Raw genomic sequence first — 72089 nt, 5'->3', positions numbered from 1 at the left:
TTATTCTATTTCTTCAGGCCAATTGAGCATTTGGAAAATAGACTTATAATAGACTCCAGTGACCTGGACTAAAACTCAACCTGATTAAATTAGACCGCACCTTAACCAAAGTGACATCTTCAAGAGATCTTTTATACATTGGGTATAAATCCAAAGGTCCAGGGGTTGGGACCTGAACACGTCTTTCGTGGGAAATATGATTCAATCTTCAACACGCAGATTCCTAGGTCATATTAAACTTTAGAGGGGTTTGAATGATGAAATGGTTGATTTTGTCGACTGTGGCATGTCTCACTTTATACATGGTATCACTTAAGGCTCACAATTGCATTGAGCCTGAAATAATTTCAAGCTTTTTCCCCTCTGAATGTTCTATTATATGTCTTGAATTTCTAATCAGGATGAAATTACTAATTGAAAGTTGCTATTACACATTCAGTGATGCTAGCTAAGATTTTGGCTTTTTCTTAATTTTCTGTGTATCTTGAGTGAAATACTTATTTCTATTGAACACATAAAAGGCAGTATATTAATGAAAATTGAAAACTTGCAATAATTTCCATTTATACATGCTTTTCTTATATTATGCTTCAAGAAAGCTACTCCATTAAAACCACCAATACATTCAACCATAGTTTCCACACAATTGATAAAATAGTTTTTATTTTTTTTTATAATCCTCATTAGAAGAAAGGTACTTTTGCAACAATGGGCAGGCCTCCAAGATCACTAAATGAAAATTTAAATAGATTTAAAGGTGTTACCAGCATCTGCTCTTCAGAAAATAACAAATGATGGACAGGTAGAGAGGCTCAGGGCAATAATTAAAGCAGTGTACCCAAAAATATTAGGAATGTCCCTGTCAATTTTTTAGACTGACTTCTGTGTTTAAGAAGAGTAAAGATATTAAATCTCAATTTAGTCATTTTAAGAAATAATGCGAACTCACTGTGCTAGTATGTTGATCATGTACTTTCTTAGGTGAATCTAGAACTACTTGAAAAAGTTGTGTTTTTTTAATGATGAATGAAGAAAGGCAATAAGTATTACACAAATAGTAAGTAACTGTGTCTACATGTCTACCTTTAATATTTTCTTCTAACAGCATACCTAATGCTGAAGCAATTTTTTTCCTCTTGAATATCAAATAGATATTCATTCTTCTTTGCATCCTGTCTCTGCTCTCAATATAATGCCAATGCCAATTAGACATTGCATTGAATCATTAACTCTGCAAATATTGTTTGTATGCCTGTGAGAAGGCAAAAAAACAGAAATAATCTGTCACTATTTAACCCAGTCTACAATTTTAACTCCATTTCTCAAATTCTTGAAGTTTATATGTAATAGTTAATTAAAATAGTTGTTTTTTTTATTCATTCCTTTATATCCTTCCACCGCTACTCTATAAGCTAATTTTCTAAACATTTTCCTCATTTTAAAAAGTCTCCTTCACAGATAACTTAGTTCAATACATTAGTGCTTCCACCAATTTAATCTCACTTTCTCTACAGTGTTTGGTTAAAAGGTTATGATCATTTACTTCATATTATTTTTATATAATGGAATTAGATATCAAGTTCACTTTGTTATACTTTCATTCTTGGTATTCATTTTCACTTTATTAAGTTTTATGTTTGTTTTCTTAGTTGTAAATGAGAAAATTCTTTGTAGTTCTAAGTTCTTTAAAATTTTTTCTTATATTGAAAATTCTGATTTTTTATGACTCAATTCAGTTTGCAGACACTTAAAATGCATCTTATTTCCTTCTCTGTTCCCTTTATCATAAATACTAAGGCCCAGATACTATTTACTTACTTTAGGAATATATTAAGTAATAATCATCATCATTATTATCATAGTTTCCCTCAACGTGAGAGGAAATTCTGGCAATCCAAGCATTTCCAAACTTTTAATTTTTGGATTTTAGTATTCAACAATTTCTGAGAGTATAGGTTTTAGGAAAATAAAAGTTTTAAATCTAAACACATCCACTAACCCCCTAAATAATATTAAGATCGCTGAAGTTATTTTCAAATCATACAGAATAAAAAATCATGTGAGTAATTAAAAGCATTGATAAATTCAACAGAATAAATAGATTATATAAAGTTTGATTTGCTGATGTGAGGATTTACAAATGTGGTGACCATTTTCCAAATTTAATAACCAAAATAAGTGAGGCAAGATTTAAAGTTTAAAATTTGGCTTAGTTACAATGGGTAATTGATATATTCATTTTATTTAAAAAAAATGTCTGGATGTCTTTCAACACTGGGCCCTGATCTTTTCAACGGAAATACAGAAATGAGATTCTGCCAAGAAAAATTTAAGTCTCCTCATAATGGGACCCTCACTTCCTCAATTATTGACTGACACATTTGATCAGGCCATAACTATTGGGTTGTTTATAATACCCTAAGAAATCTCCTAAATAATCCCTACTTGCCTCTTCATCTTACTCTAATGCTTTGTTCTTTAGGCATTAGCCAGGCAAAACTGTGCATGTATATCTTGTTCCACTTTCTTAACGGCCATTTTAGTCACTTTTCCACACTTGTCATTCTATTAGATTACTCTTCTTAAGGCCACTATCCCTTTATCCTGACAACATGATGGGCCTTTTCAGCCCTCATTTTATTCTATTACTTTGCTATATTCTTGGTTTCTTCAACTCTATTGTAGATAGGAAAAAACAACTCAAAATTTATAAAAAATCCTTTATAATACTTATGCATTGCAGTGTTTAAGAAGAAAGAACAGTACTAATCAATTAGATGCTGGAGACCACCCTCTCTGGTTTCTTAACACACCAAAATTAAGGAAATTTTAGTCTGCTCCAAAAATGGCCTTGCAATCAGCAGGAGAGGATGTCTTATAGTGTTTAGATAATGAAGTAACACTCCAGAAACCCAGCAGTAGAATAAAGGAACACTGTAGGCTTTTACTATGGTAAACTTCAGAAAGGGTATTTGAAAGTGTATACTGATAATTTTCACTTGAAAGAGGTAAAAATACAGGTGTCTCAGTGTTGCCCAGGGGATTATAAATTGTTAGTTATAGTTTTAATTTGGTAATTTTGTTGAATATGTAGAATACGTTCCTTTTCAATAGCAACTACACTAGTTTATTCCTTTAGATTATCCTGCCCCTTCCATCATTTCCTTCTCACTTTCTACAGAAATGCAGGAAATCCATTGACTTCTATGTTCTAAATACATGTTAAATCCATTAACTCTCTCTAATGCCACTTCAATCACACTAGCTCAAATCACATTATATCCAATCTGGACTGTGGTTATATTTCTTCTTCTTGGTTTCCCTCCGTCTATTCTTACACTCCAACTAACCATTCTCAATCAGCAGCCCAAAGAGCTTGAAAACAAAATTTGAACCTTGAAATTCTTTTGACAACAGCTCTTCTCTCCACATTTGGAAAACATTTTAAAACCTTACCATCAGCTGTAATATTTTGTATGATTTGACCTGTGTTTCAGTTTGCTATAGTTCCAGAATGCAATATACTAGAAATGGATTGGCTTTTTTAAAATGGAGATTTGCTAAATTACAGTTTATGCTTCTTAGCCCATGAAAATGTCCAAATTAAGGTATTGAGATGAAGATACCTTGATTCTGAGGAAAGGCTGCTGGCATCTGGAACACTCCTTTCAGCTGGGAGGGCATGTAGCATCTGCTGGATATTGCTCCCAGTTGCATTGCTTTCATCTTTTAATTCCAGTGGCTTTCTCTCTGTGTTGTGTAGGTCTTCTCCTAGATTCTCTGGGTCACAAATTGGATTTAATCTCTTAGCTTCTCTTATTTCTCTTTAGATTATGGCTCTTTCAGTTTCTGCAGGTCTTTCTTGAGCATTTCCCAGTGTCTTTCTGTCAGAGCTCTCTCCAAAATGTCTCTCTCATAAAGGACTGCAATAAGCAGATTAAGACCCACTTTGAATAGAATGGGTCACTCTCCATGGAAACAACCTAACCAAAGGGTCCCACCAGACAGTTGGTCTGCCCCCACAAAATTGGATTAAAAGAACTTGGCTTTTCTGGGGAACATAACAGATTCAAACCAGCACAGCCTGCAGCTTCATGTCCAAATTCATTTCAATCCATTTTTCTTTTACCCAGTATACCAGGCACTTCGACAATACTTTGTTTCTGTGATGCAACTCTAAACCTTTGGAGATTCTTCTTTCCTCCAGTGGAATCCTACTACTGCTTTTCCCATTCTTCATTTGCTCAAAAGATGGTGTGTATCAGTTTAACTAAACTAAAATGATTTGTTTGTGACACCTAATGTCATGGTAAATACAATTTTCATCACTGAATGATCAACACACCAGAATTTATTATTGTTTAGATAATATCGACTACCAGGATAGAATCATCTTATTACAAACACTTTAATATTTCATAGGTTAAGATCGTGTTTTAACTGTTTTGTTTTAGATGCTTTAATTGCTTTGATATTCATTAGTGTTGTTATTAAGAGACCATGTTCAATTACTATTGGGTCATGACTATTGGGTAATTCTGACAGGAAAAAAATGTGTTAATTTTTTAGCCACAATTACACATATAGTTCTGGTTGTGTATATATGCTATTATGTTGCCTTTCATATTTTATGAAAGACAAAAATATGACTCAGAAAAATAAAAATAAGGCGGGCAGCGGTGGCTCAGTGGCGGAGTTCTTGCCTGCCATGCCAGAGACCCAGGTTCAATATCTGGAGCTTTCCAATGCCAAAAAAAAAAAAGAAAGAAAGAAGAGAAGATAATTGAATCTTAAGAAACAGTTTGAAAAGTAAGATGAATGACTATAAGTATATTTGTATGAATCTTATAATTAAGCCTTTGTATCTGAATCATTTCTATTCAATTTTGTGTTAATACTGCCTTGCTCTTACTGCATGTGCTGTCTTGGTTCAGTCTATGTGAACATAAATCACAACCAACCTAATATTATAAAAGGAACATATGTTTTTCATTTCATATGTTTTCATTTTTTCTGTTTTAGGATATTTCAATCAATTTAAAGGATTATACATGAACTCTTAGCGCAACATATAATTATAAAACTTTTATATATATTCTCTATCACATAAATTTTTATTTCTTTTTTGTCAGTAAAATTAAAAGTCAATACTTACTTAAGGTTAAGCATTAACAATTGCTAATCTGAAATATGGGATATATATTTGGACATTTAGAGGGAAATATTTACTTTCTACTGAGAAAAAAATCGCAATGACTGCTAACTTTTGGAGAGTAGTAAACAAAAAGTCCTTGTATACTGTCAAAAGGATACAGAGGAAAGCAACATATTTTGATTAAATCAACTTATTTTTTGTTCAAATCTCCACTCTGTATTATTTTAAAACATATGCAACACCTACATTATTTAGCCTCTAGGCATTTTCAGGACAAGAAATGGATGTGGCATATGAGATGGAAGAAGAGAGGGAAAAGAATATTTGTGGCTACAATAACAAAAAAAGAAAACAGTCGGGAATAAATCTGGAATGATGGCTTTTATGGGAAGTTTTTTTCCTTTTTTTTTACAATTTTGCTTCCTTTGTGTAGGTAGATTTGGAGAGTTCAGCTTAGAGGACAAGTAAGAACACTTCTGACTATTCCATAGGAAAGAGAAGGTCTTTGTAGGTTGCTGAGGGTGTCACAGAACAAAAGCAAAAATTGCTAGGTACTAGTAGAAGCTAATTCTCTTAATTGTAGATTGGACTTAACCCAGTTATCATGAAGATATTAAAATATAAATATTGAGGATATTGAAATGCAGAGGTCTCAAATGGCTTGCCCAACTTACACAGTATGTAAGAATAGTGTTATCCTGTAGCTGAAGTAGGACAAATCTATGCTTATCTTTGGTTATGGCTGGAGGGCTGGGATTGACCCTTTACCAAGACAAGAATTTGATGTGCTAACTATTGATGTATACTGCATTGTTTAAAGCTTGAAATTCCCTCCTGGAGTTTATATGGGTAGTTTGAACCTGGTTCAACCAGTTAGAGTCCAGGAACAAAAAGACCCCTCAATAAACTCTTGCCTGGGGTACCTCAAACTGAGAAGTGTTGTAAATATCTTGTGGGTTTATAATCTAAACATGAAGTGGTTACAGTGGAACTAAGAAAAGACACTGACATTTATATTTGCGAGTATTCAGACATCTCTACAATTGCTTGCACTTTGTATTTCTTCTCACGTCACATATTTTACATTTCTTAAGGCTGTATGGGAACATATCCTGTGAAAGCTTTTGAGTTCTTTTAATATGGCCCTGTGTCATCAATGCAAACAGTAAATAATAATAAGACAGAAGTATAATGTAATTTAGTCTTCATTTATGATACATATTTTGTTACATACATATGCTATTTAATGAATATACATGTGAGCTTGATTTTTAAAATTATACATCTGAACTTTTAAAAATAGTTAATTCTTGATGAAGGGTATTGTTCTTCTCTGAAAGTATAAAATGTTGTTATACCTAAGCTATGAATTACATTCTGAAGAAACTTATGAAAAATTATTACATATAAATTGGATTTTCCATTTCTCTATTGAAGCATAAGCCTAACTGAGAAAATATTGTGGTAATTTGTTAGAAAATACACTTGTTTGGATTGTAAGTATGAAATCCTTAGAAAGAAAATGGGTTAAGCCTGTGAAAACTTAAGAATAAAAAATATTTCCAAAGTTTTATCGCGATAGCAATGGTACCCATTGAAAACAATTATACCACTTTTAATAGAATGTTAATGCAACAAAATTTGGAATCATTAGAGTTTTTTGAAAAAGTATTCTTTAAGACATAAAGAGTAAGACATTTTCTTGAATGATTAGAAAGGGCTACCAGATACAGAGGAGAGTTATTAGCCATCTAAATTTGAATTATCATTAAAAATATCCAAATATTTTATTTAATTAGACTTCTATTTCTACAGAGTTACAACTCACTATCTTTCACTGGTTATTTCAATTTATTTGATTTGCTAAAATATTTTTTTTTCTAAAACTTCTTTCTAAGCAGGCAAAGCATTATAGTAAGTTAGCTATGATTCTTTGCAGTAACTATAGAGATAAATTAACATTACATGTGATACATTAGTAGAAAAAACACAAATTATTTTATAACTCCCACACACTTTAGATCTTACCAGAATATCTAGGGAATGATAAATTTTTACAGAATAAATGAATTAAAGAATCAATAAAGGGCAGGCCATAGTGGCTCAGAAGGCAGAGTTCTCCCCTGCCATGCCGGAGGCCTGGGTTCGATTCCCGGTGTTTGCCCATGCAGAAAAAAGAAGGAGAAGGAGAAGAAGCATCAATAAAAACTTGGGGAAAGGAAGAATTTCATTATTTTTTTCCATAGCAATATAAAATTTAATTTAGCAGCTAGTTTTAAAACAAGTTTTACAATAATGCAAGCTCTAAAAGTTTTAAAAGCAGTATTATAATAAAAACAGAAAAGAATGCTGATCAAAAATGAAAACGAAATGTCTAACAATTACTTATCTAAATAAATGACTTTTTTAAATGAAGCCACAAGAAGGCTTCTTGTTAGTTCCAACACTACCTGTTGCAAGAGTATCAAAGTGGTCCAGGTATCAGAGGCATAAAGAAGACCCTGAATGTTCGATAACATTTGGTTTCTTCATTAACTTATTTTATTTGTTATTCTTAGCACCAGTGTGTATCTTTTTTTCTGTAATAACAACCATCACCTATCCATTATATTTAAAATTCTTCCTTGGGGTCTGTATTAGTTAGGGTTCTCTGGAGAAACAGAATCAACAGGGAACACTCACAAATATAAAATGTATAAAAGTGTCTCACGTGACCACAGGAATGCAGAGTCCAAAATCCGCAAGGCAGTCTGTGAAGCTGACAATTCCTATGGAGGGTCTGGACGAACTTCACAGGAGAGGCTCGCCACCCGAACAGGAAGAGCTTGTCTCTTCTGAATCTTCCTTAAAAGGCTTCCTGTGATTAGACTGAGCATGACTCATTGCAGAAGACACTCCCCTTTGTCTGATTACAAATGGAATCAGCTGTGGATGTAGCTGGCGTGATCATGATCTAATTCTATGAAATGTCCTCATTGCAACAGACAGGTCAGAACTTGCCCAACCAGACAAACAGGTCCTACAACTTGGCCAAGTTGACACATGAGCCTTACCATGACAGGGTCATGCCTCATTCAATGAAATTGAAAATAATTCTGGTTGTATTGCAAATTTAAGTCTGGACAATAAATGCATCCTATGAAGAAGAATCCGATTCCCTAAGGCTGAACACCTGAGAAGCCAGAAGCTTTAGTAAAGGAAAGCATATTTTTTCTCACATTTTATAGTGTTTCTGGCTAAAATAGCATGCTTGTCAAAGCCATTTAAATATACAGATCAATAGACAGGCAATAGACAGACAAGGCATTCAGCTTGATATGTCACAGAGGCAGATGGCATCATCTCTGACCGTGGTTCCCTACCTTAGGATATTTGGTGTCGGAGGAATATGAGCTCATTAACCTTTCACTGATATAATAGAAACAAGGGAATTTAAGTTTATAAAAGGACTACATGAAAGTATGCGCGAATGTCAAAAGATTTATGTTTTTTCCTTTCAGACTACAGGACTATCTACTTTCATGAACGTGAAGTCTCTATATGTAGAGAAGGAGCAGCTTGAATATATCAACAAATGAAACATTATTAGCAGTGGCACCTGTTGTTGTAAGAGCATTGCCACAAACACTTTATTTAAAATGTGGTTCAAATTGGTCTGGCCCCATCTTGTTTTAATGTACACTGTCTATATTACTTTATGCTTGTGCAGAGTCCAGCATACATTAAAAGGTCCTGTGCAAGCCCTATGTTACTATCTGTGTAGTGTCTGCATCACAATAAACTAGGATGCCTGTCTAAAATTGAAAAATGAATCTCTCTTGTATTAAGAAGCCAGAGGCCTTCATGTTTTAAAAGATCTCCAGATAATTCTTACATTTATGAAAGTTTGAAGGACTAGAAGGACAGAAAATATAGCAATATGCTACACATATTGAATAATGTGCAGCTTTCATATTCATTCTAAAGTATCATATAGCTCATTTGTTTATTCTGTTGTCATTTATAATCAGAGAAAATAAAGGTAAAACTTATTATCATCCCAGTCCTGAAGGAGCTCACATTCATATAAGCAAGGCAAAAGTCTAAATAGTTAAATTATAATATTTATGTAAATAGTACATAGACAAAAGAAGGACTGACAATATCGGTGCATAACATAGCTAAGCTTCACAGTAAAGGTTATATTTGAACTTATTTTTGATGACTGATCAGGAGTTTGTCAGGTGATGGCACATGTAGAAGAAAGAGCATGAACTTGTCAGCAGGCATGGCACATCTACTGAATAATGTCCCTTGAAAATGAACAAAAGTGGTCTGTAAGAGCTAAGGGGTAAGAAATAAAAGGGATGAAGTTGTTGAACTGCAATGTGGTTCCGTCTTTCTGAAATACTCTCAGTTTCCAAAGCCTGGTAGGAAATTGAGTTAAAACGCAAAGATATATTTTTATTTGTACAGCTAGATGATATATATATACATAGAGAAATATTAGATAGATAGACAGACAGACAGACAGACAGACAGATAGATAGATAGATAGATAGATAGATAGTTAGCAGTTGAAGTCTCAAAACATGTTATTGTAATCAATTAACTCCTCTTTTCCTGAGAACCCTAAAGAAAATTGCTGTGAAAAAGAAACAAAACAAGGCTTATATTGCTTTATTATTAGTAAGGGTGTGGTTAAATATTAGTCAACATCTCTCATGTGTCATGCATTTTGGAAAATTACTGTTCCCTAAACTGGGAGATCACTGGATATAGAATGTTCCCCCCAAATACTATGAGTTGTCCATAAGCAATTTCCAAAGCTTTAAAATATCTGAGATAATTGAATAGTTTGGAAAGATTTCACCAAGAGGGCACAGGATTTGTTCCTCAGAATGGATAGGGTGTTGGGGTAGGTATGGGGAATCAGCAGATAAGATAAGCTTTAAAATATATGAAATACCTTGTGGGAATTTGAAATTGTAGTAGCTACTTGATTTAGATTTTATCTGAAAGCAACAGAATGCTAGAGTATATTGACCTTTGCAAACTGGCATATTTATGCTAATGTGGCAATGTCAAGTATATTATATTAAATGGAGATTCTGATGTTTAAAGATGATCAAATATCATTGAGCAAAGGTGAATGGAGTCCAAATTACATTTCAGATTGCAGGCTTGGAAAGAAATATTAGGCCTGGGGAGGAAAATGGATTGTTAAATGCCTCACTTGGAATATAAGGCCTTCCATGATTTGGCCTGGATTCATTTTGTCAATAAATACATTTGTATCCTCTCAGGGTTCCAGCTACATTGGTTAAATTTCTATCCTTAACCATACTAAGCTATCATCATTCAGATCTTAGATTCAATGGAATGTCTTTGAGAATTTTCCCCTGTGTATTTTCACTAGAACAACCTTAAACTCAATCTCTATCTGAAGCCAAATTCTGGGCATCTATTCTATAGCCCCTTTTGCAATAGAATAAAATGAATTTACATGGTAAAACTTGAATAGTAAAGGAAGAAGTTGTAAACAAAAGTATTTGTCAATGTTTATTTATTTTCAATTCCTAAATAGTTTGCTGTTTTTATTGTTTAGTTTCTTCAAACTATCTGAGAACAACTATTCTTTCTGTAATGTAATCTCATCAAATCATTTGAAAATGTAAATGATAGATGTATTTTACATATAAGAACATCACAGAACATAAGACCAGAATCAAATTAACATTATTTATGAGCATTGATGTTAAAATCTGGATAAAATACTAACAATGTGAATTCAGCAGGCTATGGAAAGAATAACTTAAAATTAACCAATGCTCATACCTCACCTAGAAGTCAATCAGAGTCAAATTAAGAGATATTTAATATTTGAAAAGCTTGAAATAAAATAAATAACAATGCAACCAAAGCAGAAAACAATATAAGCTTATGAATATACACTGAAAAGGTATTTGATAAAAACAAATTCAGCATCCATTCTTTCATGAAGAAACAAGCAAGCCTCTGAAGAGGAAGAAAATATAAAGTCATTTGAAATCTTTAAGAAAAGAGAGAATAAAAGAATAAAGGAGAGGGCGGGCCGCGGTGGCTCAGCGGGCAAAGTGCTTGCCTGCTATGCCGGAGGACCTCGGTTCGATTCCCGGCCCCAGCCCATGTAACGAAAACGGAGAAACAAAATACAATAAAACAAGAAAATGTTTAAAAGATGTTTCCCTTCCTTCTATCCTTCCTTCCTTCTCTCTGTCTTTCCTTTAAAAAAAAAAAAAAAAAAAAAAAAAAAAAATAAAGGAGAGAAATAGAAAATAAGCAGGGAAGGAAACACTTTCAAGTTTCAGATAAGAGCTTTAGTAGCAGGTGGGAAAAAAGGCAGAAAAAAATGAAGAGGCTGATTTGTCAAGAAAGCCTCTGAGCATTCTTCTGAATTAAATCATTTCATTAAAAATATTACCTAAATTATTTTATTTTATACTAAATGGGTTATTTTTAACTAAATGGTTTATTTATGGATGGATTGTCCACAATAACTTTCTTTTAAGTAAAGCTGATACTGAAGAGCTGATAGTTATCACGTGAGACTAAATTAAGAAAAGTAATGTTGCAAGAGTCATCCATTCAGCTAAGACTTTTTGAGCACCTATATTCCTTCTATGGAGATACAATAATGTGGAGATTCCTAGTGAAGATACTGCAATGCACAAAATAATCTGAATTATCTCTTGGGGGAGAATACCAAGAAAGTTGAGGAAAAAGCAAATTTAGAACAATTCTAGAGGGTTTTTCTAACTGTTATAAGGGTTTTATTTAGAAGTGCAAGGAAAGTTCAACAAACAGAAACCATTAAAACAATTCATCACAAAAAATAGATTTAGAGAGAAAAAAATCTAGATTGTCTCCTTGCAGTTCATGATAATAATAAAGAGCATATGAAAGCAGCTAAAATAGTGTATATTTTATTTAAGGTGATGAAGGGTGGATAGATAGATAGACAGTTGTATGGGTTATTAGATAAATAGATAAATAGATGGATGGATAAAAAGTGATGGGCAAATATTTCTAAGTTTCTTTCCTGGACCTAGACAGTCTGATTATAAGTCCATGGGGAAAAGTAAACAATAAAGCATATCTAGAATAACTCTGAAAAGTAAGAATATGTTTGGGGTGGCTAACATTACCAGTTATTAAATAATTTCCAAAATTTCATAATCAAAGCATTATAGTGTTGGAACAGGAATAGATGGAAAGATCAATGTAAAAAGACAAACTCTAGAATATGGAAGAATTATACAAATTCAACAAACCAAAAAATGTGGCATATCAAATCAGTGTGGTGAAGATGGTATTTTTAATAATTGGTATTAAAACAATTAACTATCTTTATTTGTTTTTAATAATAAAATTGGATATGCTCTCTGCACTGTAAACAACAAAAATTCCCAGTAGAATACAAAACCTATAACATAAATAATGATGAAAACAAGGTTGAACTCACATACTTGGACACTGAGCAAAAATTTTTCAAACTGTGGCTCAGAACCCAGATATAATTAAAAAATAGTTCAATAAATTTCATTAAAGAAAAATTGCACCAGGAAAACACCAAAAGCAAAATCAAAAGTAACTTACAAATTGACAAACATTTTTGACCATATTTAATAATCTAATGAATCACCTAAGAATGGTGTAGAAAATAAAGATAAATCCAATGAAAAAACAATTTTTAAGACCTGAGTGGATGAATCCCAGACCACAAAATGCAATGCCCGAAGAAATATAAAATGCAACTTAAAATTGCACTGAGATATAAATTTTTATTCATTCATTTTTAATGTTTTTTATTGTGAAATATAACACATATACAAAAAAGCAATAAATTTCCAAGTACATTTTTTTAAATTAATTAACGGAAAAAAAGAAATTAACCCAGCATTTAGAAATCATACCATTCTACATATGCAATCAGTAATTCATAACATCATCACATAGATACATGATCATCGTTTCTTAGTACATTTGCATCGGTTTAGAAGAACTAGCAACACAACAGAAAAAGATATAGAATGTTAATATGCAGAAAAAAATAAAAGTAATAATAATAGTAAAAAAAACCAAATCAAAACAAAACAAAACAAAAACCTATAGCTCAGATGCAGCTTCATTCAGTGTTTTAACATGATTACTTTACAATTAGGTATTATTGTGCTGTCCATTTTTGAGTTTTTGTATCTAGTCCTGTTGCACAGTCTGTATCCCTTCAGCTCCAAGTACATTTTAACAAGTAGTTATAGAACAGATTTTCAAGTTTGATGTAGGTTATAGTTCCAGAATTTTTCATGTTTTCTTCTAGCTATTCCAAGACACTGGAGACCAAAAGGAATATCAATATAATGATTCAGCAATCAAACTCACTTGTTAAATCTATCTTTTTGTTATGCTTGTCCTTCTCTTTTTTTGCGTGAAAAATAAATACAAAAAAAGCAATAAATTTCAAAGTACCTCGCAATACAAAAATGATGTAAATACAAAAGCAATACATTTCAAAGCACATCACAATCATGTGTATACACTATTGTTCATCAATCTGCTTCTCAGTCATTGCATCTTTAAACCACCTCCATCTACTGGGCCTCATGTATAATGTCCAAAGTCCACAGTACATCAATACTCTCAATTTTAGATAATTTCATTGTTTCCAAGAGAAAGATAACCAATAAACACACCCTCACCAAATGGAAACTCCAACCCTCCCCCCAACTCTTGTTCCTCCCCCCATTATTTACCCCTGGTATTGCTGCAGTACTATTGATTTCCTGCTAACCATAGTCCATAGCATGCAGTAGTATTTTCCCCCATACCCCCGAATTATACACTTTTTGTGCAAAATCATACCTTTCAGTAGTTCATGGAAGAACTTGTTTATATTTGTAGTGTTAATTGGTGGACACATGAGTCTATACAACCTCTTTCAATCATGTTCACCTTCAGTATGGTAATATTGTTTATGGATCCAGTATCTATTCCCTTACAGTTACATTCAATCTTGTTAGCTAACTTCCCCAATCTCAAGCTTCTGTATATCTCTAGGTCCCCTATAGTCTGTATTATAAGCCTCTGATTTTACCTTTACCATGGTCATAAATGTGGAATCATACACTAGCTATCTTTTCGTGTCTTACTTCTTTCACTCAACATATGCCCTCAAGCCTTATCCATCTGGTCATGTCATTTTGTCTTACTGCTGCATAATGCTCCATTGAATATATATATATACAAGATTTTGTTAATCTATTTATCTGTTGATAGGTATTTGGATTGTTTCCATCTTTTGGCAATTGTGAATAATGCTGCTGAACATCGTTGTGCAAACTTCTGCTTGCGTCACTGCTTTCACCTCTTCTGGGTATACACTGAGAAGTGTATTGTCAGGTTACAGTTCTTGAGGAACCACTTGACTGTCTTCCACAGCAGCTGTACCATTATGCATTCCCATCAGCAGTGCATAAGTGTTGCAATTTCTCCGTATCCTCTCCAACATCTGTAGTTTCCTGTATGGTTAATAGCAGCTAACCTTCTAAGTGTGAGGTGGTATCTCACTGTAATCTTGATCCTCATTTCCCTTATAGCTAAGGAGAATGAGCATCTCTTCATGTGCTTTTTAGCCATCTGTATTTTTTCTTCAGAAAAATGTCTGCTCATATCTTTAGCTCATTTTATAATTGGGTTATTTGTTCTTTTCATGCTGAGTTGTATGCTTTCTTTATGTAAAAAGGATATCAAACCTTCATCTGATGTGGGATTTCCAAATATTTTTTCCCATTGAGTTGGCTGCCTCTTCACCTTATTGGCAAAGTCTTTTGAGACACAAAAGCATTTGATTTTGAGGAGTTCCCATTTGTTTATTTTTTCTTTTGTTGCTTGAGCTTGGGGTGTAAAGTATAGGAAGCTACCTCCTATTACTAGGTCTTCAAAATGTTTTCCTACATTTTGTTCTGGAACCTTTATGGTACTGATTCTTATATTTAGGTGTTTGATCTAATTTGAGTTAACTTTAGTATAGGGTGTAGGGTAAGGGTCATCTTTTGTTCTTCTGGCTATTGATATCCAGTTCTCCCATGCCAATTTATTGAAAAAAACTATTTTGTACCAGTTCAGTGGATTTGGGGGCCTTGTCAAAGATCAGTTTACTATAGATTTGGTAGTCTATTTATGAGCTCTTGATTCAATTTCATTGGTCAATACTTCTGTCTTTGTGGTAGTACCATGCCATTTTGACCATTTGTGGTTTTATAATAAGCTTTAAAATTGGGGAGTGTTACTCCTCCCACTTTGTTGTTCTTTTTTAGGATGCTTTTAGGTATTCGGGGTCTCTTTGCCTACGAGATGAATTTGGTAACTAGCTTTTCCAAGTCTTCATAGTAGGTTATTGGAATTTTTGTTGTACTGCATTGAATCTGTAGATCAGTTTGGATAAAACTGAAATCTTAACTACATTTAACCTTTATATTCATAAGCATGGAATTCCTTTCCACCTATTTAGATCTTCTTTAATTTCTTTTAGCACTGTTATGGGTACAAGTCCTTTACATTCCTACTTAAGTTCATTCCTAGATAATTGATTATTTTAGTTGCTATTTTGAATGGAATTTTTTCCTTAATTGACTCCTTGGTTAGGTCATTTCTCCTATATAGAAACATTACTGTTTTTTGCTTATTAATTTTATAATTGCCACCTTGCTGAATTTATTAGCTCAAGTAACTCTGTTGTAGATTTCTCAGGATTTTCCAAGTATAGTATCATGTCATCTGCAAATAATGAAAGTTTTACTTCTTCCTTTCCAATGTGGATGACTTTTATAAGTTTTTCCTGCCTGATTACTCTAGCTAGAACTTTAGTAAAATAACGAATAATAGTGGTGACAAAGGGCATCCTTGTCGTGTTCCTAATCTTAGGGGGAAAACTTTCAGTCTCTCACTACTGATGACAATGCTGGCTATGGGTTTTTCATATATGCCATTTATCATATTGAGGGAGTTACCCTTGATTCCTACCTTTTGCAGTGTTTTCATCAGAAAAGAATGTTGAATTTTGTCAAATGCTTTTTCAGCATCAATCGAGATGATCATGTGATTTTTTCCTTTCAATTTGTTAATGTACTGTATTACATTAACTGCTTTTCTTGTCTTCAACCATGCTTGTATTCCTTGTATAAACCTCATTTGGTCATGGTGTATAATTCTTTTAAGGTGCTGTTGGATTCAATTTGCTAACATTTTGTTGATAATTTTTGCATCCATGATCATTAAGGTGATTAGTCTGTATTTTTCCTTTTTTGTAGCATCTTACTCAGTTTTGGTATTAAAGTGATACTGCCATCATAAGATGAGTTAGGTGGTTTTCCTTTTTCCTCAAATTTTTAGAAATGTTTGAGTACAATTGGTATTAGTTCTTTTTGGAATGTTTGATAAAGTTCCCTGTGAAGGCATCTGACCGTGGATTTTTTTCTTTGCAGGAAGGTTTTTGATGATTAATTGTATCTCTTTACTTCTGATTGGTTTGTTGAGATCTTCTATTTCTTCTTGAGTCAGTGTAGCTTGTTTGTATGTTTCCAGGAATTTGTCCATTTCATCTAAGTTGCATAGTTTGTTGTCAGATAGTTGTTCACAGTATACTCTTGTGCTTTTTTTTTTATTTCTTCAGAGTCTGTAGTAATGACCCCCTTCTCATCTCTGATTTTTTATTTGTATCCTCTCTCTTTTTTTCTTTCGCAATGTCCTTAATGGTCCATTGATTGGATTGATTTTCTCAAAGAACCAACTTTTGGTTTAAATGACTTTTTTTTTTACTGTCCTTTTGTCCTCCCAATAAAGTAATTTTGATTTAATCTTTGTTATTTACCTTCCATTTGTTTTAGGATTAGTTTGCTGCTATTTCTCCAGTTCTTCCAGGTGAGCAGTTAAGTTCTTGATTTTTACTTTTTCTTTTTTTAAATATACACTTTTAGGACAATAGATTTCCCTCTTAGCACAGTCTTTGCTGCATGCCATAAGTTCTGATACATTGTATTCTTGTTTTCATTTGTCTCCAGATATCTACTGATTTTTCTAATAATTTGTTCTTTGACCCACTCATTGTTAATAAGTATGTTGTTTAATCTCCATGTATTTGTGAAGTTCTCATTATTTGGGGGTTATTAACTTCCAGCTTCATTCCATTGTGATCAGAGAAAGTACTTGGATAGTTTCAATGTTTTTAAGTTTATGAAGACCTTGTTTATTGAAGTTTATTGAAGCCCCAGAGAATAACCTGGAAAATGTTCCTTGAGCACCAGAGCAGAATACATACACTGGTGTTTTGTGGAGTAATGACCTATATATGTTTCTTAGGTCTAATTCATTTATCAAATTGTTTAAGTTTTCAATTTCCTTGTTGATCCTCTGTCTGGTTATTCTATCTATAGAGGACAGTGCTGTATTGAAGTATCTTATTATTATTGTTGAAATATCTTTCACTCCCTTCAGTTTTACCAATGTCTTTCTCATGTATTTTGGATCCCCTTGATTGGGAACACAGACATTTATGATTATTATTTTTTCTTACTTAATTGTCCCTTTTACAAATATATAGTGCCCTTCTTTGTCTCTTATGATGTCTTTATACTGAAAGTCTACTTCATCTGATATTAGTATAGCTACTCCTGCTTTCTTTTAGTTACAGTTTACATGGAATATCTTTTCCATCCTTTCACTTTCAATTTGTATCCTTGTGTCTAAGATGAATCTCTTATAAGCAGCATTTAGTTGGATTATATTTCTTAATCCATTCTGCCAATCTATATCTTTTAATAAATAACTTTAGTCCATTAACACTCTAAGTTATTACTGTAAAGGCATTTCTTGGATCCATCATCTTATACTTTGGATTTTATTTGTCAGATCTATGTATTCTTTTCCCTCTTTTTCTTTTTGTCCTTTAAGTTACCCATAGTGGTACTCTTCAATTCTGTGTTGCTATCCTCCAGATCTCCCTCTGCTGTCTTTTTTTTTTTTTTTTTCAGCTGGCAGAACTCGCTTGGTAGGGCCAATCTCTTATTGACATATTCCCTCAACTTTTCTCTGTCTGTGAAAATTTTAATCTCTCCCTCGGTTTTGAAGGACACTTAGGCTGTGTACAGAATTCTTGGCTGGAAGTCTTTGTCTTTGAGTATCTTAAATGTATCATACCACTGCCTTCTTACCTCCATAGTACCAATTTAGGAGTTCAGACTCAGTCTTTTATGTTTTCCCTTGTACGTAGTAGATTGTTTTTCTCTTACTACTTTAAGGAATTTTGCTTCTCTTCAACATTTGACAGACTGATTAGTATGTATCTTGGAGTAGGCTATTTGTATTTATTCTGTTTGTAGTTCATCAGGCTTCTTTGATTTGCATATTTATGTCTTTTATAAAGGTTGGGAAATTTTCCCCCATTTTATTCTCAACTAATCTTCTTAGCCATTTACTCTTCTCCTTCTGGGAAATTAATGATTCTTATATTTGCATGCCTTGTTTTGTCCATAATTTTCCTGAAAATCAATTCAATTTCCATCTTTTTTGTCATCTTTTCTTTTGTGGTTCAAAATCAGTTGTCCTGTCCTCTAGTTCATTTATCTTTTCTTCTGCTTCTTCAAATATGCGACTGTGGGGGTTCCAAGATGGCGGCTTAGTAAGGTACGTGCGTCTTAATTCCTCCTCCTCCAAAGCAACTACTAGGTGAACTGAAACAGTGCAGAACAGCTCCCGGGGCTACGGCAGGGAACGGACACACAGCGTACCCCAGTCTGGACTGGCTAGTCTGACTGCGAGACTCGGCTGCAGTGAGATCCCCGAGTGGCGCGCGATTTCCCGAGCAGCGGCAGCTGCGGTGGTTGGAGCTACTCCCTCCCTCCTTCCCGGGCCGGCTGAGAATCTCGGAGAGAGGCAAGTTTCCCAAGCCGAGGCGGCCAGTGCCCCTCTTGTGCGGGCGGCTTCGAGTCTCGGCTTCGAGTCCGCAGCTACGAGTCTCGGATCAGAGGGCTATCCAAGCCGTGGTGGCCCCCCCCCACGGGCGGATTCCTGGTCCGGTGGCGAATTCCCCGGGCCCGCTGCGGCCGACGACCAGCCACAGGGTCCCCTCAAGCCGCAGCGACTGAAGCCCCGACCACGCGCGGCCCCTGAACCAACGGAGAGAATTGGATTGGAAATCCCCAGGTCGCGGAGATCGGTGACCGGGGGAGATCCATTCCAAACACTTGAGACAAACGTGTGTCACGAGCGTCACCTACTGGGCAGGATAAGAAAAACAACCCAGAGATTTCACAGAAAAATCATACAACCTTGTTGGGTCTGACACCCAGGGAAATCTGACTAAATGCCCAGATGCCAGCAGCAGAAGATAAGTGTCCATGCTCAGAAGACTGAGAATATGGCCCAATCAAAGGAACAAACCAATAGTTCAAATGAGATACAAGAGCTGAGACAACTAATGCTGAATATACGAACAGAAATGGAAAACCTCTTCAAAAATGAAATCGATAAATTGAGGGAGGACATGAAGAGGACATGGGCTGAACATAAAGAAGAAATGGAAAAACTGAAAAAACAAATCACAGAACTTATGGAAATGAAGGATAAAGTAGAAAAGATGGAAAAAACAATGGATACCTACAATGATAGATTTAAAGACACAGAAGATAGAATTAGTGATTTGGAAGATGGAACCATATCAACAAATCAAAGCAGAAAAATCGCATGATCATCTCAATTGATGCAGAGAAGGCATTTGACAAGATTCAACATCCTTTCCTGTTGAAAATACTTCAAAGGATAGGAATACAAGGGAACTTCCTTAAAATGATAGAGGGAATATATGAAAAACCCACAGCTAATATCATCCTCAATGGGGAAAAATTGAAAACTTTCCCCCTAAGATCAGGAACAAGACAAGGATGTCCATTATCACCACTATTATTCAACATCGTGTTGGAGGTTCTAGCCAGAGCAATTAGACAAGAAAAAGAAATACAAGGCATCAAAATTGGAAAGGAAGAAGCAAAACTATTACTGTTTGCAGACGATATGATACTATACGTCGAAAACCCGGAAAAATCCACAACAAAACTACTAGAGCTAATAAATGAGTACAGCAAAGTAGCAGGTTACAAGATCAATATTTAAAAATCTGTAGTATTTCTATACACTAGTAATGAACAAGCAGAGGGGGAAATCAAGAAACGAATCCCATTTACAATTGCAACTAAAAGAATAAAATACCTAGGAATAAATTTAACTAAAGAGACAAAAAACCTATATAAAGAAAACTACAAAAAACTGCTAAAGGAAATCACAGAAGACCTAAATAGATGGAAGGGCATACCGTGTTCATGGATTGGAAGACTAAATATAGTTAAGATGTCAATCCTACTTAAATTGATTTATAGATTCAATGCAATACCAATCAAAATCCCAACAACTTATTTTTCAGAAATAGAAAAACCAATAAGCAAATTTATCTGGAAGGGCAGGGTGCCCCGAATTGCTAAAAACATCTTGAGGAAAAAAAACGAAGCTGGAGGTCTTTCGCTGCCTGACTTTAAGGCATATTATGAAGTCACAGTGGTCAAAACAGCATGGTATTGGCATAAAGATAGATATATCGACCAATGAAATTGAATAGAGTGCTCAGATATAGACCCTCGCATCTATGGACATTTGATCTTTGATAAGGCAGTCAAGCCAAGTCACCTGGGGCAGAACAGTCTCTTCAATAAATGGTGCCTAGAGAACTGGATATCCATATGCAAAAGAATGAAAGAAGACCCATATCTGAACCCCAACACAAAAGTTAACTCAAAATGGATCAAAGATCTAAACATTAGGTCTAAGACCATAAAACAGTTAGAGGAAAATGTTGGGAGATATCTTATGGATCTTACAACTGGAGGCGGTTTTATGGACCTTAAACCTAAAGCAAGAGCACTAAAGAAGGAAATAAACAAATCGGAACTCCTCAAAATTAAACACTTTTGTGCATCAAAGAACTTCATCAAGAAAGTAGAAAGACAGCCTACACAATGGGAAACAATATTTGGAAACGATATATCAGATAAAGGTCTAGTATCCAGAATTTATAAAGAGATTGTTCAACTCAACAACAAAAAGACAGCCAACCCAATTACAAAATGGAAAAAAGACTTGAATAGACACCTCTCAGTGGAGGAAATACAAATGGCCAAAAGGCACATGAAGAGATGCTCAATGTCCCTGGCCATTAGAGAAATGCAAATCAAAACCCAATGAGATATCATCTCACACCCACCAGAATGGCCATTATCAACAAAACTGAACATGACAAGTGCTGGAGAGGATGCGGAGAAAGAGGCACACTTATCCACTGTTGGTGGGAATGTCAAATGGTGCAACCACTGTGGAAGGCAGTTTGGCGGTTCCTCAAAAAGCTGAATATAGAATTGCCATACGACCCAGCAATACCATTGCTGGGAATCTACTCAAAGGAATTAAGGGCAAAAACTCAAACAGACATTTGCGCACCAATGTTTATAGCAGCGTTATTTACAATTGCAAAGAGATGGAAACAGCCAAAATGTCCATCAACAGACGAGTGGCTAAACAAACTGTGGTATATACATACGATGGAATATTATGCAGCTTTAAGACAGGATAAACTTATGAAGCATGTAATAACATGGATGGACCTAGAGAACATTATGCTGAGTGAGTCTAGCCAAAAACTAAAAGACAATACTGTATGATCCCAATGATATGAATCAACACTCGAGAATAAACTTGGAATATGTCATTGGTAACAGAGTTCAGCAGGAGTTAGAAGCAGGGTAAGATAATGGGTAATTGGAGCTGATGGGATACAGACTGTGCAATAGGACTAGATACAAAAACTCAAAAATGGACAGCACAATAATACCTAATTGTAAAGTAATCATGTTAAAACACTGAATGAAGCTGCATCCGAGCTATAGGTTTTTGTTTTGTTTTGTTTTGTTTTGTTTTGTTCTTACTATTATTACTTTTATTTTTTTTCTCTTTATTAACATTCTATATCTTTTTCGGTTATATTGCTAGTTCTTCTAAACCGATGCAAATGTACTAAGAAACGATGATCATGCATCTATGTGATGATGTTAAGAATTACTGATTGCATATGTAGAATGGTATGATTTCTAAAAAAAAAAAAAAAATGGACAGCACAATACTACCTAATTGTAATGTAATTATGTTAAAACACTGAATGAAGCTGCATCTGAGCTATAGTTTTTTTAAATTTTTTTTTTCTTATATATTTTTGTATTTTTTATTTTTATTTTTATTTTTCTCTATATTATCATTTTATTTCTTTTTCTGTTGTCTTGCTATTTCTTTTTCTAAATCGATGCATATGTACTAAGAAATGATGATCATACATCTATGTGATGATATTAAGAATTACTGATTGCATATGTAGAATGGAATGATTTCTAAATGTTGTGTTAGTTTATTTTTTAATTAATAAAAAAAATAAAAAAAAATATGCTACTGTGTCTTTAGTATATTTTTTTATTTGGTCTACAACATCTTTAATCTCTGTGATATCTGCTATTTTTCTATTTATTCTTTCAAATTCCTCTTTATGTTCTTTAATCTCTGTGATATCTGCTATTTTTCTATTTATTCTTTCAAATTCCTCTTTATGTTCTCTTAGTGTCTTCTTGATCTCCTTTATGTCATTAGCCATCCTGCTGATTTTATTTAGTACAGTTATATGTACATCTCTGAGTTGTTGTCCCAGAGTCTGTGTGTCGTATGGTGTTTTAATTTGGTCATTTGACTGGGCTATATCTGTCTGCACTTTTATATGGTTATTGATCTGTTGTCTTCACAGCATGCAAACATCTTTTTTTTTTTTTTCACATGGGCAGGCACTGGGCATCGAACCCGGGTCCTCTGGCATGGCAGGTGAGCATTCTTGCCTGCTGAACCACCATGGCCCGCACAGCATGCAAATGTCTTGATAGAGTTTCTCTGAAAGTTGACTTCCTTCAGTGGTCTAAACCTTTGCATTTGGGAAATGGATATGGCGCAGGATTTGGGGCACAATGTTGTGGTGATGGGTTGGTGCGGGTATACACATGGGTTTAGGAAAAAACACAGTCTTTTCTTTTGTTAGAGTGATACATTAAATATTTGCAGATGAAATGGCTTTAAAATACTCCAGGAAAAAAAATAGAGAAGAAAGAAAGTCTAGATGAAACAAGATTAGAAAAAGGATGGTAGTTGTTGAGCCTGAATTATGGGTGCATAAGGATTTATTTTATTTTTCACTTGAATTATGTATATATTTACTTTTAATATACTAAAATGTTTTTTAAAAATTAAAAATGGGATATATGATATTTGGCCTAAAATTTAAGACTGTCTAAATAAGGAGGTATAAAATATTAAACATAAGGCCAGGGCAGGGCTAGCTCCGTGAGAGTAGAATTCTTGTTTGACAAGCGGGAGACCTTGGTTCAATTCCTGGAGGCTGCTCATGCCAAATAAAACAGTTTGTTTCAAGCAGCTGTTAACTTTACCAGAAAATGAAACAGTATTGAACTCATGCACCCTCTTTTTCTACCTTTCTTGCTATTCTAGATAGTGATTTCTTTTTTTCAAAATGAACTTTTTTTAAAGTAATAGTATATCATTTATGTTATCTGCAATTGTGCTGTGCTGGTTTGAAAGGATGTATGTATCCTTGAAAAGCCATGTTTTAATCAAAATCTCATTTCGTAAAGGCAGAATAATCCCTATTCAACACTGTATGTAATTAGATCATCTCCCTGGAGATGTTACCCAATCAAGAGTGGTTATTAAACTGGATTAGGGGAGGCATGTTTCCATCCATTTGGGTGGGTCTTGATTGGTTTACTGAAGCCCTATAAAAGAGGAAACATTTTGGAGAATGAGAGATTCAGAGAGAGCAGAGAATGCTGCAGCACCACAAAGCAGAGAGTCCACCAGCCAGTGACCTTTGGAGATAAAGAAGGAAAATGTCTCCTGGGGAGCTTCATGAAACAGGAAGCCAGGAGAAGAAGCTAGCAGATGATGCTGTGTTCGCCATGTGTCCTTCCAGATGAGAGAGTAATCTTGACCGTGTTTGCCATGTGCCTTCTCACTTGAGAGAGAAACCCTGAACTTCATCGGCCTTCTTGAACTAAGGTATCTTTCCCTGGATGCCTTAGATTGGACATTTCTGTAGACTTGTTTTAATTAGGGCATTTTCTCAGCCTTGGAACTGTAAATTAGTAACTGATTAAATTCCCCTTTTTAAAAGCCATTCCATTTCTGATATATTGCATTCTGGCAGTTAGCAAATTAGAATGTGTGCCTATCTTTTTATCACTCAATTCACCACAATAAACATTAAATGAATGCCAGGCACTGATCTTAGCACTGAGGATAAGGCAATGAACTAAAAAAATTCTTGTTTTAGTTTCCAGGTTAAGAGCATCATGCAATGTATTGGCTTAACTCAGGAAATTATTGGCTCACAGTTTCAGAACTAGAAGCTTTGCTTTCTCCCAGGGTATCTTCTGGCTGATTGGCATTCTTTGGGGTTCCTGACTTATTCATCATCACATGACGATATCTACTCTTTTCTCTTCTTTTCTGGGCTTTGGCTCTTGGCAGTGACTTTCTCTGTTACAAACCTCCAGTAATAGGGATTAAGACCCACCTTGATTCAATTGGCTGCACCTCCAGTAAAAATACTGTCTTCAAAAGGTCCTATGAATAATGGATTCACACTCACAGGAAAATGAGAGTAAGGGTAAAATCATATTTGCCCCAGCCCCCTCCCCCTGGGTATATAGTCAACCTACCAATCGTTCTTCTCATACAAAACTTTTGTCAAAAGGGGAAAGTGAGATAAAGTAAATCAGCCCTTGATAAATGTTATGGAGGAAAATAAAGTAGGATAATGAATATATGGAATGTGGGAGATGCTATGTTGTTTTGTGAGGTCATAATGCCTCACTTTGAAGAAATAGAAAAAGAAAGCCAGGCCATTATTAGGAATAAAATATTTTCATGCAGAAGAATAAAAAGCAAAATATCAAAGTTGGAAACTTTCCTGTCATGTTCAAGGAAATCAAAAGGTTAGTGTAACTAAGGCAAATAAAGTAGGGTGGAGAGTAAGTGAAGATGAGATTGGATGCACCATGCGGGACACAGTAGGTAAATGTAACTGAAGTGATATGATGTGACTTAGTTTAACATAATCATTCTGTTGTGTAAAGAATAATCATTCACCCTCAGGTAGATTTTTGATATGCCTGGAATCCATAATATATTTCATATTCTATTCATTTTCCTACTCTTCTTGATAATTCTTTAATGATCTCCTTTCTCTTCATCCTCCAAACCCTCCTCCACCATCATTATTCAGATTCTTGTTATATTTCAAAGGTACTGATGATTGAATGGGGGGTTAAGAGTGTGAAGAGTCTAGGATGCTAGATCTTATTGGAACTCCAGCCATGTCCCCTCCAGCCTTCCCTTTTCCATGCTCCCTCAGGAATTCCATTCATAGAACTTATGCCTTTGCCTGAAGTCTTCTCCAAAGCAAAATTACCTGCTGCTGGAAGCAATCCCCACCCAATGTTTTTGAGGACCTCAGACACAAATATGTTCAGTTCCCTCCCTCATATGCTATAAATCTGAGACATATCTTCCATTCTATTTCCCAAAGTTTCTTTGTAGATGAAGTTCCATCTTCCCATTGGAGTAGCTGGCTTTCAAACCCACATTTTATTAGCTGCCTTCTCTAAGCTTTTCTTACTTCCTCATGCCCTTGCCAGAGATTGCTGCACCTTCCAAACACGATTCTTGTACTCAAATTCTTTCATTCAAAGCAGTCTCAGAGTCTACTATGGGTAAAATTAACACAAAATGCATGCCTTTTGACATAAGCATATAGAATATTAATGCCTCTTAAAAAGACATGTAAAACAACTGGATAATTAACTTCAGGAAAGGGCTTGAAAATAATAACTCTCTTTTGATGGGTTAAGTTTGAGATTCATGGAGGCCTGACAAGTCTGATTTTGAGGGTTGGGACCCTGTGGAGGGTTGTAAGTTGTGCAGTCATCACATGGAGAGTGAATGTAGATAATGGGGAAAAAAGGTTTAAGAGCTGAGTCCTGGCTCCAATTTAGAGGACAAGAATTAGATGAGATTCCAACCAAGTGAGAAAGATTTGCCAGTGAGCATAGGAGGTGAATAAAGGGAAAATTGTGGTCAAGCAGCCAGGTGAATACCATTTATCAAAAAAAAAAAAAAGAAATTAACTCAAATTCTGTTCACATCGAATAAGGTGAGGAGTGAAAATAAACCATTGAACTTGACAATATGAAAGTCATCAGTGGGGCTGACAAGAATATGCCCTACATTGATGGTGAAAAGAGTGGTTTGAGAGAAGATAAAGAGAAAAAAATGGAACCCATGACTATGCTCAAACCATATGGGATGCTTTTCTATAAAAGGGAGAAGAGAAAAGGGTAATAGAAATTAAGGATTTTTTTTTTTTTTTGCATTTTGTTTTATTTTGTTTTGCTTTGTTTGAGAGAGATAGAGTGGCATATTATGAGATGAAGGATATTATGCAGTGCAGAGAAAAGCTCTAATGAAAAACAAAGGAGCAACTACAGAAACACACACACTAGAAAGTATGAGAACCAACAAGCAAGGAAATAGAATAGCTTAAGAGAGTTTAGGCAATACATTTGGACTATAAGTATATTATGTGGCTACTAGTTCAAGAATGTTGGCAGACTTTGTGATAAAAGACAGATAGTTTCTATATTCCAGTAAATTAAAAAGTCAATGATTTAGAATGTTTGGGGGAAGAAGAGGTGCTTGGTATCTGAGGAGAAAGGGAAGGCCTAAGAATTGGAGAGTGACTCAGCATTAAAATAAGGTAAAACCGACAGGTAGAATGAAAGACCACTTCATGTTAGCAAACATAGATTTAAAGTGCCTTTTCTTTAGCTATATTCAGCTACTTGGTTGAATGTATAGAGTAGCAGTAAAATGGTGTGAGAGACCCGCAAGGTAATTTAGGGTATTGCAAAGGGAGTGATTATACTAATAATCTATGAAATGTAAGCTAGGAAAGAAGGGAAGTGAGTATCTTATAGGCATGAATGATGGCACAAAAGTAGAATCATGGTAGAATCAATGGATTATACCTTCTAAAGAGGCTGGGATATTTTTAGTATTCAAGAACTAGAAGGAATAAGCTGCAAAGAGTTTCCTTAAAATTGAGTGTACTGCCATGAGCCAAATTAAAGTAAATAAAATAGTATGAAAAAATTCATCCCTTTACTGGCAAAACTGAACTATATGATTTTGTATAAACTCTTTCTACACTTTAAACATTATAGTGAACACTAAAATGGGAAATGTATTAGACCCTGAGGGAGTCTCCATGTAAGGTTCCTTGGAGGCAAGAATAGCAGGCTTTTCTCTGATGGCTAGGATATTATCTCCAATATTTTCAGAGTAGAAATAGTCAGTGGACTTGTTGCAAATTCTGCAACCAGGGTGAGATATATGAAGCACTGTGAGATTAAACAATGTTGGGAAAAGGCAAGGAAAAGTCTTGCCAAAGGTTTGAAATGGTGTGCTTATCACGAGTGTGGGCTGACAGCATTGACAGCTCCAGATCTTGTATGGGAAATCTATTTACTTCAATCTCAACTTTCATTGCTTGCTCTGCCACTTTTCTGCTACTATAAATTCTCACTTTCTGTTAGACATCTAGACTGGCAGGTGAGAAAAAAAGGATTTAGATTTTTCATTAAAATAATGAAAGTTCAAGGCACTGCAAAGGCAGTTTTGTTTCTGAAGACATTTTCTGCTGCTAGATTTGGGCATAGAGCTGAGCTCAGACTAAAGTCGATAGGAAAAATACTTTGAAGAGTGTTTCTATGGCTGTCAGGTCCCACATATACACACACATTCTAAATGATCACTGTGATCAGTTATCAAATTCATTTTCTTATATCTAGAGAAATTAAGTGCTGATGCTTGTTTTGCTTGTTTTTTTTATCTGTTAACTATCCATGTACCTTGATGGCAACTTGAGCTGAGTATTTGGCATAAAACCATCTATATCATAAACTAAAAGAAGAGGGCCAATAGTTGCATACAATAAATAAAGAATAACAGATATTTTCCTAAAGTTTCACTAAATTAAAGATATAAAGGAGCACATGTTTGAAAGAGAATTACTTGTGATCTAAAAACATATGCTATTTGATAAGAAACTAAAATGAACCATTATTAGCTTATCCTGTGCTTTCCAATCTTTCTATAGACAGAGGCCTTTATTTTTCCAAAGCTGTAAATTTGTTCATCTTTCAACAAGAAGCTGTGTGATTAAAAATAAGGCAATATAACAGAGAAGTTATGAATATATAACCCTATGCAAAAAATATGATATTTGAAGTTAAATCATCCCTTTGAAAACTGAGGGAGCTCAGGCACATACCTGATTAAAAAATAATTATGATAATTAAAAATATTAGCAATTGCCAAAGAAAGTTTTATCTATAAATTCAAAACCACATTAAGTATAACTCATTGAGGAAAAATAATTATAATAAACCTAAAACATGTTTTAGCCAAGTTTGTCAAAAATAGTATTTTAACTATGCACCAAAAAATGACCAAAGATTCAAAATAATTTATTGGCTTACCAGACACATTAAAGTGGCTCCTGAGCCCTCCTTCCATCCCACCTTTCCTTCCTTTCTTTCAATTCTTTGTTTGTTTCTTTGTTAATTCTTTAAGAACTACAGTACAAAATGCAAGTGATTTCAAGAGTGAGCACTAGTGATCTGTATTTGTTTTGAGCATTTGTTCATTGACACTAATCAATACCTCTATGTGACTTCTTTACAGTAAAGTGTCAATACTGCCCCTCGTTTATCAACAGCTAGAAAAGCTAGGCAGCTGCATAAGGATTGCAGTTCTGTCTGGGGGAAATCTTGGTAATTTTGTCTTGTTAGATACATATGTTGAAGCCAAATGGGAATTTTGTTAAGATGTATGAAGACCCCTACTTAAACTCTTACCAGCCCTCATGTAAGGAAGGATACACTTTAATTGGGAAACACTTCATAATTTGTTTTCTTTTCTTTCCATCATTTTTTAGTAAAAAAAAATTTTTAAGTATGATTTTATGTTTCATGTGTTCCATGTGTAATTGTATCTGTGTACTAGACCACCTAATAATGAAAATTTCCATTTTAATTAATAATGCACAAGTTCAATAATTTATTAGAAATCAATATACTTTCTGTTGTCTTCTACAATCTGGCTTCCATGCAACAAGATTCTTCTTCCCCGATGCAAAAATCTTTGAATCAGTAGAATTGAGAGGAATTAAGGAATTGAAGTAGAATTGAAATCACAGTGTATGCTGATGAAGGGAACTATCACTAAATGATATTGTATATTTATTACCCTACCAACAGTATATTCTGTTTTCCCACAGCACAAAGATATTTTATGTTAAATGCATAAGAGCTTTTGTATCTACTATTAATCAATATCAATTCATTTAGTCAATTTCTGTTTCATCAATGGTGCGCTGCATTTCCCCCTGCCCTATAGGTCAATTGCAATTATTTGAAAATTACATAAAAGTAAGTTCTCCCTGCAACCCTTTTTTCTTTCATAGTTATACCAATTCAGCTCTTTCTGTCCAATTATCCCTTTTTACATCCCTTCTCATCGCTCACCAATAGCTCCTTCCATCCATTGTAAAGAATTAGTTTGGATAAAATGCATTGGCTATATAGAAAAACACAACCATTCCTGCTAGCCAGAGGACATATAGGATATAGAGTACAGATGCCTTAGATTCTACATTGTTGCAATTAAAGCAGTCAATGTCTGTTAGAAATATTTGCATTTCCATTAGAGTGAGGTAAGATAAAGGTTTATTTACTTTCTAATGGGTTTCTATGAAACCATACTTGGAAGGTTGGGAAATATTCAGCTGTGGATGGATCCAGTGGGGGAAATATAACAAAAGAGCCTATGATATAGGGAAAGAGAGGCACATTCTACTTTTAAGTATGCAGAGAGAAAAATGGATATGCCATAAGCACTCCATCTGAGGTAAGTTTAAGCTTTATTTTATTTGAATTGGCAATTGGTCCATTTTAAACTTTTTCAGGAACACTAGCCATTTATTAATAAGACATTGCTTGTTAGCTGAAAGGAACTATGGAGGCCAATTCAATTTTTCTTTCATCCATAAATTAGCATTTTGTTTAAATGTTGGCTATCAAAATAGGCTCTTATTTATAATATTAAAATGGTCTTGCATATGTTTAAAATATATTTCAATTATTTGCAAATGGAACATTAGATTAACTGACTTGAAAATAAATACTAGCTTTCTTCTTCTTTTAGAATAAAACAGCTACTTTAATTGATTTTTATGGAACTAAATTTCAGATCACAAAATAATTTTATGTCTCTAATCTTTTCATATAAGAAAAGGAAAAAATGAAAGACTCTACCTGGTCATTCAGAAAGTATTCTTTCTTTAAAGCTGAGCATAAGTGACCCCATTATTGTTGCCTCTCTGCCTCTACAGCCCTATCAAGTGTAAGTATCACTTAGGCGGATTGAATCGTATATCTTATAAGAACCTAGCAAAATTTTTTCTCTTAAAAATTTGACGATTATACCATTGACTATCATATCGTGGATAAGAAAAAAATAACACTCACAATAATAAAGGTTAATTTTGATCAAAACAGCTGTAAAATATTTAACACTTTTAGAAAATACTGCATTTGGTGGTTTGAAATTGTATGCACCCCAGAAAACCATATTCTTAAATCTAATCCATTCCTGTCGGTGATTATGGATTACCCTTTGTAAGTAGGACCTTTAGATGAGTATACTTCTGTTAAGGAGTGACCCAGCCTAATCAGGATGGGCCTTAATCCAATTCTAGAGTACTTTATAAACAAAATGCAATTTGACAGTGAGAGAAAAAGCCATGGAAGCAGGAAGCTGAAATTCAGTGGAGCCCAGAAGTGAAAGAAAAGCCAGGTCAAGCTGTTTTATGCCTTGCCATGTTACAACCTAAAGACCAAAGATTGCCAGCAGTCTCTGCTGCTGTTCAGAGCCTTATAGTCTTCAGGAAGAAAGCATCACCTTGACTTGTACTTTCTCCCAGCCTCACACTGTGAGTAAATAAATGCCCACTGTTTAAACTGATCCATTTCATGGTATTTGCTTGAGCAACCTGAAGACTAAAACATACACATGGCATATTCCATAGATTACTGTAGTCTTGAATGATGTAAAATTTCAAAAGTCTTCTTCAACATGAAATGAGTAACCATGGTTTGTTTTAGGTGCTTTTTCTGGTTTCCCAGGTAGAGTCCATCTTAAGATGAGTACATTAGCAGGACACATAGTAAAATGTTGAAAATGGAAACAGTCACATATCTGGGCCTTAAACTCCTCTAGGAAAGCTAGAATCAAGAACCATGAAATATAAAGCATAGCTACCTAGGATCCAAATCTAAAGTTACTCAGGTGGGCAACAGTGGCTCAATGGTAGAGTTCTTGCCTGCTGTACTGGAGACCCGGGTTTGATTCCCAGAGACTGCCCATGTAAAAAAAAAATTATAAGGTGGGGGGGAAACAAATCTAAGGTTACTCAGGACAGAGCAAGCTCCAGCAAACAGGATCACTTTTGATCCCATGGAAATGGCTCAGCCTTTCTTCATACCCCGCTACCATCTTCCTATCTAGGCGATATTCTCATTCTCTCTACTGCATGTCATTTGCCTAAACAGATTTTTCTTGACACATATGCAATCCAGATTTACTGGGGCCATCTTAAGGCCAATTCCAGCATTGTGTGACATTTAAAGAAAGTATAAACCAAACGTTAAATGTTTTGACAAGTAGTGCAGTAGTTTACTGTAGGTTTCTGCAAGATATGACCTAAGCAGCATTCCATTAAAAGAAAAAAATAAAATAAAAAGCAAAAACATCCATAACTTTTTCTTTACACATCTGTCTTCACTGTTGCATTTTTAAAACAATAGCTCACTCATTTGACTTTCTTTTATTGCTCATCTTTATATTCCATGCATAGAATTTCTCCTTTTTCACTTCTTCTCATCTCATTCTTTCTCATATTTTGACATGTAATCTAGTCTATCATTAGCCTGTTTGGTGAAAGGTAAGTGATTTGCCAGAACAGAACATTTTCTTCCTCTTCAGAAGATGAGACAAGGGATGGGACTCAAATATTTATAATGTTCTATGCTTCCCTGTAACACTCTCCTAATACAATATTGCTTGTATACATCCAAAAAAGTACAGAAATTTATTTTGATACCTAGTGCCTCTTCCACCCCATTTAGCACTTATTTTATTTTATTTGTGCCTTTTATAATTAAGCTGGCATCTACATTTTGCTTCTTTTCTGTTTTTTTTTTTTATTATTTTTTAATGCCTCTTAACAGAGTATCATCTGACTTGTTTTGTTTTCCTCCAACTTTTTATTTCCCCTCAGAATTTTATTTGGTTTGTTTTATCTTGCATATAACAAATTTTATCTGATGGGAATTGAAACCTGAGTACAGACCACAAACAATGCTTGCATGACCTCTTGTTCTCCATGATACCAGTCTTTAACTTGATACCAATGCTGTCATCTATTAGTTTTGTTTTTGTTTTTCCCTCAGAGAAGTTATGGGAAATACCATTTCAAACTTTATAAAATTAGCTTAACCAATAATAAGAATTCAGGCAACCCATCAGGTTTCTGAAAACTTTAAGTTTTTTTGTTATTGTTTGCTCTAAGCTATAAATAATTTCTCTACTAACATGCCATTGCCATGTTTTATTATCCAAAATGTATTCCACTGAAGTTTTTGGCAGCCACAATATCCCCTCTAGCCTGAATATATATGCAAATACTTCTTCTTTTATTTTTTTGGTAGTATAATAGTGTATGCAGTAACCATAAAATCAGGGGCAAGTATTCAACTTTTGGCATGGGTTTCCTAGGACTGTCAGATGCACTAGAATTGAATTAAAGATATCTGATTCTTAATTGCATGGGTATATCTAATGTTATTCCTCCAAAATTTACTTACACTCTATCAGTTCTTATTTCTTGAACTTGCCACCCTTGTAGTAGTTTGGTGGCATGTTCTAACTTTAGCCGAAAAGTGAACTGAGATATTAATTTGTACTTTTTTTCTGGCTTCATTCTCCTTGCTTTTCCTTGCCGTATCAAGGACTCCATTTTGGAAAGGTTGTCCTGAGCCCATTTTGGAAAGGTTGTCCTGAGCTTTACATTTTCTTGTTCCAAGGAGATTGTGTTGCAGAGAACAAAGGAATTTTTGTGATGACAACTGCCTTTCATAGCTGTTCATTGTGGAAATTGTTGTTTCTTTATTCAAGGGAGATAAGGGTTGCTTGCAAAACCTCAGAGAGGAACTGCTTCATGGTTCATCTTTGGAGGCTAGGATATAGATAGCATGCTCCAACAGGAATTCTATGCACAAACATAACAACATCGCTGTTTTTATGGATCTGTGAAAACGTCACCAACGAATGTTATCCAGAGATCAGAAGGATCGTCTTAAGTGTTCAGATATGTGTAAGAACCTCAGCTTTCTTTGCCTGAATCTGAGGGCTTATAGGATCCCCAGTCATGACTGAGATCAATTCTCTACTAAGCCAGAAAGCTAGAGACTCAGGGGTAGATTTAATTTCATTTAAAGGAAATGTTAATATGCAACACATTTTATATAATTTTAGTATAATAGAATTCATTTCTCAATGTATATTTCAAAGTCTACTTTTATCCCTTTTCAGTGCTCTCTACCTACCTTTGTATACCTTTTGGGAGCAAAAGTACTTATCTAGTACTTACAGATCATTTAAAAAAAATTTCCCCGGAGTAGGCAACACAGTCCCTGGTGGATCTGACACCAGACAATGTAACGGAGCAAGAGTTCTGAAACCAGTCCACTTCTGTCTCCCACCCACTTTCACATAAGTGAAACACTCATAAGTATTCCCAAAAGTGAAATATGCAAATTATTCAGCTGTTGAGTATGTATGAGTGAAATATTTATTTCTAGCTTGTAAATTCATAAAAAGATTCTTAAAATTGCTCAATCTAGATTACTCACAGAATCCTGGTGGAGTTTAATTCTCTGATTAGTTCTTAGAATTGTTATACATTAACTTAATATTGCAATTTTGAATAATTTCTGCAATTTCTCTCCCATGGTTATCATGACATCAAATGATGATACTGACTTTCTTACACAATAAATCCAACAGCCTAACAATCAAGAGTTAAACAGCTTGTTTTGTTTGTTTTATTTTAAATAATGATGCAGCTAAGAACTGCTATATTAGGCTCAATCTTTTGGGGTAATAACATTATCCCCACACACTACACAAAGTTACTCAAATTTTCAAAAGCCAGTTTTGGCTAGTGTCAGCATGAGTCAAGGGAAAAATAGAAATGACACCAAAATCCTTACACTATAATGGGATCTTTAATGTATACTTTGGGGAAAATTTTAAAAAGTATATATAATCTGTACAACAACTATGGACTTTGCCAAAATTCCCTTTATGTACTCAAATATTTTTCCTCCTCTTTGAACAACATGATTTCTTTTCTCTACTTTATTACCTTTTCTCCCACATACTCTATCACATAGGACAGTTTCAGTTACAAAAGTCATCTGTCATAGCTACTTAAAAACTGCTAGCAACCAAATGGTACAAAGAGGACTCAGGGTTTGAGCAATCGCATGAAAGTTATTTCCTCCTAGAAGTTGAGCAAGGATTGAAATACAGACAAAATGGCCCCCAAAAGGAACCAACTAAAGGAACGGATTGCTTAAATTACATAACAACTACATGATAAAGAAAACACTGCAATAACTCAGAGAACATTTATAAAGCACATAATTTGGGCGAGGCAGAATTATTAAGTGTTTACATAAAGATTTTATTTACTATTTACAAAACCAAGAGAGCTTGGTGTTACTTCTGATCTTCTTTTGCATACTAGAAAACAGGCTTGGTGATTTTAACTAAAATACTGATGCTTTAGGTAAGTACATATGTTTGTGTGACCAAAAAATTGTAAAGCGATATGTTAATTGTGGTAAGTCTGGGTATGAAACTATGAACTGTTGTAGTTCTTGCTATCAGCCCTGTTGCTCTTTTTCTCCTCTTTCTCTTTTTCCTTCTCCTCCTCCTTATTCTTTGAATCTTCCAAATACTTGTAAATACTTCCAAATACTTGTAAAAGATTGCTTTTACAATTTGAGAAAATGATGCCAAAGATTTTAATAACAAAAACAAGAGTATACAATCTAATTTCTATTTGGAGTAATTAAAAATCAGAAAAGTCACTGATTTTTAAAAAAATCATGAATAGTTTCAAAAATTAAAGATCAATTAACATATTAAGATCTTGAACCTTGCTATCTTACAAATAGCAACAAAATACATTACACCTTTTCAACTAACAAATTTGGTAATACTTAAAACTAACAAGGGTCTTAATGGAGATATACATTCCTTAACAATTCCTTAAGATTTTTTTTGGAGACGTAAATTATCGCAAGCATGCTAGAAATCAACAAATTATATCAAAAGGTCCTTTACAACAGTTTTACTTTTTGGATACTCTTCTAAGATAAATAAAGGCAAATGACAGACAAAGATGTTCATTCCAACTTCTTTGTAATAGTTAAATATTGGAGACAGCATAGTCATCTACTTTATTGAATTACAAATAAACTATAACATATGCATAACAAAAGCTATTTTGGAATCACTACAGTAAGATTTTCAAAGGTTGTTATTAATGCCATGGAAAAAAATTAAATAAAAACTAAAGGAAGGGTGCATGAGTAGTTCTGTGGTTAGAATGCCTGCCTTCCATGAGGGAAACCCGGGTTCGATTCCCGGACCATGCAACAACCCCCCCCCCAAAAAAAAACTAAAGAAATACAAAATTTGAGTCATGACATTATACCATTTTAAAAATCATGCATAATAATCTTAGCAATGTTTTCATCTATAGATGAGATCATGGGAGAATCTTTACTTATTATTTCCATAATTTCTCTGATTTTTTTCTCATTGATTGCATATAAGAGAAAAAGTGGTGGACACACTGATGCAAGCATTCTGACCAATGGTATAAATATGATTTTCCATTTGAAATGATGCAATGAAATTCAGATTTTACATATCAATCTTGTGCCCCTTGTAAACCTTACCCTCTTGATAAGTTGATCCAATGGCTTTCCCTTGGCTTTCTGACCCAATCAAATTACTGGATCTCCAAGGTGAGCCAAAAACTAGGACTTGAACCTCTGTAAGCTCAAAAGATTTATGCAAACTCTGCGAGACCAATAGGCAGAAAGATGGTATGGAAATACTTAGAGAATATCCCAACTTCACCAAGCAGTTGTTTGAAAGAAAAATTCCTCTGTGTTCCATTATAAAAGCACGGGTGAAGGAAATCATAGATTGAAAGCATGATTGGACTAGAAATGTCTTTTTATACAGTGTGACCATTTCTTCTTAGAGCATTTGAAAATAGATGCAGTTAGTGGGTATAATTTAAATATATTCCCAATGGTCACTATTTCCTCCAATACTGAACCCAGGTCAGAAGGCAAACAATTGAATAACAGCAGTGTGGTCTGAGTGAGTTAACCTTCTCAAAAACAATGCAAGTACTTTTACTTTTGTAGCAGTGGCCTTTGGTTCTCCAAGCACAATTGTGACCCTCCATGCATCTTTTCAAGTACGCACTGTAGGTCATAGACTATTACTAATTTAAAACTTCATTTTTATACAACAAAGTTTCAAAGAGCATAAGAAGTTCTTTAGAGTATTTCTATGATAATTAATATCATATATATGTTGATGACTTGTCCATTACACTGAACAAAAAAGGTTTGGACAACCTGAAAAAAAGAGTTTTTGGAGAAACAGCCTGTTTACTATGTGAACAAGTAGATTCTCTTCAACATTGCACAGCATTAATATTATTTAAAATCCAACCGTGTCCTTTGATAATGGAATTTTGCCAAAGGGCCATTTATTTTCTCTCTAACAACAAGATTAACTATTGACTAGTTTTACAAACTTTTCAGTAAGAGTTGTGCTTGCACTCGTTTCATTATGTCACTCAACTTTCAATGACATCTTTTTTGTTTCCTAACAAATTGTATGTTAAAATACAAACACAAAAATACTAGAAAACAGGCTTGGTGATTTTAACTAAAATGCTGATGCTTTAGGTAGGTATATATGTTTGTGTGACCAAAAAATTGTAAAGCAATATGTTAATTGTGGCAAGTCTGGGTATGAAACTATGAACTGTTGTAGTTCTTGCTATCAGCCCTGTTGCTCTTTTTCTCCTCTTTCTCCTTTTCCTTCTCCTCCCCCTTTCTATTTTCCTCCTCCTTATTCTTTGAATCTTCCAAATACTTACAAAGATTGCTTTTACAATTTGAGAAAATGATGCCAATAATTTTAATAACAAAAACAAGAGTATACAATCTAATTTCTATTTGGAGTAATTAAAAATCAGAAAGGTCACTGATTTAAAAAAATTTTTTGAATAATTTCAAAAATTAAAGATCAATTAACATATTAAGATCTTGAACCTTGCTATCTTACAAATAGCAACAAAAATAAATTACACCTTTTCAACTAACAAATTTGGTAATACTTAAAACTAACAAGGTTCTTAATGGAGATATGCATTCCTTAACACTTCCTTAACATTTTTTTTGGAGATGTAAGTTATCGCAAGCATGCTAGAAATCAACAAATTATATCAAAAGGTCCTTTACAACAGTTCTACTTTTTGGATACTCTTCTAAGATAAAGGAAAATGACAGACAAAGACAAACATTATTTTTCACATTTTACTGAAATAACAATTGGTTTACTAGTTGAGTCACTCTGTTTCTTTGTGCAGTTTGTGAAAATATTGATGGTTTTATCCCACTATTTGATAATCAGTTCTTGGACAACATAGATAGAAATAGAAATAAAACAGTTCATAATAAGTCCAATTTCTTTCTATACCTAGGTTTTTGTACTTTCTCTTTTGGCTCCTTGTGCAAAATTATCACACTTTTCCTACATTTATGTCAGGAGACTGAGATCAGTAACTCAATGGAAAACTGTTATTTATATTTTCAATATTATTCATTTATAGCAATTTCTATATTCCTTACTATATTACAGATAGTCAATACCAAAATTGTTACAACTAAATGCACGTTTAACACATGGAAAATATATTAGCTTAGGTGACAGGTGCTAAACTCTTGCTAAACGTTAAAATCCCCCGGAGAATTTTGAAAAATTTACTAAAAACCCAGACTCTCAGGAGATAAGTTCAGTGTTGTTCTTTAAATTAACTAGCAAATGCAATGCTTGTGTAACAGTTAAGGACTTAATTTTTATTAAGAATGTAAGGCGTTTTCTGTGAATATAACCATAAGTATATATTTAAATTTTGTGAGTTTTTTCATTACATTTTCAAACTAATCTACTAATACAACTGTCAACCACTTATCTTGGCAGAGAACCATTGTTCTAGTTTGCAAATTGCTGGAACGAGATTTAACAGAACTGAAATGGCTTTTAAAAAGGGGAATTTAATAAATTGCAAGATAACAGTTCTAAGGAAATGAAAGTATCCAAATTAAGGCACCAACAAAAGGCCCCTTCACTCAAGGATGGCTGATGGGTAAGAAACAACTCTGTCAACTGGGTAGTCCTGTGGCTGACATCTAATGGTTCCTTGTTCCTGGGCTCCACTGTTTTCCGCCTCTGTTCCTGTGGGGGTTTCCCACTTTGCTTCTCCGGGGCTGGCTTTCATCTCTTGACTTTCCTTGGCTCTCTCCAGGTTCTAGCTTGCTTAACATCTCATGGCAACATCTACTAGACACCAGGCATCTCCAAATGTCTGTGTCTCTATTCTCCTTATGTTCACATCTGTGTCAGCTCTGCTGTGAAGTTTCTATTAGATTTGAGGCATGTGTCACTTCTGTCATTTCTGGTTCTCTCTAAATTCTTTCCTGTTTTAAAGGAATCCAGTAAACTGATCAAGACCCAACTTGAATGGGCAGAGTCACATCTCCATCTAATCAAACGGTCACACCCACAATTGGGTATGTTCATCACCTGTGAAGATCATCTATTCAAAAATTTCCAACCAACCATACTAAATTCAGATTAAAAAAAAAAAAAAGCTTCTCTCACTAGATTGGATCAGGATTAAAACATGGTTTACCGGGGTATCTAATATTTTCAAAATGGCATAATCATCCATTTGTTCATTGAAAACTGATTTACATAATAGCTTTGAACATCTGATTTTAAAAATATGATACATTGGACAGGTCGCGGTGGCTCAGCAGGCAGAGTTCTCGGCTGCCATGCCAGAGACCCAGGTTCATTTCCTGGTGCCTGCCCAGGCAAAATAAATAAATAAATAAATAAATAAATAAATAAATAAATAAACAAAAATATAACCCACTGCTCATTTTTTAAAAGATACGCTCAAGGTCCCAGAGCCCAAATCTGAAATTTAATATTGTGTGCTTTACTAATTTTTTTGGTAAAGCATAATAAAGTTAACAAAGGATTTTAAGCAACAAAAGAAGAAATAGAACAAGATACAAATGGAAACATGGAAAACATCTATATTCTCATTAATAATTAGAGAAGAGCAACCTGAAGCAAATCAGATAATATTTCTAAATGGTTAATAAATAATATTGGCAAAGATTCAGGGCCAGGTCAAGCTTATAAAGAGAGCTGTAGTATAAAGTTGTGTAATTCTTTGGCTAAAGAATTTGTTAAGAATAAGTGTAAAAATATTGTGTATCTTTTCACTCAAAAATTATAAATGAGGATTTAGGATCAAAATGAATCTTAAAAACATGAAAGAGAAACAAAATAAAACTAAACAAATCTTTATAGACTAATATGTTAACAGTATTGTCTGCCATATCCAAAAATTTAGAAGCTAATGTTCAGCCAAGAGGTAATAAATGAACAATGTTATATTTACTTAAATAAGTATTACATGATTTTTGTACAAAATCTTAATGAGGAAATGGTTAGGTTCTAATCTTAGAGACACAACTAAAGATAGAAAATTATATGTGGGATTGGATAACAAGTTTGCAAAGACATGCAAACACTATGCATACAGAAAATGAAGAGCATTTTTAAAAATGCTTTACAAAATTTTGTTCTGAGTCTTGTCACCAATAACTTTTATTAGTTCTTTCTGACTTTTTATGTTTGTCGAGAGTTGTAGAAAGTTGATGTTTACTTTTATAATAGGGAAAAATATAAAACAGGAATAATGTACTTTCAAAGAAATGTAAAGATATATTTACTTGGAGATAATTTTTCCATACCTGCTGTTTCTGTTGGAACTTTTGCAAAGGTAGTATTATTCCCAAAAGATGACAAAAGTAATATTATTCCCAAAAGATGACTAGTTTCACAGAAACTACAGAGAAAATTAAAAGTCAAACATAGGACTAAACAGCTTTTTGAGAATATATTTCATAAAAATTATGACTATAATTTACCGTCCCAAATAAATTCTTTTAAAAGTGAAATTTGTGCTATCAATAAATATATTGGGACCAGAGATGTAAGCTGGAACTCTCAGGCAAACATGACTGACTTTTCCTTACACCTCCTTACACCTGAGCCCAAATAATGGTGGAAATATTAATGCAGGAATACTAAGCATGCTATACATCAAGTGTCTTTAATATCATCTTTTTCTCATTTTCAAGCATAAGCACTTTTGTTTAGGTCTTAAAGCAACACCATAATAAAAAGTATTCCTTTAGGAGGTAAAAAATATATCCCTGTTAACTCACAGCAAAAGATTCTTTTGTGTGTGTGTGTGTGGAAACTTCTAACTCTCTTCTCATTATATTTTCATTTTGCATTATTTTTCATGTGCAGCTGATCATATTTACTACCATTAAGTCGCAATCCTATTTTTAACATAAAATACTATTTTGACATAATGTTAAAACTTTTTGAAATTTATATTAGCTATATGTGAAAAATCTCCATAAGAATAAGAAAGAACCCTTTACATTTCAGCAACGGTGTGAAGTATTTAAACGCTTAGATATGTTCCTAAGGATGTATTCTATTATGGTCAGGTGGACAGAAAAGCAGTATAATGCTTGACCTTCGGTTGTTAAAACTGGGCGTTTTAGCATGCACGGTAAAAGCTTCAAGCAAGACTCCAACTTAACAAGCATTATTGCCACCAGTTTTTCTCAGGAATGGAAATACAATGAATAGAAAACCTAATTCACATTGTTTTTCAATAAATTTTAGCTTTCTTGTAAAAAGTGTTCTCTGGGGCATCTTAGTCAGTTTAAATTATAATAGTTTGACTGCTGAGTACTATTGCAGCAACTTTTAAAACTGCATGTGTTGCTATAAATTGGCTATGAGTCAGATTCACTACAAGGTGAGGGAGGTCATTCTCAATGTCCTATCTGTTTTTCTGCATCTAATCTGAAAGAAATAAACATTCAAGCATTTTTCTTGCAGCATCCAGCTTTATAAAAAAAAAAAAAAAAAAAAAAAAAAAAACCCTACAAAAGAATACCCTACCACAACTTTCTTCAAGAAAAGAAGTAAAAGCAAGAGAAAAACATGTTTCCATGAAAAAATAAAGTTTTCAAGATTAACTAGCATTTTATACAACCTTGTGAAAAGTGTTCTGCTTTGCATTGACCTTCCTTTTCATACGGTAGGAATTGTGCTAGCCAGGTAGGAAATGAAGTCTCAAAGGGAAAGTTACAGGTCAGGAAAGTCAAGCATTTAATCAGATAATGGAAGCCTATGTCATTAATAAGTGTGTCATTTGCTTCAATAAAGGCATGACTTTAAGAAATCAAATCAGTCCTTTAGTGCCCCTCATAAGTCCCACTCCCTCACCTCACCAACTCTTCCCTGCTCCCTTTAATCACTCCTTTCTCTAATTTCTTATATATTGTCTGTATTCTTCATTTTATCTTTAAACCAAAAATTCTATCATATTGCCATGTAATATGAAAAGTAAGCAAATTCTCAATTTCTCTAGCAGATTGTAAGTCCCATTAGGACTGCAAATAAGTCTATTTACTACAAAAAAAAAGACAAAAAAAGAAGAATTCTAAGGTGTCAAATGCCATTATTACCACTTAATGAAACTACGTTGCTATGATGATCAAAGAAAACTTAGAACAGATATGGATGATATGGATAATACATAACTGAAATTTGTGCAATTATAATAATACATGATAAATATTGTTAAGAATGGATTATTAAGCTTAGTCAGTTGTTTAAATAAATATTTATGAATGTCACTGAAATGAATAACAATTTGACTATTTTATCATTATTGTATATGAAATTTAACTATTGCTTTTATCACTGTTGGATACGACCAAACGAAAATGAATGAAGCGCAAATTCTGATCACTCTGAAATTTGGATTTCCCTTGCTTACTGAACTTCACAGGATCTAACACAGTTTCTCAGACTTAAAGATGGCTTTGTGTAATGGAAAGAAAAATGAGCTAAAGTCAAAAAACATCTTGGTCTTTCTCTGTTTCTATTTAGAAGCCTGGTGGATCATGTTACTGTTCACATTTTTTAAAAAAAATTAAACTATTTCCCTAATACTCTTTTTTTTACAAAATGGGATTAGGATTAAAACATGGTTTTTCTAGGGTACCTAATATTCTTTTAGTTCTAATCCCATGGATGCCCTGATGGACTCCTTTACATTTACAGCTTAATTTTCTTTACATCAAAGGGCACCTTGGGTTCTCTCTTAGTGGGGCATGCCATTAACATTAACCTGCACCTGCCCCCACCCAGACAAACAATTGCCTGAAGCTAAGAAAATGCGCAGGTTTTTCACCCCCTCTTCAGGTCTGTGACAAATCTCTAATACAACATGTCATATCTTCTTGTATTCCTGTTTTAGAAACTATTTTTCTGGTCTGAGTCTCCATTCATCTGTTCATTCCATAACTAAAATTTACATTAAAATTATTTTTAACCTTTTTCAGTTAACCCACACTCAGCAACTCTTTTACAGATATCAGAATATGATATTATTTCCCATTCCATGATTTTGGCCTCCCATTAACTTTATCCTGGGGAGTGTTTATTTATTTTTAAGAAAAACTTTTATTGGATAAATCAAGTGCCACCATTATTGAAATATCCAAATGCCTACCATTTTACAACTATCTCAAAATGGCTATTTTTAATGCCTACTGTGTTAGTTTGCTAGCTGACAGAATGTGATATACCAGAACTGGAATGGCTTTTAAAATGAGAATTAAAATAAAGGGGGGGGGGAAGGAATTTAATAAGTTTCAAGTTTACAGTTTTAAGCTTATAACAATGCCCAAAAGAAAGCATCCAGGGAAAGAAACTTTAAGGAAAACCGATGTGTCTGGAAACTGCTCTGTCAATGGGGAAGTCACGTGGCTGGCATCTGCTGGTCCCTTGCTTTTGGGCTCTGTTGCTTTCCACCTCTGTTCCTGTGGGGGTTCCTTACTTTACTTCTCCGGGGCTGACTTTCATCTCTTGGCTTCCCTTGGCTCTCTTCAGGCTTTGGCTTGCTTAACCTCTCATGGCGATGTCTACTGGGCTCCAAGCATCTCCAAATGTCCATGTGTTACTAGTCTTTGAGCCTTTGATATTTTAGCTTAAAAGATTATAAAATTACTAGAGTTACATAAATAAGAATGTATGCGCAAATTTTTATTGAATGCCTACTTTGTGCTAGAAACTGTTCCAAACACTTGCGATACATTAGGGAACAAAAGGGGTAAAATTCCTTGTTCTTTTGCACTTTATATTTTGCTGGAGGAAATAAATAGTAGACAATACAAGATAAAATAAATAAGTAAATTATACAATGTAATTGCTGGTCAAACAAACTACAGAAAAGGATAAAATATGAAGGATAAGAGGTGTTGAGCACGTTTCCTAGTGGAGTAAGTGTGTTTTTAAATAACACTGACATAGTAGAACTCATAAGATGGTGTATTTGAGCAGAGATTTGAAAGTGGTAAAGATTTAGCCTTGTTGATAACAAAACTCAATGGCAACAGTTTGAACAACGTAAAGAACAAGGAAGGCAATTAGGAGGTAGCAAAATGAGTAAGGATAATGTTGTAGGAGATGTAAAGCAAGAAGGAACATGAGTTTGTAGATTTTACCAATGCTGGCTTTTCTGGGGCATGTAGGGGAATAAATGAAACTACTGTGTATAAGATAGTAAGTGATTGCGATAGGGTGGTAGATGACATCATTGGAAGAAATAATGAAGGTCAAGAAAATAAAAAAAACACATTGGAAATTCAGTTACATGGAGATCAAATGAACAAAAATTGTGATAGTTGTGTTAGAATGAATAAGAGTGAAATGAGTCTTAAGATGTTGCCAGTATGTATGTATGTATGTATGTATGTATGCATGCATGCATGTATGAGAGACCTGGAGGTTTAAAGATGGCTGCATTCAAGGAAAGAAGGTTTGTAGAAGTGTGTGTCAAATACTTGTTGAATGAATATGCTGGAGAAATCACTGGCACACTTACCGGCTAGCTCTGAACCCTGGCCTATTCTCCCTCCCCAACATTTTATATTATATGTAGATGTTTCCATAGGTTTTCATTATGATAGGTGTAATGGAGTGGTCTGACCACACTTTAAACCTGAAACCTGAAATAAGCAGTCTCAGCTGCTTATCAGACCAGGAACCCTCACTGGCAGGGCGCCATCCTGCTAAGGTGGATAAATATCCCACTCTTTGGCAGCACAGATTTCTCCATCCTCTCAGATAAGAAACAGGGCCAGTGCAGCTGCCATTCACCAACTCTAACCCAAGCAGTATGGCTTCCTATGGAGACTGCCCACAATGGGATCTCTTCCTCAGCTCTTGTTCTGTGTAAATAATGCAGCGGGCATTTGCTGAAAGTTTCTGTTGTACATAAGACTGTGTTCTCATGGCAGCAACTCAGTCCACAGGACAACATTAGAGATCAACTTCTAGTTTTTAGGGGGTAGGAATGGAGATGTTCTCCAACCTATAAGGAATCAACACCCCATCTTCACTCCCAGTTTCATGAAAACTGTCCAGAAGGGAAGAGCTTCCACTTGAGAGGGTTGTAAGAAATCATTTTCAAGCATTTTAGGGTAAATAAAACCAAATAAAATTGATAAATCTAAATAGCAGAAATTTAACATATTATGTTCATTGGGCTCTCGTTACCTTGTTAAATATTGTCCTTCCTGTCAACTGGATTCTTCCATTGTGTAATGCCACCATTTTCATCACAAGTTTGTTAAGACATAAGTGGAAGGGAAAGACAGGATGATAAGCACTGAGGAAGATTATTTGTGGGTCAGCTACAGAGGGTTGAACAGGCATGCCATGAAGATATTGTGGGCTCAGTTCCAGACCACCACAATAAAGCAAGTAATGCAATAAAGTGAGTCATATGAATTTTTTGGTTTCCCCATGCATATAAAATGACATTTATACTATACCATAAGCATAAAAAACAATGTACATACCTTAAAATGTGACACAGAGAGCATAATCGAAAGGGGTTGTATGGAGTCATGTATCCCATTGATTAACACTGCAAATATAATTAAGTTCTTGCATGAACTACTTCAAAGGTATGAATCTTGTACAAAGAGTTTATAATATTGGGGTATAGGGAGAACACTACTATTACATGTCATGGATTATGTTTAACAGGAAGCCATTGACTTTATCAAAAGTAATACCAGGGATAAATAATTCGGGGGGGGGCAGGACAAGAGTCAAGAGGAGATTTGAATTTTCTATTTGGTGAGGAGGTGTCTATCTGTTATTTTTCTCTTGGGAGCAAAGAAAATTGTCTAAGATTGAGTATTGATACTTTTGACTTTGTACATTATACCTGATGTCCAATGATGGAGGTGACTAAAGGATGCACTGACTGAAAAGTAGAATGGCCAACTGTGGTGTGTACATGTGATCAAATATTGTGCTGCTGCAGGAAGGAATGGAGACATGCGGCATTCAATGAGGTGAATGAACCTGTGGGGCATTATGGGATGCAAAATATACCAGATACAAAAGAGCAAATATTGTATGAAACATGCCAGAAACAAAAGAGCAAAAATTGTATAGTCTTATTTACAAAATACTTATACGAAAATTGGGGCCTAGATTGTAAGCTCTTACAGCAGTCACATTTAGTCCAGAGTGGGAATTGTCATTTCTAGGTTTTAAGAGGCCCCGCCACATATGTGCAACCTGGTATTTCCCTGGAACTTTGGGTACCTGTGTGACACTGAAGACTCAGAGCTGGAGTTTTGCAGTTCTGAAGATCAGCATTGCCATATACAACAACTGTTAAGGAAATTGCAAAAGAGATCAGGCTTCAATTAGAGATAAGAATGAAGCCAATCTGGTCAGGACTAAGGTAAATTAAGGGTAAGGAAGACACTGTCTGTATTTTAGAATTGTACCAACTCTATGAAACCAAAGGAAGAGAAGTCAATTTTGTCTAGAACCTAAATTTTCTGTAGCATATAATCTAACTCAACCTGCCTGGATAGATAATTTAAACAACCCAAACACAGGGAGCCCAGAAAGGAAATGAAGGCTTGTAAGTCTGTATAGCCTAATGTAAAACCTGGATACATCCTGGAGTATGTTGAGCAACTAATTAGAAAGTATTGGCAATGTCCTTTGAGGGACGGGAGAAAAATTATGAAACTATTAGACTTTACCACCAGGGAAATCCCTGATACTGTCTCAAACATTAGGGACTCCCAAGTCAATAAGCTAAGCCCTTGATCTTGAGACTTTCTCTTGTGAAACTCATTTATGTAGTGGGGAAGTTTAACCTACCCATGGTTAATGCCTAAGAGTTACATCCAGAGGACCTTTGTCTTTTTTTGCACAGTGTGACCTCTCTCTTTCTAAGCCCAACTTTGCAAGTGAAATGATTACCCCCCCCCCCCCCACACACACACATGAGACATAACATCCAAGTGTGAAAGTCTCCCTGGCAATGTGGGCTATGACTCTTGGGGAAGAGCCTGGCCTTGGCACTGTGGGATAGACAATGTCTCCCTGACCAAAAGGGGGGAAAGAATTGTAATAAAGTATTAGTGGCTGAGTGAGTTCAAATACAGTCTAGAGGCTACTCTGGAGGCTACTCTTATGCGTGCTTCAACTAGACATTGCTACCTATCATAGTTTGCCAAACCCCAACTAAAATCATTCTTGCCAACTGAAAAGAACACCTAGGATTTAATCTGAGATTCTACAAAGGTTCCAAGCAATACGATTTCTTTCCAGAAAAATAAAACCTCCAGATGGGTTCCTAAGCCAAATAAATCTTGAAACACAGAAGGGCCAGTCTCTCCAGAACACTTACTAGTTCCATCCTCCTATCCCATATTACTGACAGCCCTTTCCAACATGAAAAAGTTAGAATAGACACGGCCTAAATAGTCCTTAAAATTGGGAGAAAGAGCAAAGAAGAAAGTAGAGTTATAACAGAGAAGATAGTATTTAACAAATGAATATATTTGCTGAAGCAATATATTGATATTTCTTTTCATTTCTTGTATCTTGGAGCAGCTAGAACTGTGGAACTGTAACCCATATAAAACTCTGAAATCTGTTCTACAACTAATTGTTGCAGTGTGCTTGGAATGCATTGTTTTTTGTATATATGTTATTCGTATATATGTTATTTTTACAATTAAAAAAATTTAAATGTGACACAGAGACATGAAGTGAACCCATGCTGCTGAAAAAAAATGGCACCAATAGATTTGCTCGATGCACGGTTGTCACAAACCTTCAATTTGTTAAAACACACTATTTGCAAAGCAAAATAAAATAAAGTTCAATAAAATGAGATATGCTTGTAAATTATTTCAGCCCATATTTCACTGATCAGAGAGATCATTCCTGACACTATCAGAAACATTTTCCATACTCTGAATGAAGATATACTGGATAATTTCTAAGATTCTTTTCCATTTTTGACAACCAGCAATCCTGGATTTTTAAGCAGAGGCTGAGCAATGCAAGTTTAGATAAGAAAGGAGTTTTGATAAAGACAAGAAAAGGCACTCAAGAAGAGAAAAGTCAAAGGATAAAATAAAATTTTAATACAGTTTGTATCATAGGAAGATATCCTTAGAAGGATATTACACCATTTTTAGAATGTCCATGTAGAATGCATATATAACTGAATGTACATATAACTTAACAAAAGTTATGAACTGATTAATAATTTACACCTTATATGACACTGGATGGCTGAAAATGTTTAGCAAATATAATTAAGTCATTTTAGTATGGATTTGAAATTGCACGTAGATTTTGCTTAACTGTGTTCACTAAATATATTTTCTTAAAGAAAACTTATTTTCAATATTTTAGGGAACATTTTCCATTCAGAGTATGGAAAATGATCTGGATACTGGATTCTGATCAATAACATGCTTTTAATAAAAGGAGTGGAACTAATTTGTGAATGGTTGCTTCATAAAGCTTTGAAAGCAACTGAAATGACTAGTTTAAGGTTGATTTTTATAATATTCCTGATTTCAATCTGGAAATCATCTATAAAATCAGATGTTGATCCTTCCTTAGTAAATTTATAAAAACGTATTAACGAGCTCCTCTGACACGAATGCAGCAGTCCAGTTCTAAGCAAAAGGTTAACTGTTTCCCATCAGTGTACTTTCAATTCAATTATTTTACATTTCAGAAGGAGGCAGGTGGTAATATCTTTTTATAGCCTCCAGAAATAAATCAAGAAGGTCAGGTTTGAAAAGTTCACAATTGTATTGAATATATTGACATCCAAGAAAGTCTACCAGGATGAAATAATGAAAGCTATAACAATTATAATGGTGAAAGTAGAGGAAATTGATAGTAATCAGAGTGTGTTTAGAGAGCAATTCAATAACACTATATTTTTGTAAATATGAGACTGAAAAGATTGTGTTACATATCTAATACCTAAAATTATTTATGTGTGTTTGTGCATGTGTGGTATAGAGATAGAGGTAGAGAGGATTATATACATCTATTCTACAAGACTGTATAAATTTCAGAATAATGAAGAATATTGAGCTAATTTGGTAGGAAAAATTCGTATATTCAGAACTCAATTTCAGCTGTGCGGTTTTATGGATAAATATACCAATTTGCATACCCAAGCTTTATGGACTCTATAAAAGCCAAAACTTTATTCCTTTATGTAAAAAAATATGTGGGTACATATTATAGGTAAGAAAACATGCTAAAGTCTGTGAACCATATAAAGTAGAATAAAAGCCTCAGATTGCTACATTAAAGTTGGAAACCAGAAAATTACAAGATATCTAATTTGACAGTTTTGCAATATCAGAGACAACCAAATAAGTAAGTTTGTGGATGTGTCTATAAACAGACATATGCATATATGCATATATAATATATAATAAGCATGTATAATATATATGCTTATGTTCATGTGTACACAAACACAAGACCTTGCTGCTACTAGTATAGAATGACAATTGAAGATAAATTGAGAAAATATAAATAATATACAGTATTTAAAAAAATAATCTAATCTTGTTGCTTTATGCACAAAACTACTGTTTTGGGAATTTTTCTGTTAAATGTATATAAATATAATAAAGTTCTTGTTTCATAATAAATAGAATGAATGTTTAATTTATTAATTTATGATTAAGACTGAAAGTGAAATTTTTAAATAGTTATTCTTAGACAACAGGTATAAAGTGAGCCCATGCTGGGGAGGTCTGACTAGGATGTCTGACCAATCTAAATAAATGTGCAATAAATATTAAATTTGTTGATGATGATATGATGTTTCAGATTTTGAAGGGTTTAGAACTTCCTTGAAAAACATATAAGAAATATGAACGAAGTGATTTTTTATTGACAAGTATTATGGCATTAGTGCTAATCAGACATAGATTTGTTCTACTTCCTAAAATGTGTATGTAACTTTTAGCAAAACAAGCTATTTCTCCAATTGTTTCAGGTTTTTCATTTATAATATAAGGTTAGGTATATGGGTAGTTCAGTAGTTAGAATGTCCGCCTTCCATGTGGGAGACCCTGGTTCTATTCCCAGGCCATGCACCTGAAACAAATAAAAAAGTTATAATATAGGTCTTTATCTTCTCTATCTTCTATGGAGTAATGAGAGAATTCAATGTGAATAGTCAAATTTTCTAATATATGTGTGTGTTTGTATAAGAAACGGGGAGAGAGAAAACCCACTAAAATGCCTGATACAGAAGCACTCTCTTACAACTTGATTTACGTGCTGTTTGTATCTGTGGTGGACCCCCGAAAAGCCATGTCCTTCAATCCTCATTCAATATTGCTGGGTGGGAGCACTTTGATTGTTCCCATGGAGATGTGACCCACCCAATTATGGGTGGTAACTTTTGATTAGATGATTTCTGTGGAGGTGTGTCTCCACCCATTGAAGGTGGACTTGCTTACTGGAATCCTTTAAAAGAGGAAACATTTTGGAGAGAGTCCTTTTTTGTAGAGCCACTAGAAAGCCAGCAGATGCCACCATGTTCGCCATGTGCCCTTCCGGCTGAAAGAGAAACACTAAAAGTCATCGGCCTTCTTGAACCAAGATATCTTTCCCTGGATGCCTTAAATTGGACATTTCTATAGACTTGTTTTAATTGGGACATTTTCTCAGCCTTAGAACTGTAAACTAGTAACTTATAAATTCCCCCTTTTAAAAGCCATTCCATTTCTGGTATATTGCATTCGGCAGCTAGTAAACTAGAACAATTCATTTCTTTTTCTACTGGGTAAAGATAATCATGTAGCATATTTAGGTAGCAATTTCTAAGAACAATGGTGATTTCCTGCAATTATGTGTGGGCCTACTTGGGTTAGGTTATTGCCTTTAATGGTACGTAAAGTAAGTTTAATTTAAAATATTAAAAAAAAAAGTAAATTATTTGAGATTTAACATTTTCAGTAGTTATATAATATATAGTTTACTAAAAATTAATTTAAACATGAATATACACAACAAACTGCAGATAATGTTAGGATATATGATATTAATATCCCATCATTTTCACTAAAAAATTCATAAAATCCCTTATGTGCTTAAAGAAATATGGGTGGCAAATGCCTGAATTTCATTCCTACGTGTATATTGCCCTATTTAAAGATGCTTGAGAAGGAAAAGCAAAGTGAGAAACATAAGCATTTAAATAGAAATGACAGGTTTTTAAAATTCTAATTCCAATAATTTAAATCCTGGCTTGCCTTTTAATATCATTTACATAATCATGCCCTGTTTATAAGAATGCTGTGGTTTTTATAGTCTATAATCTTCTTCTATGCTTACCCAGAAAAGTTGTTATACAGAATTAAATCGCTCTTTCAATTTCTCATTTTCTGCTTTTTACTTTTTCTGTTCTTAATTATTTTAAAAACTACTATTTTATTTGATCATACTATGTTTTTTTAAATTCCTGTATTAATCTTGAAATCCAATCAACCCAGCTTAAGTACCAATTCCTTTAATAAAATTTTTATACATTAGAATTTCTAGGTCTGCTTGGTTTAAAAAAAAAAAATCTGACAATAAATAATCACCTGAAGATTTCTAGCTATTGAAAGAAGTAAACCATCACCGATGAAATCAAGCAGTTTATTGTAGGTCTTATACAAAGTTCACTTAAATTTCAAGCATAGAATCAAATCTTGGACACTAACCTACACCAAATGTATAATCAAGGTATAGAGACAACATCTCTCTGTTTAGAAAAAAAAAGTATGTTAAACAAACCAATTATTAGCTCTAAAGTTAGAAATACATCAAATTGGCCTAAAGGAGTATTCAGTTTCTTTAATGAAAAATAATTAGCATTTTTAAAGTTATCAATATCTGATATACTTTGTTTTGAATAGCATTTTGTAATTTTCCAGGTAAAGATAAGACTTTAAGATAAATTTAAAATGAAAACCATAATTGATTGTGAACCCAGTTTTTTTTTTTTTTTAAAGTACCTGAATTGGTAATGCAACAGTTACAGGGAAAAGATGAGCTCAATTCCTTGTTTCATATTCTGAAACACAACACAGGGACATAAAAAACTGTAAAACTATGGCTTATGTTTCAGATATAAACCAGTAGCAGTTATGATGGATTTGATGTCCTGACATCAATAGCAGTATTTGTATGATTCTCTGATGTGAGTGCTATTAATCATTCATAGCATCTAGAATAAATGCAAGCTTCAAACTTAATTGATTCAATTTCTAGCTTTATAGAAGTTAACCTACTGAATATCCTTAGTATTTAGACATGGTCATATATTATACTAAAGAATAGGTCTATCTATTTTCTCTTTAAATTAAAGGATTACATGCTTTGTAAATATAAATATACTTTAAATACTTTTCCAGGTTTAAAGACTTATTGGAGACAAGACTTTATCAATCTGCACCATAGTGACAACTGGCTACAAAGTGACCCATGCTTCTTGGTGAAATAATTAATGTGTGCTGGAGCAAACTGACAAAACTGCAGGTTGGAGAGTGTTAAGAAGAAAGAAAAAAAAAAATCACATCTCTTGCCTGAAGAAACTTTAGTGCGATTAGGCTAGGTTTCCAAATGCCAAAGATTTACTGCAAGCTTATTATAATCTCTGAGACTCAATATCCAGTGCAAAGTCATTTTTTTCTTCCAAGACACCCTGGACTGGTTGTATAAAGCATAACCACAAATCTTAATACCATCTTCTAGAGCTTTGTCAGCCTTCGTGTTTGCAGTCCATGTGGAATGAAAATGGAAATTTTTTATTTCTTTCCTTTTCTATTCTTTCCTTTACAAACTCAGTGCCCACAAGCTATTTAGAAAAAGTAAATAAAGTGAGGAAATGATAAGAAAAAACAGCATGATTAATTTTTAAAGAAATAAATATTTTACTTGCATTGTTTTTAAAGTTAAAACAGAAAACAGCATTTTTCAACAGTCGACCAAATAAAGGATAAACATGCATGCATAAGTAACATATACATATATGCTCATATGCTCATATAATCTTTATGCTAAAATCTGCTACTTATCTGTGATATTTCCTCACTTTTCTTCTTAGCCAGCTTAAATTATCTTATTTTGCTTTAAAACCACTCACATACTCTTTCCACTTCTCCATCCTCTCTCATATGTTGGAAAACTGCAATCCTAAGTAAAACCAACTCTCAGCCTACTTCATGCCTTGTACCCATAACCTAAATGAAGCTGAAAAGTAAGCCACAATCATGCTGACCAAAACAAAACAACAACAAAAACTTCTTTCAGATGAAATCTTTTACATCAAAATAGATATTGTTAAAATGAACAATGACCTTCTAACTGATAAATTCAATGGCCAGTGTTCATGCTTATCTCATTTCAATTATCAACTGCATTTGATGTACTTCATCACTTTCCCCTAAATAAAGAAACAACTTCTCTATTTAGTTCTCAGGACCACATAGACTCCAGCTTTCTGCCTTTTTGCACTGTACTTTTCAGTACTCTTTGCTAATTCTTTTTCATTTTTTTTTAACTATTAATTGGAGCACCTGAAGAATTAAATCCATTGACACTCTTTTTCTACTTATATTCACTCCCTTGATGATTTTGTAGAGTACTTTAACTTTTAACAGTATTAATCACTGATAATTTCTTAGTTTGTATACTGAAGGACTTCTATCTTACATTCCAGGATCTCTTAACCAACAGTTTAGTTTACATCTCTGTTTCTGTGTCTTTACAAACATCTCAAATTTAGTAAGTTCAATATCAAAGTGAGCATGTCTTCCCCCTGCACCACTGTACCTCCATAAATTTTCTCCATTCTTTTCTGCAGTTACTCATGCCAAAAGACTCGGAGTCATTCTTGGAGTCATCTATTTTTTCTATAACCCCTTTCAAAGTTTTAAGCTTATCTTTGTTGGTTATACATTCAAAGTTCATCTGTAATTCATCATCTTTTATATACATGTATATGTTTTCCAAAGAGAAGGAGAACAGCAGTAGTTTTCCAAATAGAAAAAAAGTGGAATCTAGAAGAATGGGAGCAAACAATAGAAAAGTTAAAAATATTTGCAATATTTATTACTGATAAAAAAACTAGTACTAACCACAGCATGTAAAAATCTCCTAGAAATCCATAGGTAAAGTCAGAAAACCCAAAGGTAAAACAGGTAAGAGACTTGATCAGGGCCTATATAAGAAAAAAAAAAGTAAATCCAATTGGACAATAAACACATGAAAAGGATTTCAACTTCATTAGTAATTAGAAAAATGCTGTTAAACAAAATTAGATGCTATTAGACACATATCAAAATGGCTAAAGTTAAAAACTGAGACCGTCAAGTGTTGACAAGGATGTGAATTGACTACTGGTTAGAATATGAAATGGCACAATACTTTGGAATACAACACATTAAAAAAATCAATTTTTATAAAATCTTCAATATTTATGCACTTTCATTTAAAATATTTGTGAATATTTTTAGGGAATTGGTATAAATTTCTAAAGGTTGTAGGAAAATAGTAGCACATAGATAGCTAAAGCAAGTGTGAAAACAAAAGCAAAATGAAGCACTCACCCTACCAAACTCTTAAGACATTACGGAGCCATAATAATTAAAACTGTTACTTTGGTGAATGAAAATTTCAGTAGAAAAGAAGAACAGAATAGAAAGTTCAAATTCATAGTCATGTATAAATAGGAATATGCTATATATTATTATAATATCATAAATAGAGAAAATATGAACTTGGTTAAATTGATTTTCCACAAGAGAATCATAAAACCAAAGCATACTTTGCACCATGTAAAACATTAAACATGCAACACAAGAGTATAATGCACAAAACCTATATCTGAATCAAGCAACCAAAATAAGAACAAAACTAAAAGGGAAACTTGTTTTTACAGTATCACAATGATAAAATTGGGTGTTAAATTCTATCAAGTAAAAAAGAGAATGGAAAGATGAAGGAAAACATATTTGAATGTTTAGCCAAATGCAAATTGGTATTTTGAATATAAACAACTTCTGAAAATCATCTAGAAAAAAAGCAGTAAAATACTAAATGTGCAAAATATTATATACACAAAGTGGCGAATAAGAAAACATAATAGCTGACAAGCATATGGAGAAGTGGCCAACCTCGTCATATCTTGACACATCCTAATTAAAACGGTGTACCAGCTTGTACCTACATAATAGACAAAATTAAAGGTAGGTTTACTTAAATTTCAGGCTAAGTGAGGAAACAGAAAACTTTATGTAATAATGATGGGGATATCATTTGCTGCATCTGTTTTGGGAAGTAATTTAAGGGAATCTTAAGAAATTCAGTGTCCTCATAGTCTAAAACTCTCCAGTAAGTCTCTCCACTAATTTCTAAAAGCCAGGAATAATAGGCTATATTCAAATCAGAGTAATTCTTTTACATGGACCTGAACATGTAAAAATGACTTATCTGCAACAATGTTATTTGCTATAACGTCCATGCACATTAATATGAAAACATATATGTCTATTTTTATACATCAATATTTGTTATCTATGTAGTGGAATGCTCTAAAATATTTCAAAATGATGAATAGGGTCTTCATATTTCAAACTGGGTAGATCCCCAGAAGCTCAATGTTGAGTGAAAAAAAGTAAGAAGAAAGATACATAGCATAAAATTGCCTGTGAGCTTTTTAAAATGTACAAAGAAATATTTTATCTTTCTTATGAATATGCATGTCCAAAAAGTTATAGAATATTGGTTGCAAGAACTACTTTAAGGTTATGAAAGGGTATGCCATTCTTTCATCCTTTTTTCTTTCTTTCTGCACACACACACATATATATATATATATAATTATATATAGAGAGAGAAGCATACATACAGATAGACATACTTGCGTATATATTTTGAATTTTCATTTGTTTCTTCTCTCAGAGGAGGACTCAATTATGTAGATTTTTGAATATTCTTTAGTGTTATTTCTTATCTCAATGCACTCAAACTGAATTTTATAACTCCCAATTCCTTCTCTTCTTTTTGCTCTGTTTCATTTTATCTGTCAATTTCTTCATTTTAACTTATATTATTTTATATTTTCTTTATATATTTTGCCATATCTTACTCCTGAATGTTAGTGTCCTTTTTAGCTTATTTAGGGCAACACATGTTTACTAACATTCCCCCTCTGCTGCAAACATAAATAATTTTCAAGATTCTACACTTTTTCTAAGTATTCAAGATGTATGTTCCCAATATTATTCTGTTGTTTTTCATATATTTTATTTTGCTTTTCTATACCTTTAGCATCAACTGATATTTACAAAAATTATTGTTGCTGGAACAAGATGTATCACTTATTCTTTCTTTAATATATATTCATATGCCACCTGGCCCTTACATCATTTGTGCAACTTTTAGCAAACTTCACTTTTTAGTAGCAAGGGCTCTTCTGACATTAAACTCAATCTTCTACTTTTCCTGCCAGGCTCCATAGTAATCTACATATACAGAATACACAAGAAATGGAAATCCCAACAAATCCACATTGCAACCAAAGATTATTCCATCTCTTCCAGAAATAGCTTGCTTAATTTGCAAAGACTATATCTCCTGAGAAGTAATGGAGTGCCATGTCTCTGGCTACCTACATTTATTTTTTTAAAGGTGGCACTGAAGAGAAGTTTCTTTCTCAAACTTAAGGTAAAATCTGTGGTGTGCAGGGACTCACACATTGTGCACAAATATTTATAGCAGCATTATTCCCAATTTTCCAAATATGGAAGCAAACCAAATGCCCATCAATGGAAGAATGGATAAACAAAATGTGGCATATACATACAATGCAATATTTTTCAACTGTAAAAAGGAATGAAATTCTGGTACATGTTACAATATGAGTGAAACTTAGAGACACCATGTTAAGTGAAATAATAAGTCATACACGAAAGGACAAATATTGTGTGATCTCAATGATATGACATAATTAGAATATGCAAATTCATAGAATCAGAAACTAGAATACATGTTACCAAGGGCAGTACTAGGGATGTGGAGTTGGGAGTTACTGCTCAATTGACAGAGGTTCTATTTGGGCTGATGAAAGGATTTGGTCATAAATAGTGGTGATGGTAGCACAATATTATGAATGTATTTAACACCATTGGATTGCCTATTTGAATGTGACAAAAAATTGAATTTAGGTTTGATATATGTTGACATAATAGGACTGTATTAACACAAAGACTGAACTCCAGTATAAATTATGGATTAAAGCTAGAATCACAAGTCTAATAGTAATTCTTCATCAATTGTAACAAAAGTACCACGATAATGCAAAAATAATAGAGAAAATTGAGTGGGATTATATAGAAATGTGCTTTCTACATGATTTTCCGTAAAACTATAAGAAAAAAATAGAGGTGAAAAGACTTAAGAATAAAATGGTGTTTTCCAACTTAAAAAAAAACACAAAACATCAATGCAAAGAGCCTTACAGATTTCTGGTCAGTAAAATTTGAGTTTCTTTTAAGCATTGATGAAAGGATGACTGTTTTTTCGAATGTTAAATCAACAGGTCATCCCTACTTCAGACAGTGTTTCAAGAATGAGACACTGATTCTGTTTCAAATCAATCCAATTGTCTTTGTTCTTAGTTGGTGTTATCCTCAGATATGGCAATGTATTGATTGTCCACTGCATATTTCAATGTCATTTTGACTTTCATCTTTTTAGAACCTGTCATAGCTGCAGAAAATGTAAGAATTTGTTTCAAGGACACTGTGTTAGACAGGTATCATTTGGGATAACTATCTATTGCTCTTACTTTTATGGAAGTAAAAAGCAGTGGCTTCTTCAGTTTTGTCTGTTAAGATATTGCATAACCATATTCTTGTTCTTAAGAAAAGATTTAAGGAAAACCTTCAACAAAAATATCACTGCTTTGCAACTTAAGTATACAAGATGCTGTTTTATCGAAAGGTAGTGACAAATTGCCTTTTTTTTTCCTTTGCAATATAACAGTGTCTAGCATATGCCACAACTAAGTTAAATTAGCTGAATCTCCAAAGGAACTCCTGACATATTACAGAATTTCTCAGAAATGACCCTTAAGGGTTATTTAAGAAAAAATTAAGAAATTTTTACCCCAAATGCAGTAGGTTTATGAAAAAAAAATGACCACGTATTACAAGTTTTTTCTTATAAATCAGCAAAGAGAGATTTATACCAACTAGGAAGATAGGACATGGTGAAACTTACACTGCTAATTTGTTTTTTTTTTTGGTGGTGGCATAAAGAACAAAAGGGATGGCCTGTCCTAAGCCCAGGTAACATAATTCAAAGCAATGGAAATTGCCAAATCTTTTCATGTAGACCAACAGATTTTTGAAGACTAGAAGTTTATGTTGAAAAGAAAATGGTGCTTCAGCTAAAATTTCATTAATCTGGAAAGTCTGTGTCAGAACTTTTATGACTAAAAATGTAAATAAATTAAAAAGTTGGCTTTCAAGAGGAACTGTTTAAAATACAGCAAGGAAAACAAATAGACATGTAAGAGCAACTCTTTATAAAATAGAGTTCTACTTTATACTTTTTTTCAAGTTTGACTAACAACTTTATCCCTGGAAATTCTAAATTCTTCCCATCTTATGACAGAGACAATTTATATCTCTATGTGTTTTGTCGTAGTCTAGGTTCGTATTTGATAAAGGGATAAGAAATTTAGATTTTCATAAGCAAAGTTTGTAACCAAACTCTTTAGGGAATAATTAAGCTAAATTTCCTAAAAACTGGGAGAGATATTCAGTTATTGTTTTAAATAAGATACATTTTTATCTTTATTATTCATCTACCTCAGTTGTTTCCCTACACAGAACCACTATACCACTATATTTGGAGATGAAAAATACATATTATATAAATGTGTAAATCCCAATGTCATTGAACATTTTTGGTTGTATTGCACCAGTATTATAACATTTTTAATTAATCCTTAAATGGCAAGGCAAAAATATTCCATTCACTCTATCAAAATCAACTAACATTCAGAGGTAAGAGAATTTGAAATTTTCTAAATTTCAAACGTTATCTTATAGATCAATAAACACATACTGCATTAAGAAGGAAAATGTCAAAATATTATTCAAATACAATTTGAATAATGCAAAATACTTTTGTATTGTGTTTATCTTAAAAAAAACAACAGTTGCATAAATCTACTCATTATATTTCCAGAGATACTAAGCTTACAATAATGAAATTTTTGCTTCCTAAAAACAAAATACTCAGAAATTTATGTTTTTTGCATGTCTGTGCATCTGTATCTAGATATGTGCATTTAAGTTTAATATATTTTTGTGTTTTTTTTTTTTTTTCACCTGAGTGTCTGATTTGGCAGTTGGGAAATCTGCCACTGAGCCACTGTCGCACTGCCCTGATATGTTTTTTAATAGTGTATTTTTATTTTACATATTTATTTAGGCAGTAACATTTATATAGCATAAAATATATCAAATTTGGCACCAAAATTTTGCTTAAATTCCCGTGCTACTTTAATGTAAATTAAAAAATTTACATGATCATAATTGGTCATCATTGCATATGTTTCTATACTCTCATTATTAATATCGTCAATGGTTTCCTCAGGTGGAATTTGTAGTTTTTAACTTATCTTTAGAAAATTGTAAATCTTATATTCTTTATGTGGAGTTTCTGTAACATATTTTGAATACTGTCAGTCAGTATAATCAGAGAACATAATTCCATGTTAATATCAGTTTAAAATATCCCACTTAAATCGGTAATATCTCAGGAAAATATTAATTAACGCATTTCAAGCCACATGTTGGTGACTCTGGAAATGAGCATCCTGCTATGATCATGTCTAAATGTGTTTTGTTCATTTGATTTTTAGTTTTATTGCAATAGCATTTATGTTATTTCACAGTTTACTTGATTATTTGACACACTATGATGCTTTATGTTTTTCCTTTGGAAATGTATACATAGATGTATTAGTTAGGGTCTCTAGAGAAACAGAATCAGCAGGGAACACTCGCAAATATAAAATTTATAAAAGTATCTCAGTGACTGTGGGAATTCAGAGCCCAAAATCTACAGAGTAGGCTGTGAAGTTAAGATTCTGATGGAGGGTCTGGACGAACTCCACAGGAGAGACTCACCAGCTGAAACAGGAAGAGCTTGTCTCTTCTGAATCCTCCTTATAAAGCTTTCAGTGATTATATTAAGCATCATTCATTGCAGAAGACATGCCCCTTCAGCTGATTACAAATGGAATCAGCTGTGAATACACTGACATGATCATGATTTAATTCTATGAAATGTCCTCATCGCAACAGACAAGCCAGCACTTGCCCAACCAGACAAACAGGTACCACCACTTGGCCAAGTTGACACATGAACCTGACCATGACAGTCCAACCCTTGTCAACTTGACAGCTATACATATCACCTTAAACCATACCTAATTTATAAATAAAAAACAATAAACACACATTTTTTTTCTTTCATCTAACAATACTCAACTCTCCTACATATAACTGGAAACACATTAAATCTCTCCAGAATAGGGTGCAAATCCTTGGGTAATATTCATTCTTAAACTTGATATCTTACAACTTAAATAGTATAACATGAACAAAACAGCATTACATTCCTTGTTTCTGTAACTGATCACGTGCTCAAAGTTCATATTTATCACTACCTTCTTCCACTACCCATTCCATGTTCCCTTTACCCTCAGCAAGCACTTCAGCTGGCTGTGGTTCTTTGCCTGGTGGGGTGACCCAAACCTTCATTCCTGAAGTTTCAGAGCCATTGAGAGTCCTGCCTGGATTGGGTTGTTGCAGTATTCCATTGGATTTAATCACAGGGTATGGTAGTACTAAAAGACGACCTAGGGGATCTCCTATATTCCAAGAAACTCTTCTTTACCTCCATTATGTAGTTGCAGTCTTATTTCCTCATGATAGTCAGGGTCAATTACCTCAGACAATAATATAATCCCCTTCTTGGCTACTTGATCCAGGGGCATGAATAGCCCAAAGTGACCAGGTGGCAGTCTTAACTTTCAGTTCAGTGGAATCATTGTTGTTTCTCCTGGAGGAAGCAGTCCTCATTTTGGAACTAAAACCTGTAGACCAGCAGAGCTCAGGGTCACAGGTACAGGAAGGAAAAATTTTCCTAGTGGAACATTAGGGGTAATAGTGAGTGGTACCACTCCCATTTCCACTCCTTGGTTCCTGTACCCATGGATCCTGGCTATGGGAGAAACAGCACCATACAGCGGACGCTGATTCAGAGCATATACAGCTTCCTGGAAAACATTATCCCAGCCTTTCAAGGTATTGCCACCTAATTGGCACCATAATTGAGTTTTCAAAAGGCCATTCCACCGTTCTATCAATCCAGCTACTTCTGGATGATGGGGAACATGGTAAGACTAGAGAATTCCATGAGCATGTGCCCATTCCCACACTTCATTTGCTGTGAATTGTGTTCCCTGATCAGAAGCAAAGCTGTGTGGAATACCATGACCATGGATAAGGCATTCTGTAAGCCCATGGATGGTAGTTTTGGCAGAAGATTGCATGCAGGGAAAGCAAACACATATCCAAAGTATGTGTCTACTCCAGTTAGAACAAACTGCTGCCCCTTCCATGAAGGGAGTGATCCAATGTAACCAACCTGCCACGATGTAGCTGGCTGGTCACCTCGGGGAATGGTGCCATATTGGGTGCTGAGTGTGGGTCTCTACTGATGGCTGATTGGACACTCAGCAGTGGCTGTAGCCATGTCAGCCTTGGTAAGTGGAAGCCCATGTTGCAGAGCCCATACATAATCTCCATCCCTACCACCATGACCACTTTGTGCATGAGCCCATTGGGCAATGACAGGAGCTGCTGGGGAAAGAGGCTGACTGGTATCCACAGAACAGGTCATCTTATCCACTTGATTATTAAAATCTTCCTCTGCTGAAGTCACCCTCTGGTATGCATTCACATGGGATACAAATATATTCATGCTTTCAGACCACTCAGAAAGGTCTATCCACATACTTCTTCCCCAGACCTCTTTGTCACCAATTTTCCATTTATGGTCTTTCCAAATCCATGACCATCCAGCCAAACCATTAGCAACAGCCCATGAGTCAGTATACAAATGCACCACTGGCCAGTTTTCCTTCCAAGCAAAATAAACAACCAGGTGGACTGCTCGAAGTTCTCCCAGTGGGAGGAATTCCCCTCACCACTGTCCTTCAAGGACACCCCAGAAAGGGGTTGAATGCTGCAGCTGTACATTTTCAGGTGGTACCTGCATATCACGTTGAACTATCTGTAAACCAGGCCCGAGTGTTCTCTTCCTCTGTCAATTCGCTGTAAAGAACTCCCCAAGAGGCCATAGCTCTGGTCTGGGAAAGAGAAGGTAATGTGGCAGGAGTGGAGACCAGGGGCATTTGGGTCACTTCCTCATGTAACTTACTTGTGCCTTCAGGACGTGCTCTGGCTCCACCTCGTATATACCATTTCCATTTTACAATAAAGTGCTGCTGTGCATGTCCAACTTTATGGTTTGGTGGGTCAGACAACACCCAACTCATGATAGGCAACTCAGGCCTCATAGTAACTTGGTGGCCCATGGTTAAGCATTCAGTCTCTACTAAAGCCAGTAGCAGGCCAAAAGTTTTTTTCTCAAAATGAGAGTAGTTATCTGCAGCAGATGGTAAGGCTTTCCTCCAAAATCCTAAGGGTCTGCATTGTGATTCTCCCATAGGGGCCTGCCAAAGGCTCCAAACAGCATCTCTATTTGCCACTGACACTTCCAGCACCATTGGATCTGCTGGATCATATGGCCCAAGTGGCAGAGCAGCTTGTGCAGCAGCCTGGACCTGTTGCAGAGCCTTCTCTTGTTTAGGGCCCTACTCAAAATTAGCAGCTTTTCTGGTCACTGTATAAACGAACTGGAATAGCACACTCTAATGAGGAATACATTGTCGTCAAAATCCAAAAAGACCAACTAGGTGTTGTGCCTCTTTTTTGGTCATAGGAGGGGTCAGATGCAGCAGCAACTTATCCTTCACCTTAGAAGGGATATCTTGACAAGCCCCACACCACTGAAATTCTAGAAATTTCACTGAGGTGGAAGGACCCCATATTTTTGTTGGATTTATCTCCCATACTCTGACACACAAATGCCTTACCAGTAAATCTAGAGTAGTTGCTACTTCTTGCTCGCTAGGTCCAATCAACATGATATGATCAATGTAATGGACCAGTGTGATGTCTCACAGGAGGGAGAAAAGATCAAGTTCCCTGTGGACAAGATTATGACATAGGGCTGGAGAGTTGATATACCCCTGGGGTAAGACAGTGAATGTATATTGTTGATCTTACCACCTGAAAGCAAACTGTTTCTTGTGGTCCTTACTAATAGCTATTGAGAAAAAGCATTTGCCAGATCAATAGCTGCATACTAGGTACCAGGGGATGTATTGATTTTCTTAAGCAATGATACCACATCTGGAACAGCAGGTGCAATTGGAGTTACCTGGTTGAGTTTATGATAATCCACTGTCATCCTCCAAGACCCATCTGTTTTCTGCACAGGACAAATAGGAGAGGTGAACAGGGATGTGTTGGAATCACCACCCCTGCATCCTTCAAGTCCTTAAGAGTGGCAGTAATATCTGCAATTCCTCCAGGAATCGGGTATTGCTTCTGATTTACTATTTACTATTACTATTTTGCCTGGTTAGGGGCATTTCCAGTGACTTCCACTTGGCCTTTCCCACCATAATAACCCTCACTGCATGAGTTAGAGAGCCAATGTGGGGAGTCTGCCAGTTGCTCAGTATGTCTATACCAATTATACATTCTGGAACTGGGGAAATAACTACAGAATGGGTCTGGGTGCCCACTGGACCCACCATGAGACGGACCTGAGCTAAAACTCCATTGATCACCTGGCCTCCATAAGCCCCCACTCTGACTGGTGGTCCAGAGTGACGTTTTGGGTACCCTGGAATTAATGTCACTTCTGAACCGGCGTCTAATAATCTCTGAAATATCTGATCATTCCCTTCTCACCAGTGCACAGTTACCCTGGTAAAAGGCCGTCGATCTCCTTGGGGAAAACTTGGAGGAAGATTAACAGTATAAATTTGTGGCAATGTAACAGGGTTCTCCCCCAAAGTGACCTGGCCTCCCCTTCATTCAAGGGGCTCTGGGTCTGTAAAGTGTCTCAAGTCTGGAAGTTGATTAAGGGGCCATGACTGTGCTTTTGCAATTCAGGTTATTCTTTTGTTCACTTGACCTAGAACTCTTTCATTTATACAGCGCAAACAAGAATTTAGTAGAATGCCCGTCTATTGTATTTCTAGTTACCCCGTGATATACTAGCCAACTCCACAAATCTTTGTGAGTCATATGATTTTGATGTCTGCTTTGAGTTTGCTGTCTATTATAATAGCCACATCTACCCTGTATTTGTTGATTAAGTGCTGCTACCTGGCTTCTGCCAACTCGGGATCCCATCAATCCCATTGTGTTTAAGGATTCCAGTTCAGTGACAGCAGTTACCACAATAATATGTGACCGATAGAGATGTGCAACTACAGAACTCTTCAGGGATAATGGTGCTGATCTCACAAATATATTTCTCACTATTCTGGTGAAAGATGCATCCTCTGGACATTCCTGGGGTGTAAGAGCAGGCTTTGCATGAAAAATCCACTCTAACATTTCAATCTCTCTAAGCCTCTGGATTCCCTCATCTACATTATACCAGGGCAGTTCTGGCATTTCAACCTCAGGTAATGTCACCTTTTGATCCGTGCTTCAACCAACCATCCAAACAAACACTTAATACCTTTTCTAACCCCTCGAACTATCACATTAAATGCAGAATCTCTGCTTAGTGGGCCTATATCAATAAATTCAGCCTGATCCAACTATTACCCCACACCCTTAAAATCTTTTGCCACACATATTTCCCTGATTTCTGTCTACATAAATTGGAAAACTCACATAGTTCTTTTGGAGTATAATGTACCTCCTCATGTGTGATACTTTGTATCTCACCTTTAGGGGCCTGTTTGGATTTTAGTCTAGTTATAGGTCTGGAAGAAATGAGGGATAGTAGGGGTGGGTCATGGAAATAATTAGAACTATCTTCCAAGCCATTTGCTTCAGGGCATTCTTTTGCAGTTTCATCTGGTGAAACAGGATTAATCACTCTAGGGCTAATCCCTTCAGGAGGAGGTTGGGTGGTCAACTCCTCAAGGCAGGCTGGAGGTGGGGCGGCTATGTCCTCAGGGCAAACCATTACAGGGTTATCTGCAACAGGATTATCTAGAGAAGACTCAGCATGACCTAGGGTTTCAACTTCATCCCCAACATCATTATTAATCCATATGTCATCACCCCGTTTTCAGGATCCCACTCCGTTCCAATCAATGCCCTCATTTTTGCAGCAGACACCATGCAACATTGAGATTTCAGTTTATGTTGTAAATTTGCTACGCTCACAACAAGATTCTGAGTCTGATTTTCAGAGATCTCAAGTCTATGGCTACAGGAAACACTTCCACAAAACTCTGTAAAGGTGTCAAAAACATTATCCCCCAGAGCCTGGTTTAGTATAAGAGAAACATTACGAGAATTGTAGTGATATTTTGACTATCCCTTTTGCCAACTAACTCCATGGATTGGAAGTGGCATTCTCATTATGGGAATCAGAGTCCTTTGTGCCTTTGAGTCTAGTCAGAGTAGAAAACCGTTCATAAAAACCCATAAAAAACCACTCCTGGTACCAAGCGTATTAGTTAGGTTTCTCTAGAAAAACGGAATCAACAGGAAACACAAATATAAAATTCATAAAAGTGTCTTATGTAACCGTGGGAACGCAGAGTACAATATCTGCAGGGCAGGCTGTGAAGCTGATGATTCCGATGGAGGGTCTGGACGAATTCCATAGGAGAGACTCGCCAGCCAAAGCAGGAAGAGAACCTGTCTCTTCTGAATCCTCTTTAAAAGGTTCCCAGTGATTAGATTAAGCATCACTCATTGCAGAAGACATTCCCCTTGGCTGATTCCAAATGGAATTGGCTGTGGATGGAGCTGACATGATCATGATTTAATTCTATGAACTGCCCTCCTCGCAACAGACAGGCCAGTGCTTGCCCAACCAGACAAACAAGTACCACCACTTGGCCAAGTTAACACATGTACCTGACCATGACACTGATGAATGGCTAAAGAAAATATGGTATATATATATATACCATATATATATATATAGAATAAAGTAGTGCACAGTCATTAAAAGGAATGAAGTTCTAATACATGCTACAACATGGATGAACATGGAAAGCATGCTGGTGTGAATTAAGCAAGTCACATAAGGACAGATACTGTATTATTGCACTTTAAAAGTAAATTTTAGAGACAGGAGATTAGAGGTTATAGTGGCTGGGGGAACTGAGGACTGGGGAGTTAATATTTAATGGGTACAGAGTTTCTGTTTGGGGTGGTGAAAAGTTGATAATGGATAGTGGTGTTGGAAGCACTATATTGTGACTATAGTTAATATCACTGAATTGTACATATTAAAGTGGTTTGAAATGGAAAAAAATAATTTAAATCTAAAATATGAAAAAATAAATTAATCTCCTAAATTTATGAACTGATTCCTTAGATGCTAGTTACAAAACATTTTTGTTGCTATCATCTTGTTCTCATGTCTAAATCTACAAAGTGGTTAACATAAGTAATACATATTAATATATCAGTATACTGTCTCTGGTATCTGAGACCTAGTTAGCATTTTTATTGAACTCCTGTGTTAACATTTTCAGAAATGTGCTGTTATTAATTACCAATTTAAACCCATACTTTGATTCCATGGGTCACTATTAAATGGGTCATTTCAGGAGTAATAGCTCTTACTAAGAGCAATACTTCAATTTCAGTAGATTTCAGTGTTAATAATTAAAGTGTGCATGTACCACAACCGATTTGTCATGGTAACTAGACAGCATAAGACATTAACATGGTTCTGCTCTTGATGAAAGACACCATTCTATTCCACTGCTATTTTCAAAAGCATTTCACTTCTCTTAATCTGATCTAATTAAAGGAAACTGGTTATTTACCTGTCATGTAAAAATAATAATTTCATATCTTAACAGTAACCTAGGGAGGTAGATTGCTAAATTTGCTAGTTGACTCTGTAGGAAATATTGCATATAATTTATTGGAATTGTTTCATTAGTTCTGAAAAATCTTCTATCATGGCATCGTTAAGGCTAATCATTCCCGTGAGCACATTTATAAATGTAAAATTTTGTGCAAATTTATTCTCCAATTTTCTAATAGCCTAACTGTATCCCAAAGAGATAGCTAACATTCTTGGGCAACAAGCTATGGCATGGAAGCTCTGGGATTAAATATTTTTCTGTAATAGACTAGCTGAGATCTAGAAACAAATTACTTAATCTCCCTGTGACTCGGGTTTTCTTGAGTGTTCTATAACCTCTTTTCCATCTGGATTTGAAATTCTATGATGATCTATTATCTCTGTTAAAAGTTGGATTTAATATATTGTCAATTCTAGAAAATACAGTTTGACTTTATATCATAATTATCATCACACTGTATAAATATATAAATGGAATTTTTCTTAGTCTTAGATATATTGCAATATCACTATTCTATGTTATTACAAGAGAAGTGAATACAAAATACTTTAAATTTTTCATCAAAAAATATTCAATATATTATATGAAGAGCACAAAAATCTGTGAAGAGTGCTAAGCGATTTACAAATAAGATTGGTCTATTTCCTAAAGAAGCTCACACTTGAGGCTCTCTGGAAAGAATAATTTTCTTTTTACGTAACTTGTGCACACATATGTACACAGTTTTCCATTTTAAATAGTGCTGTGCTATAAAGTAAAAAAATATATATTAATGCATTTTCTGTCCTGATTTTCAATATTTTATTAGAGCTATGAAAGAAACACTATATATTTCGGGTTCTTTTAAGTGTATTTCATTTTTGTGACATATTCAAGTAATCAGCCAGTAATTTTAGCTGGCTATAGCTAAAATACAATTGGGTTAGCCATGATGAAAATTTTAATCACATTCCTGAATGTAGAGAACCTTTTCTCTACTGGAAGATAAATACACCTATTATTAATGGGTAATGGTAATGGCCAATGTTGCCTACCTGGCTCCCATTCCCTGAGCCTCTTTACTAAGGAAATTATTTACTTTCCTTTTGTATTGACTCCGCCCTTCCTCAGCCATGTGCCGCGCTGGAGGCTGATGTCAATCCCAGCTCCATGGATGTGTTTGACTGGCCTAAGACAGAGTTTCTTTCCTTGGCACTATTAACATTTTGCATTAGATAACTTTATTGTGGGGGCTCTCTTGTGCATAGCAACATCACTGGCCTCTACTCATTAGATGCCAACCCCCCGGTTTTAACAGCCAAAAATGTCTCCAAATACTGCCAAATGTTTCCTGGCAGAAAAAAATCACTCTTGATTGAGAACTACCGGTCTAAGAATACTCCAATTCTCCTTGCTGTTGACTGACTAAGAAATGGACAAAAAATCAGATATAGCAAGTCTGTGGGGAAAATTCACGGGATAAGTTTTAGCATTTCTCAGAGGGTACTATGGGAAGAGGCTGTTTCTCTTCATCTGAATATTACAATATCTGGATAAGGTACCTGGAACTGCTGTAGCCTACCTTCTATAAATCTGAGAATTAAACCAACATTAAGGATGATGAGATTGTTGAAAAGATTCTGAATCCCAAAGCTATCCAGTAGTCAATGAATCAGCCATCATTAAAGCCCACTCTATTCTGCACTTTCTCTTATGAAACAAATTATTTCCTTAGTCTTTTTTTTTTTTAATTTTTTTTTTATTAATTAAAAAAAGAATTAACAAAACAATTAGAAATCATTCCGATCTACATGTACAATCAGTAATTCTTAATAACATCACATAGTTGCATATTCATCATTTCTTAGTACATTTGCATCGATTTAGAAAAAGAAATAAAAAGACAACAGAATAAGAATTAAAACAATAATAGAAAGAAAAAAAACAAAAAAAACAAAAACAAAAAACCTATACCTCACATGCAGCTTCATTCAGTGTTTTAACATAATTGCATTACAATTGGGTAGTATTGTGCTGTCCATTTCTGAGTTTTTATATCCAGTCCCGTTGTACAGTCTGTATCCCTTCATCTCCAATTATCCCTTCTCTTTTTTTTTTTTTTTAATTGACGGAAAAAAAGAAATTAACCCAACATTTAGAGATCATACCATTCTACACATGCAATCATTAATTCTTAACATCATCACATAGATGCATGATCATCATTTCTTAGTACATTTGCATTGGTTTAGAAGAACTAGCAACATAACCGAAAAAGATATAGAATGTTAATATAGAGAAAAAAATAAAAGTAATAATAGTAAAATCAAAACAAAACAACACAAAACAAAACAAAAACCTATAGCTCAGATGCAGCTTCATTCAGTGTTTTAACATGATTACTTTACAATTAGGTATTATTGTGCTGTCCATTTTTGAGTTTTTGTATCTAGTCCTGTTGCACAGTCTGTATCCCTTCAGCTTCAATTACCCATTGTCTTACCCTGTTTCTAACTCCTGCTGAACTCTGTTACAAATGACATATTTCAAGTTTATTCTCGAATGTCCGTTCACATCAGTGGGACCATACAGTATTTGTCCTTTAGTTTTTGGCTGGATTCACTCAGCATAATATTCTCTAGGTCCATCCATGTTATTACATGGTTCATAAGTTTATCTTGTCTTAAAGCTGCATAATATTCCATCGTATGTATATACCACAGTTTGTTTAGCCACTCTTCTGTTGATGGAGATTTTGGCTGTTTCCATCTCTTTGCAATTGTAAATAATGCTGCTATAAACATTGGTGTGCAAATGTCCGTTTGTGTCTTTGCCCTTAAGTCCTTTGAGTAGATACCTAGCAATGGTATTGCTGGGTCGTATGGCAATTCTATATTCAGCTTTTTGAGGAACCGCCAAACTGCCTTCCACAGTGGTTGCACCCTTTGACATTCCCACCAACAGTGGATAAGTGTGCCTCTTTCTCCGCATCCTCTCCAGCACTTGTCATTTTCTGTTTTGTTGATAATGGCCATTCTGGTGGGTGTGAGATGATATCTCATTGTGGTTTTGATTTGCATTTCTCTAATGGCCAGGGACATTGAGCATCTCTTCATGTGCCTCTTGGCCATCCGTATTTCCTCTTCTGATAGGTGTCTGTTCAAGTCTTTTTCCCATTTTGTAATTGGGTTGGCTGTCTTTTTGTTGTTGAGATGAACGATCTCTTTATAAATTCTGGATACTAGACCTTTATCTGATATATCATTTCCAAATATTGTCTCCCATTGTGAAGGCTGTCTTTCTACTTTCTTGATGAAGTTCTTTGATGCACAAAAGTGTTTAATTTTGAGGAGTTCCCATTTATTTATTTCCTTCTTCAGTGCTCTTGCTTTAGGTTTAAGGTCCATAAAACCGCCTCCAGTTGTAAGATCCATAAGATATCTCCCTACATTTTCCTCTAACTGTTTTATGGTCTTAGACCTAATGTTTAGATCTTTGATCCATTTTGAATTAACTTTTGTATAGGGTGTGAGAGATGGGTCTTCTTTCATTCTTTTGCATATGGATATCCAGTTCTCTAGGCACCATTTATTGAAGAGACTGCTCTGTCCCAGGTGACTTGGCTTGACTGCCTTATCAAAGATCAAATGTCCATAGATGAGAGGGTCTATATCTGAGCACTCTATTCGATTCCATTGGTCGATATATCTATCTTTATGCCAATACCATGCTGTTTTGACCACTGTGGCTTCATAATATGCCTTAAAGTCAGGCAGCGCAAGACCTCCAGCTTCGTTTTTTTTCCTCAAGATGTTTTTAGCAATTCGGGGCACCCTGCCCTTCCAGATAAATTTGCTTATTGGTTTTTCTATTTCTGAAAAATAAGTTGTTGGGATTTTGATTGGTATTGCATTGAATCTGTAAATCAGTTTAGGTAGGATTGACATCTTAACTATATTTAGTCTTCCAATCCATGAACACGGTATGCCCTTCCATCTATTTAGGTCTTCTGTGATTTCTTTTAGCAGTTTTTTGTAGTTTTCTTTATATAGGTTTTTTGTCTCTTTAGTTAAATTTATTCCTAGGTATTTTATTCTTTTAGTTGCAATTGTAAATGGGATTCGTTTCTTGATTTCCCCCTCAGCTTGTTCTTTACTAGTGTATAGAAATGCTACAGATTTTTGAATGTTGATCTTGTAACCTGCTACTTTGCTGTACTCATTTATTAGCTCTAGTAGTTTTGTTGTGGATTTTTCCGGGTTTTCGACGTATAGTATCATATCGTCTGCAAACAGTGATAGTTTTACTTCTTCCTTTCCAATTTTGATGCCTTGTATTTCTTTTTCTTGTCTAATTGCTCTGGCTAGAACCTCCAACACAATGTTGAATAATAGTGGTGATAGTGGACATCCTTGTCTTGTTCCTGATCTTAGGGGGAGAGTTTTC

At 34.5% G+C, this 72089-nt stretch overlaps 1 long non-coding RNA gene across 1 annotated transcript; it reads left to right on the top strand.

Annotated features, from left to right (window-relative positions):
• The first annotated feature begins 25192 nt into the window (after positions 1-25192).
• LOC143679367 (uncharacterized) lies at positions 25193-53321 on the top strand. The gene is made up of 3 exons (XR_013173690.1): positions 25193-25314; positions 30729-30841; positions 52837-53321. It is a non-coding gene; the product is annotated as an uncharacterized LOC143679367 (long non-coding RNA).
• The last annotated feature ends 18768 nt before the right edge of the window (positions 53322-72089 follow it).

The sequence above is a fragment of the Tamandua tetradactyla genome, chromosome 4 (assembly GCF_023851605.1).
Source record: "Tamandua tetradactyla isolate mTamTet1 chromosome 4, mTamTet1.pri, whole genome shotgun sequence".
Taxonomy (NCBI): Eukaryota; Metazoa; Chordata; class Mammalia; order Pilosa; family Myrmecophagidae; genus Tamandua; species Tamandua tetradactyla.
The sequence above is the reverse complement of the archived record's forward strand: the minus strand, read 5'-3'. Positions and strand labels throughout refer to the sequence as shown.